Source organism: Bombina bombina, chromosome 2 (genome assembly GCF_027579735.1).
Source record: "Bombina bombina isolate aBomBom1 chromosome 2, aBomBom1.pri, whole genome shotgun sequence".
NCBI classification, from domain to species: domain Eukaryota; kingdom Metazoa; phylum Chordata; class Amphibia; order Anura; family Bombinatoridae; genus Bombina; species Bombina bombina.
Genome location: NC_069500.1, coordinates 293834393 through 293906481, shown reverse-complemented (window position 1 = coordinate 293906481; position 72089 = coordinate 293834393).

The window sequence follows — 72089 nt, the reverse complement described above, 5'->3', positions numbered from 1 at the left end:
TTGGAACAAAATTGCATAGGTAGTACAATTGGGACTTCTAAGCAAAGTAAACACTTATCCATATTAATTGAAGAATCTTTATCAGATTCCATTGCAAATATCAGTTCCCTCAAAAAATAAAATGTATAGTATATAAAGAACTAATAAATTAACAGAATAAAATTTTGTACATATAAGATGAAAAACAGGAACCTGTCACTTTAACAAAAAAAAAACACAGAGTACCCGAGGCTCCTACCATACCGGAGTCGAATAACCCACTAGCAAGGGAACTCTCCAGATGAGGTGACATTCACAAGTTCAGATCGGCAATCCAATCATAAGAAATGAAAGATGCAGCAGTCCAGGCTCAATGACTGACTAAACTCAGCTCCTCATACATACGGAAGAGTAGAGGGTCACGTGAGCGGGCTGAGCGTAAAAAAGAAACTGTGTGACAAGTCAGTTAAAAAAGGTGCATATTTCAAAACGGCTCAATAGTACAAACATAACTGAGTCGTAACAGCCTAATTATTGTCCGGACTCCATTAAACAGATGTGCCCCTTGCCATATGCTTTATCAATAAATGTTTAAATGACCAAAAACTTTCTACACAGTTTGATTAAGTCCTAAGCACACAGCTTATATTAACCCCTTAGACTCTCTACATGCCAGTGTTAAAGGAAACCACAACACCTGCTTCAAATATTCTAAAGTAACTTGTTCTAATAGTGAAAAATAAACTAACTTACAATTATGTATGCAGTCTTAATCTTTTTATTCTGTTGTAGAAAACCAGCTTCATAATTTAAACAGATTAATCTGCAGCATAGCACTTGCTATGTAAACTGCCATGTTGCAACGCGCATTCTACATCAGTACTGTAGGTCACGTGACTCACACGGGACCTTCTATTTCTAATGCTGAGGAAACAGAGCACTGCAGTGTCTAAGACGAACGGCTTCAGGCACTGCTATGATTATAAATACCAAGAGCAGGGAAGGAAGGGGGAGGGAGACGCAAGACTCCTGAGACTGTGAGTAAATTAGATGAATCCAGATGTTTCTTTTTACATTTATATCTGCAGCAAGAGTTTGCATTCTGTCTCCAGAGCCTTTATTCCCCCTGTGCATTTCTCTTCCCCTCCCACTTCCTTCTCTGCTCTTGGTATTTATAATTATAGCAGTGCCTGATGCCGTTCTTCTCAGACACTGAACGTGATAACTCTGCTTTCTCAGTGTTAGTAATAGAAGAAGGTGTCGTTTTTGTCACATGACCCACGGTAGGGGAAAGTAATTCCCAATATGGCAGCATACATAGCAGATTATAGTCTGCAGATTAACTTTCAATTTATAAAGCTGTTTTCTGCAACAGAATGCAGTAAGATGATGACCACACACAGAATTGTAGTTAGTTTATTTTCAATAATCATAGAAAGTTAGTTAAAAACATTTCAAAGCAGGTGTTATGGTTGCCTTTAAGCATACATTGTGCCTGCAAATCTGACCCAAAGAAGACAATTTAGTTAATCTATGTCCCACATTTGATCCACTAGAGGTTTTACCTCTAAAGTGCTATCCTTCAGAACCTAGAAGGAAAATGCACTTACCTGTGGATCCAGCTGCAGGGCAGGAAATAGCTACATAGGTGTGAACGGTACTCCACTCCCCATCAGGAACCTGTAGTAAAATAAAGAACAGAGTAACTAGCTACTAGTAATTGGAATGAGTATTTGCGATGATGGACGGTGGTGGTTTAGAGGTTAATGGGTAGTTTATGGGTGTTAATGTACTTTGTAACATTTTAGTTATAAGTTTTGTGAAACATTATTGTTTTGCAAAATCCGTAACTACTGGTCTCAGATCGCAGTATGGATCAGGGTGATATAGGCTATAACGCAAGCATTTTAGCCGGACCGCACAACCTGTAATATGGCGCTATTGAAATCCTGCACTCAAACGTCATTTCTTGAGTGCAGAATGGATCGCTGCATTACAGGCTAAAAGGCTTGCGGTATAGCTATACTGCCGCAACTTGTAACTTGTAATAAGTGAGACCTGCTATTCCACGCACAATGGCCAATTTTTCAGCGGTATAGCCGTACCGCCCTATACCGCAAAACTTGTAATCTAGGCTGAAAGAGTTTTGCTTAAGCTAAAACTTAGGATATTGTGCATGCAATAACATATTACCTCATAGAGATCAATGGGCAAAAAAATAGAAAAAAAAAATACTCACACACAAACCCAATAGCATATTTTCAAGTGCGCTACCCGACATGAAAATATGAATATTTCACATTGCAATGTTCTTCACATACAAGGATATGTTCTATTTATTCATTCATACATATCTATATATACATGATGTTTTTTGCACAAACACCTATTTATACCTATATATATATATATATATATAGGTATAAATATAGGCCCACCATTAGAGTTCATTATAGAGCTCATGGAACATTGTTTGAAGAAACATTATTTTAAATTTGAAAATAACTTTTATCTTCAGTTGTCTGGAATGGCCATGGGGTCTAATATGGCCCCTGTATATGCCAATCTATTTATGCTGGGTTATGAGTCTACCGTCATGAAACTTCTAACACATAAATGTATTTCTTTTTACACTCGCTACATAGATGATCTGTTTTTTGTTTGGACAGGGAGTCTAGCACACCTTCAAGAGTGGGTTTTTGAGTTGAACCATTTTAATTCACCTATTAAATTTAAAATGGAATGTAGTACGCAAAGCGTACACTTCCTGGACCTTAATATCTTTAAGGTCCCCACAGAAAGGTCATTCAGGTTTGGCACCTCGCTATATACCAAACCCACAGACAGAAACTCGCTTCTCTTATCTACTAGTTGCCATCCCGACCACCAAAGATTGGGTATTATCGCCTCTCAGTTAACAAGAGTCTGATTTTACCATCCTCCATACTCAGTTGGATGACATGTGTACTTAATTAAAAGCAAAAAAAAGACATTGATACAGCTAGACAACGATTGAATGGTCAATCTCAAAACACACGTTTGGCACAGACCAAAGCACTGAAACAGACCACTACTGCAGACTTGAACTTCATCACAACGTTTGCTCCAGATCATCACTGTGTTTCTAAAGCAGTTCACAATCGATGGGACATTCTACAGACTGACAAGAGCCTATTGAATTGGAGACTTAATCCTCCCCGTATGGCATACAGACGTGCCAAGAATATAGGGGATATCTTGGTCAAGACTTACCCGAAGGATTCCTACCAAAAGGATACATGGTTCAATCCACCAAGAAAGGATGCTTCATATGTGGAGACTGTATCAACTGTAATGGGATGCAGATGGGTCCCACCTTTCAACACCCGCATTGCAACAATCGCTATAGGATACAACACAGAGTCACATGCAGCAGCACTTATGTGGTCTATATCCTGATTTGTCCGTGCTCCCTTGTCTATGTAGGGAAAACCATCACAATGTTCCGTGAAAGAATGGCTAATCATTGTTATGTCTCAGTTATAAAGGGTTTTGTATATACTGTAGATCGTTACCCTTAGTGTTAATAAGGGTGTGTAGCTCTTTTATGTGCTAAACAGGTAATAGAGGTTTGAATTACCTGATTAGACAGAGTGAGACAATTTACTATGAAATCTTTAGACAACAAGTTTGAAGATATGTTCAAAAATAAGTTCTTTGAACAAGTTCAAGTCAGTATTGGTAGAGAATGAGTTACAGGTTTGAATCAATTCCTTTCTTCATGCACACACACAATCACAGTAAAATATGTACAAAGTCCAAAAAGTCAAACTCTCAGAATAAGCAATCCTTGTTGATAACCTAATAGTTAGGCTTAAATTAGACAGAGAATAAGCATCCAATATAAAGTAAGAATCAGTCTCTCATAAGTATCAAAGAATCTGTTTTGGACGATTAGGCAGTTCCGGTTTTACAGTAATTAAACTTGGTGCATAAACAGACATAACTGAGGCAAGTATAACGTATGTCAGAGGAATACAATGCCACAAATCTGTATATGATACCCAAAGCTGGATCCATGAGAGAGGAGTCCTAAGATGCGACCACCAAGAGCGGACAGTGAGCTGTGTGTGCGCGACTTAGTTCCGGGACGCGGAGAGAGTAGATCCTGTAGTGTAGAGATTTCTAGTCGGACTTGGAGACAAAACTGAGAGTAGCAGGTTTAGCTGACAGAGATCTGAAATATCCTGTAGAAAGTTTGTTAGGATTGTAGAGGCAGTAGAAAGACCTGAAGAGGAGAGGTAATTACAAACAACATAAGCGTAGCTGTATAACTTCAATATTCAGGCAAGGTTTGTTTGGAAGAGCTGCCTAATAAAGGGTGGATAATGAGATGGGAGGGGATAATCCTTAAAGGAGTATCACATATCCCCCTCGTCAAGGAATCACCCCTGGGGATTCCAGATTAGGTTTCCCGGGATAGTGCCGATGGAAAGTTCTAATCAAGCAGGGTGCATGGATCTCAGTAGAGAGCTGCCAGGAATTGTCTTCGGGTCCATAACCCTTCCATTTTATGAGATACTCCAGTTTACGGCGTCGTATTCTAGAATCCAGAATGGACTCAACTTCAAATTCCTCTTGGTTCTCAATCAAAATAGGTGGTGATCGAAGAAGAAGTGGGTCCTGGGGTTCGGCAGTATAGGGTTTCAAGAGAGACACATGAAATGTGGGATGGATCTTATAAGATTCAGGTAAAATAAGTCTAACAGCATTGGGGTTGACAACCTTCTCAATTTCAAATGGTCCGAGGAATTGATTGGCTAGTTTTTTACATGGTACCTGTAATTTTATATTCTTGACAGAAAGTAGTACCTGATCACCAATTTGATAGGATGGACTTGTTATATGATGTTGATCATAGGTTTGTTTTTGATTGTCCTTTGCTTTTGAGAGGTGTAGCTTTAGGATGTCTAACCTTTCTTGTAGAGTTATTGAAAAGGCCATGGCACTGGGTGAACTTACTTCCGTATTGGAAAGAGTTATTGTATTTAGATTGTATCCATAGGTGGCATAAAAAGGTGACATTTTAATGGATGCTGAAATAGAATTATTGTATGAAAATTCTGCCATAGGTAGATAGGTTACCCAATCATCCTGCAAATGAGTAATTAAACATCTTAAGTATTGCCCTTCAATGGTATAAAATGGGCTAAACGAGTTAAGTGGTCTATCACTACCAAGATAGTAGTATAATGTTGTGAATTTGGTAGGTTGACAATAAAGTCCATGGAAATGGTACTCCAGGGCTTATCAGGGATAGGCAGTGGGGTTAAGAGGCCTATAGGTTTTTTATGTTCTAATTTGTTTCTGGCACAAACGTCACATTTTGAAATATAGTTGTATATAGTGTGATTCATGCCGGGCCACCAGAAATTCCTCCTAGTTAATTCAGTGGTCTTTTGGATACCGGGGTAACAGGATAACGTGCCATCATGAGTTTGTCTGAGGATAATCTATCTAAGTGATTCAGGAATGAATAGTTGTATGTTATGATAAAATAGTCCAGTATTTGGATCCTCTTTACAGAGTAAAGGTTTGTTTGAGTCTTTCTTCAAAACATCTAATATTTCTTTTTCCAGTGAAGTTAAAACTCCTATAAATCTTTCTTCAGGTATAATATTATCAGGGCTTTCCGAATGAGTCTATTTGTGCATTCGGGATAAGGCATCAGCCTTGGTATTCATACTACCAGGTTTGTAAGTAATCAAAAAATTAAATCGGTCTAGGAATATAGACCAACGAGCTTGACGCGAAGTGAGAGTTTTGCTTTTTCTTAAGTATTCAAGATTTTTATGATCTGTGTAGATCATAAATGGGAGGGTGGTTCCTTCAAGGAGGTGTCTCCAGTGTTCCAGTGAACATTTTATTGAAAGAAGCTCTTTGTCTCCTATGCTATAGTTATTTTCAGCTGTTGTAAGCATTCTCGAAAAATAAGCTATAGGATGGGTCTCTGTCTTTTCCTTATTCTTCTGTGAGAGAATTGCACCTATTCCTGTGTTAGAAGCGTCCACTTCAAGGATAAATTGAGAGTTGAAGTTTGGTAATGTAAGTACAGGTGCTGTAGTGAATTGCCTTTTAAGACTATTAAAAGAGATTTGAGCTTCGTCGGTCCATTTAAAACTTTGTTTCTTGCTCGTTAATTGTGTTAGTGGTTTCACAATTGATGAAAAGTTCTTTATAAATTTTCGGTAAAAATTTACGAAACCAAAGAATCTCTGTAGGGCTCTTACAGTTGTTGGAACTGACCAATTTAGGATCGCAGTTACCTTTTCTGGATCCATTTGTATTTTATTTGGTGTTATTATGTAACCCAAAAATTTTATCTCCTGAACATGGAATGAACATTTCTCTAATTTGGCGTATAATTTATGTTCCTTTAACCCTGTGAGCACCCAGCGTACGTGTTTTTCATGATCTTGTAAAGTTTTAGAATAAATGAGTATGTCATCTAAATAGATTATGACACATACGTCAATTAAATCTTGGAAGATTTCATTAATAAAAAATTGAAACGTTGCTGGCGCATTGCTTAGGCCAAATGGCATAACATTATATTGGAATAGGCCATACCGAGTCTTAAAGGCGGTCTTCCATTCATCACCTTTTTTGATTCTTATGAGGTTGTAAGCCCCTTTTAAGTCTAATTTTGAATATATGTTGGCCCCATGAAGTCTTTCAAGAAGTTCGGGTATTAGTGGTAGGAGATATCTGTCTTTTATGGTAATGTTATTCAATGCTCTATAATCTATAATTGGACGTATGGTAGCATCCTTGTTTCTAACTAGAAACATGCCTGCTGCAGCAGGAGATGTAGAATGAGAAATAAACCCTTTACGCAGGTTGTCATCTAAATAAGTTCTTACAAAAGTTAACTCGTCTTGGGAGAGTGGAAAAAATTTTCCATGTGGAATTTGTGATCCAGGTATTAAGTCAATGGGACAATCAAATTCCCTGTGTGGTGGAAGATGTTCTGCCTCTTTCATGTCAAAGACCTCTGCCAGATCCTTATAAGGTCTGGGTATCCCATTCTCTAGTGTAGCTATAGTGCAATGAGGGTAACAGGTCTTTAAACAGTATGGTGAGTTTAATTTTAAGTTATTCAGTGTCCAGTCTATAGTAGGGTTATGTTTCTGTAACCATGAGTAACCTAATATAAATGTGTGTAGAGAAATAGGAATTAAATCAAATGTGAGATACTCAGTATGTCCTTCCTTTGTGGTTATGAGTAATGGTATGGTGTGGTGAGTGATTGGTCCCTGTTGTATGAGAGATCCATCTATCAATTTGACAAAAACAGGTTTTTGTTTGCATACAATCGGAATTTTATTATTTTTAACAAAGGTAGTATCTATATAACTTCCTGAAGCCCCTGAATCAATCAAAGCCTTAGATTGGATGTTTCTCTGATCCAACTGCAAGGAAAAAAATTAAGTAATTTTGGTATCAGTTGTTATATTATACAAATGAGTGTTATGAGATTGCTTACCCTTCTTTTGTCTTAATAGCAGAGGGCATGACAAGACTGTATGCTCTTTGTGAGCACAGTATAAGCATAAATTCTCCAATCTTCTCCTGGATTTTTCCTCTGGTGTGAGAGGACCTTTGATGACCCCAATCTCCATAGGTGTACCAGTGTTAGAAGGTTTCTCATGAGTAGGTGTATACGTGGAGTAGCGCTTAGGCATAGTATCGTATCCTGCTCTTTCTGCCCTTCTTTCACGGAGTCTTCTATCTAATGCAGTGCTTAACTTGATCAGAGATGAGAGATTGTCAGGGGCCTCCAAACGTGAGAGTTCATCTTTTAAGCTTTCTGAAAGTCCTAAACAAAATTGTTTTTTTAGGCTGATTTCGTTCCATTGGGAGTCATCAGCCCACATCTGAAATTCAGTTGTGTATTCCTCGGCGGTCCGTTTCCCTTGTTTTAGGGAGCGTAACTTAGTTTCTGCAGTTATCTGGGTGTTTGAATCTTCGTAGAGGTTAGTCATTGCAAAGAAAAAGTCCTGTAATGAGTCTAGAATAGGATTATTACTCTCAAAAAACCTGTTGGCCCAAAATCTAGGTTCTCCTTGTAAAAGGGAGATTGTTGTACATACCTTGATTCTTTCTGAGTGATATGTATGAGGCCTTAAGGAAAAGAGTAAAAGACATGCGTTTTTAAAATCCCTAAACTCACTACATTTGCCAGAAAAAGGTTGAGGATATTGAATATGTGGTTCTGGACATTCAGTGCTTTTTGTAGGCATACATTCTTTAATCAAAGCTTTTAGTGCAACATTTTCTGCTTGCACTTCAGTTAACCCTTTGTTTAAGTAATCTAGTTTTTGGTAAACATTGGTAAACTCATTCTTTATTCATGAGGATCCATGTTATTATATATACAAAATTTAACCCTTTTATTTCTTGGGCCTGAATATTATGTTATGTCTCAGTTATAAAGGGTTTTGTATATAGATCGTTACCCTTAGTGTTAATAAGGGTGTGTAGCTCTTTTATGTGCTAAACAGGTAATAGAGGTTTGAATTACCTGATTAGACAGAGTGAGACAATTTACTATGAAATCTTTAGACAACAAGTTTGAAGATATTTTCAAAAATAAGTTCTTTGAACAATTTCAAGTCAGTATTGGTAGAGAATGAGTTACAGGTTTGAATCAATTTCTTTCTTCACGCACACACACAATCACACTAAAATATGTACAAAGTCCAAACATTCAAACTTTCAGAATAAGCAATCCTTGTTGATAACCTAATAGTTAGGCTTAAATTAGACAGAGAATAAGCATCCAATATAAAGTAAGAATCAGGCTCTCATAAGTATCAAAGAATCTGTTTAGGACGATTAGGCAGTTCCGGTTTTACCGTAATTAAACTTGGTGCATAAACAGATATAACTGAGGCAAGTATAACGTATGTCAGAGGAATACAATGTCACAAATCTATATACGATACCCAAAGCTGGATCCGTGAGAGAGAAGTCCTAAGATGCGACCACCAAGAGCGGACAGTGAGCTGTGTGTGCGTGACTTAGTTCCGGGACGCGGAGAAAGTAGATCCGGTAGCGTAGAGATTTCTAGTCGGACTTGGAGACAAAACTGAGAGTAGCAGGTTTAGCTGACAGAGATCTGATATATCCTGTAGAAAGTTTGTTAGGATTGTAGAGGCAGTAGAAAGACCTGAAGAGGAGAGGTAATTACAAACAACATAAGCGTAGCTGTATAACTTCAATATTCAGGCAAGGTCTGTTTGGAAGAGCTGCCTAATAAAGGGTGGATAATGAGATGGGAGGGGATAATCCTTAAAGGAGTATCGCAATCATAGACATGCCATTAAAGGGACACTGTAGCCAAAAAATTTCTTTCGTGATTCAGATTGAGCATGAAATTTTAAGCAACTTTCTAATTTACTCCTATTTTCATTTTTTCTTCGTTCTCTTGCTATCATTATTTGAAAAAGAAGGCATCTAAGCTTTTTTTTGGTTTCAGTACTCTGGACAGCACTTTTTTATTGGTGGATGAATTTATCCACCAATCAGCAAGGACAACCCAGGTTGTTCACCAAAAATGGGCCGGCATCTAAACTTACATTCTTGCATTTCAAATAAAGATACCAAGAGAATGAAGAAAATGTGATAATAGGCGTAAATTAGAAAGTTGCTTAAAATTTCATGCTCAATCTGAATCACGAAAGAAAAATTTTGGTTACAGTGTCCCTTTAATGATACCATCAAAAAGGGCACTTCAGATCAACCAGTGGCACGCCACTTTGCACAACTGAAACAGTGTCTCTAGTTTGAGTACCATGATCATAGATCATATACCACCTCTAACCAGGGGAGGTGATCGTGGCAGAATCCTTCTTCAATGAGAACCCAAATGGATTTACACTCTTGACACTGTGGAGCCTAGAGGACTTAACATACAACTTGACTATGGCCCCTTTATAGGATAAAGACACAGTTTACAGAAATTGGTCTGTACAATACTAGTCACAAACAGTGCCTGTCTGTTCCTCCTTTTTTTGTTCTTCAACTAATGCCTATCCCCCTGTATCAGATCAATGTCATTTCTTATTTTTGATTGGCATGTATGATCTGTGGCGTATGAGATTCCAATATTTATCACACGTTTATACCAAATGTTTAAGCATACCTCCAAACCAGCAGCATGCGATGTATAATTTCTAGCCCTATATGAAACATGTACTATTTCAAGGATTTAGTGTGTCCTCTGCAAACAGTGCTTTGCTTTTCACATCGATATGGGACTTTTGCAGATCTGCACAGAAACGCTTCCACTAGCCTGATGCGTCACACAGCAGTGAATATGCAAATGAGCCATGTGCCACACACAGCTCCGTTACCAGGGTTTTCAACTTCGTTGGTGCTGGTGGCTTCAGTGATGTGCACACACACAGTTGAACTAAATTTGCAATCAAGATAGAATCTGTATATAAAGCTGCATTGTCTCATAGTTTTTAACCTGTTGTTCCCTGTGAATGTTAGGCTTTGTTATCTGCCTGAAGGAACTGTTTGAACCATTTGATAAAGGTGCTGGTTGGCACCGAAACGTCATGGGATCGTTTTAATCTTTGAAAATTCTACAATAAAAGCTAAGTTTTATTTTTAAACCTAGTGAGTGCTCTCTTATTAGTGACTGTTTTTGTATATCTTTGATATAGCATCCTGGTGGCTGCTCACTCAAATATTTGAGGATTGGAGTGCAGGTTTTTATTTACCAAGTAAATATATATATAGATATTTTAGACAGTGTTATTATGAGTGTAACTGTACTTTGTAATGTATTTTTGATGTGTTTTTATGTTCACAAAACAGTTGACCACAGCTCTGAGATTGCGGTAATCATTCTAGCGTAAATCATAATTGCGATCAAATTGTAATATGAGCGCAATTTAACCTGCGCACAATCGCACCTTAGCGAAAACCAATGCCACTTGTAATCTAGCCCATTAGAATTACATTTAAAAGTACAATTACACTCATAATAACACCATCTAATAAAAAATATTTAAAAAATTGCAACAAAAAGAATAAGGGCTGAAAGATATGAAGTCTCAGGTGTTAGAAAAAAAAAAGATGCAAATGGATTTAACATAGAAATACATACATATACATGTATGTCTATAAATGTATATATGGGTGTGCAGATGTATTTATGTATTTATATGTGTATTTACAGTCATATATACACATATAAACACATACATACATATGTATACATATATAGACATATATATATTTATATATATGTAGCTCAAACAGAAAAAATCATATTATGTAGTATTTATTTTTAAAGTGTTTAACTGTATAATTAATGTAAATATTTCACATTCCAATGTTTTTCACACAGGTGAATATGTTCTAAATATTTTTAAATAGATATTCCTATATTCTGTATATACAGTATATGTATATATCTATATCTAATCATATATATATACATATACTGTATATATATATATATATATATATATATATATATACATATATTTATATATATATATATAAATATATATATATATATATATATATATATATATATATATATATCAATGAGTTTAGAATGAAACCGGCACTTTCTTCCATTAAAAGTCTAAGTTTATTCAACATACATTAAAAATGATTTGCATAAATAAAAAGAGAGAAGCGCTCAACCTGGAACCGAACAATAGCATAATAGCTTGTTCTATGGCTAGTTACCACCCAAGAAGCAGCCTCTTTTTGCTCAACATGTGCCTTTCACAGAGAAAAACTTTCCTGAAGCATATCAGCCTGATCCTGACTTCACAGTACAGTCCAGCCCCGAAATACCAGGCAATTTTTCTCTGAACGAGAGAAACAGCAAACCCCAGACGTACGTTTCATAATTCTTTTATTAGAAAAATAATCATATATGCATATATACAAAATAAAATCATAATAACAAATGCAAACAAAATAACTCTTGTTACAAAACTGAAATATTGACCCAAATTTTTGTCATCAGAAAAAAATCAAAATGCAATTAAACTTAAATAATCACACAAAATAAAATTAAACATATTTCAAATACAGACAAAAACAAACTGGAGGAAAAAAAAAAAAAAAAAAAAACTAAATAATCCAATCCTTCCACTTCTTTGTCTTCCAGATGCCTTCAGAATCTAATTTCTCATATCGCCTCCTATCAAAAGAAAAATACAACTTCCCACGGATCATACCCACACAATCACCTACAGTAACTACCTCTTTCTTAAAAATCTAAATATTACGCACATCCCACAACACCTCCTTCACACAACATGCCAACAACCATATCAATCTTGCTTTCTCCTTTTCCACACCATTTCCACACAAACCATACATCATCATATTAAAAGTAAAAACCTGCACTCCAGTCAAACCCTTAATCATCCTTTTCAAACTTCTCCAAACATCCCTAGCATACTCACAATTCCAAAACAAATGAATAACACTCTCGCTTTGAAAACAACCATCTCTAGGACACACTTCTGAAGCCACTAAACAACGCATTCTCTGAAAATCCCTTGTTGGCAAACACTTATGCACACTCATCCAACTAATATCTTTCTGCCTATTCATCAAATACTTATTACACACATTTTTCCATACCAACACACATTCATTTTCAGTCAAACCCCCAATCAACTCAAGACCTTCCTTCTTCTCCAATATTTTCAACACCATTCTGTTTGCACACCACATCTCCCTACTAACATTCTCCAAACCATATTTTTTAATCCAACATTCCACCCTTACATAAAACCACGGAACAGCAAAACATATCGCTTTCTTTCTATCAATCTCAAATAAACCATATCGTCTTAAAACATTTCCACAAGCATACTTTACCATACAACCAGCCATGCTATCCTTACCACTCAGAACCACACACCTACTAACATATTTCACAGCCAAAAATCTCTCCACATTTGGAAAACCCTTACCACCAACATTCTTACTCTTAACAACAACATCTCTTTTCAAACGCTCCATACCAGAACTCCAGAAAAAAAGAAAACAACACTCTCAAAATTCTCCGAAAAATCCTCTCAGGTGGCGGAAAAACTAACGCCAAATATAACATAATAGGGATCAAAACCGATTTAATAACTAACATTTTTCCTTCCAAAGATAAAGTCCTTAAAGACCAAAACTGAAGTTTTCTACTCACTTTATCGAAAACATTCTCCCAACTTTCCAAGCCTTTCAAATCCACATCAAATTTCACACCCAACACCTCAATTGCACCTTCAGTCACAGGCCATCCACAGGAATCAATCTCCCTATCATTACCAAAAACTTTAACTTTACACTTATTCCAATTAACTCTGAAACCACTTGCCATACAAAAACATTCAACTAAAGTTTTCACCCTCCTCAAACCAGCCTGAGTCTCACATACCACACTCACATCATCCATATACCCAATCACTTTTAAACACCTTCCATTACTACCAGGAACACTCACACCTCTAACTAATTTATCCTTCCTCAAACTAGTTAATAATGGCTCAATGACACATACAAATAACACAGGAGACAAAGGACATCCTTGACGCACTCCAGATTTAACACAAAATTCCTCAGTCAAAAAAACATTAACCTGGACTTGACTCACAATATCACTATACAAACATTTAAACCATCCAATAATCTTACCAGAAAAACCTAAATGTTCTAAAACATGAAACATAAAATCATGCACTACCCTAACATACGCTTTTTCAAAATCCACAATAGCAACAGCAACAGACCTCATCCTCTCCCTCACATACCACAGTACATCATTCTAGCGTAAATCATAATTGCGATCAAATTGTAATATGAGCGCAATTTAACCTGCGCACAATCGCACCTTAGCGAAAACCAATGCCACTTGTAATCTAGCCCATTAGAATTACATTTAAAAGTACAATTACACTCATAATAACACCATCTAATAAAAAATATTTAAAAAATTGCAACAAAAAGAATAAGGGCTGAAAGATATGAAGTCTCAGGTGTTAGAAAAAAAAAAGATGCAAATGGATTTAACATAGAAATACATACATATACATGTATGTCTATAAATGTATATATGGGTGTGCAGATGTATTTATGTATTTATATGTGTATTTACAGTCATATATACACATATAAACACATACATACATATGTATACATATATAGACATATATATATTTATATATATGTAGCTCAAACAGAAAAAATCATATTATGTAGTATTTATTTTTAAAGTGTTTAACTGTATAATTAATGTAAATATTTCACATTCCAATGTTTTTCACACAGGTGAATATGTTCTAAATATTTTTAAATAGATATTCCTATATTCTGTATATACAGTATATGTATATATCTATATCTAATCATATATATATACATATACTGTATATATATATATATATATATATATATATATATATACATATATTTATATATATATATATATATAAATATATATATATATATATATATATATATATATATCAATGAGTTTAGAATGAAACCGGCACTTTCTTCCATTAAAAGTCTAAGTTTATTCAACATACATTAAAAATGATTTGCATAAATAAAAAGAGAGAAGCGCTCAACCTGGAACCGAACAATAGCATAATAGCTTGTTCTATGGCTAGTTACCACCCAAGAAGCAGCCTCTTTTTGCTCAACATGTGCCTTTCACAGAGAAAAACTTTCCTGAAGCATATCAGCCTGATCCTGACTTCACAGTACAGTCCAGCCCCGAAATACCAGGCAATTTTTCTCTGAACGAGAGAAACAGCAAACCCCAGACGTACGTTTCATAATTCTTTTATTAGAAAAATAATCATATATGCATATATACAAAATAAAATCATAATAACAAATGCAAACAAAATAACTCTTGTTACAAAACTGAAATATTGACCCAAATTTTTGTCATCAGAAAAAAATCAAAATGCAATTAAACTTAAATAATCACACAAAATAAAATTAAACATATTTCAAATACAGACAAAAACAAACTGGAGGAAAAAAAAAAAAAAAAAAAACTAAATAATCCAATCCTTCCACTTCTTTGTCTTCCAGATGCCTTCAGAATCTAATTTCTCATATCGCCTCCTATCAAAAGAAAAATACAACTTCCCACGGATCATACCCACACAATCACCTACAGTAACTACCTCTTTCTTAAAAATCTAAATATTACGCACATCCCACAACACCTCCTTCACACAACATGCCAACAACCATATCAATCTTGCTTTCTCCTTTTCCACACCATTTCCACACAAACCATACATCATCATATTAAAAGTAAAAACCTGCACTCCAGTCAAACCCTTAATCATCCTTTTCAAACTTCTCCAAACATCCCTAGCATACTCACAATTCCAAAACAAATGAATAACACTCTCGCTTTGAAAACAACCATCTCTAGGACACACTTCTGAAGCCACTAAACAACGCATTCTCTGAAAATCCCTTGTTGGCAAACACTTATGCACACTCATCCAACTAATATCTTTCTGCCTATTCATCAAATACTTATTACACACATTTTTCCATACCAACACACATTCATTTTCAGTCAAACCCCCAATCAACTCAAGACCTTCCTTCTTCTCCAATATTTTCAACACCATTCTGTTTGCACACCACATCTCCCTACTAACATTCTCCAAACCATATTTTTTAATCCAACATTCCACCCTTACATAAAACCACGGAACAGCAAAACATATCGCTTTCTTTCTATCAATCTCAAATAAACCATATCGTCTTAAAACATTTCCACAAGCATACTTTACCATACAACCAGCCATGCTATCCTTACCACTCAGAACCACACACCTACTAACATATTTCACAGCCAAAAATCTCTCCACATTTGGAAAACCCTTACCACCAACATTCTTACTCTTAACAACAACATCTCTTTTCAAACGCTCCATACCAGAACTCCAGAAAAAAAGAAAACAACACTCTCAAAATTCTCCGAAAAATCCTCTCAGGTGGCGGAAAAACTAACGCCAAATATAACATAATAGGGATCAAAACCGATTTAATAACTAACATTTTTCCTTCCAAAGATAAAGTCCTTAAAGACCAAAACTGAAGTTTTCTACTCACTTTATCGAAAACATTCTCCCAACTTTCCAAGCCTTTCAAATCCACATCAAATTTCACACCCAACACCTCAATTGCACCTTCAGTCACAGGCCATCCACAGGAATCAATCTCCCTATCATTACCAAAAACTTTAACTTTACACTTATTCCAATTAACTCTGAAACCACTTGCCATACAAAAACATTCAACTAAAGTTTTCACCCTCCTCAAACCAGCCTGAGTCTCACATACCACACTCACATCATCCATATACCCAATCACTTTTAAACACCTTCCATTACTACCAGGAACACTCACACCTCTAACTAATTTATCCTTCCTCAAACTAGTTAATAATGGCTCAATGACACATACAAATAACACAGGAGACAAAGGACATCCTTGACGCACTCCAGATTTAACACAAAATTCCTCAGTCAAAAAAACATTAACCTGGACTTGACTCACAATATCACTATACAAACATTTAAACCATCCAATAATCTTACCAGAAAAACCTAAATGTTCTAAAACATGAAACATAAAATCATGCACTACCCTAACATACGCTTTTTCAAAATCCACAATAGCAACAGCAACAGACCTCATCCTCTCCCTCACATACCACAGTACATCACGTAGTAACAACAAACTTTCAGAAATCTGACGCCCAGGAACAGCACACACTTGCTCTTCACCCACAACCTTACCAATCACTCCACGCATTCTATTTGCCAACACCTTTGCAATAACCTTATAGTCAACATTCAACAACGTAATCGGCCTCCAATTCCTCAAATCTCTCTTATCACCCTTTTTAAATAACAAAACAATCAAACCTTTCCTCATTGAAACAGGCAAAACATTCATTCTAAAAACAAACTTACAAACATCCAACATATCCACCCCAATCAAATTCCAAAAACAAGTATAAAATTCAACAGGCAAACCATCACAACCAGGTACCTTCCCATTCTTAAAACTCCTAACAACCTCTGCAATCTCATCCAAATTTAGATCCCTTTCTAACAAATCATTATCATATTTTTCCAACTTAATCTCAATGTTTTCCAACAACTCATTTTCCAATAAAACATCTCTTGTTTTTTCTTTATACAGCTCACTGTAAAACTCATGAACTTCACGCAAAACACTATCCGTACCATTAACTTCACACTCAACCTTATCAAAAACACTAACAAAACCAGTCTTTCCTTCAAAAGCTTTCTTAAAAAAATATTTACTACAAGACTCATCCTTTTCCATTTTCTCCAATCTTGCCATAAAAACAATTTTCTTTCCTTTTTCATGCATACACTTTTTAATTATCTTTCTTGCTTCAGCAATTTCCTCATGCACATCAATACCACAATTTCTCAATTCATACAAATACAACAACCTCAGATACCATTTATCATGCAACTCCCTTTCCATTCTAGCTTTCTCACAGCCTTTCTTAATAAAAAACCTCTTTATTTCCACCTTCAACCATTCCCACCACATAAGCACATTACCAAAATCACATTTTCTTTCACGCCACCTTTCATACATCCAAACAAACTGACGCTTAAACTTCTCATCTTCTAACAAATCCACATTCAGTTTCCAAACACCCTTACCATACTTGATCTTCAAATCACAATTCACCTTACAAATTAAAAGGGCATGATCCGTAAAGGGCATCCGCTTTAAAGAAAAATCATCAACACAAAAAAATTTAGATAAAAAACAAAAATCAATTCGAGATTTTATCCCACCACTATCACTAAAGAAAGTAAAACCCTCCCCTGAAAAAGAAACAGACCCGAAGGCATCCTTCAAACCGAAAGATTTAAGCAAATCAAGTAAAAACTTCCCTGAGCTATCCACCCTACAATCACTCCCACCCTCTCTGTCCCCATTCTTAATAATACAATTAAAATCCCCAACCAAAAAAGTTGGCTCTCGGCCTGGCAGAAAAAACTTTAAAGTTTCAAAATTAAGCAAACGTTCTACCCTATTTGGAGAAGCATATACATTAAACAAACGAAAAACAGTCCCACAAAAACTAAAACTAACCAAAAGTACCCGACCTGGGACAATATGAACTACATTAAGGATAGAAAAACTAAACCCCTTAAACAAAACTCCCACCCCCCCATTCCTATCAGAAGAACAAGACCATACTTTAGGACCATATTCCCAGTCAGCACATTTAGGATGTTCAGAGAGACCACATTCCTGCAAACAAAAAATATTAGCAGAACATACAGATAATAATTTCAAAATTGCAGCTCTCCTTGCTATAGTTGTCATACACCTGACATTAAGGGAATAAATGGTCAGAGACATCACAAAAATAAATTAAAGAAAAACAAAAAAAGAAATAACATCAGGACTTCTTCTTTCCTTTCTTTTTCTTAGGACTCAAAGGAGATCCTTTAAATCTGCCTCTGCGACGTTCCGACCTCCTAGGCTCCCCCTTGCCAGCCTCATAACCAGTAACTTCAGCAAGTTGGTTCACATCTCTTTTATCTAGATAACCAACAGAAGAGGCATCAGAAAAGTCACCTATACACTGGCTTTAATCAGAAGGAACATCTTTAGTAGAGACAGAAGGAAACTCTGAAATTAAAGAGTCAGCATCACTTGTAGTATCTGGATCTGCACCCTTAACTACTGGAAGATTCAAATCAGGACTCTCCCATCCATCAGAATCTGCATCTATTTTTCGCTTGGAGGCAGATTTTTTCCCTTCAGTGTCCATATCCTCCTCAGAACTAGAGGACACAACAGCAGACCAATCAATGTTCTCCCCTTCACCAAGAACAGCATCAGGAGCAGCATCACAAGATGACTCAGTGAAGGAAAAATTCTCTGTCACAGGAACAGCAACAGTATCATCCACAGAATTGGGCAACAGGGCTTCAAGAACATCTGAAGCAGCTATCACATTAGATGTAGCAAGATCCACTTCCTGAAGATGAGATTGGGCTTCCTCCACCTTCTCAGCCACAGGAACCACCACAGGAGCATCAGACACCTCTCCGACAGGGACCCCAAATGCAGATTTCTTGCACAAAAGAGGTAATATAGAGTTCAATGCCTCATCAGAGACCTCCTCCTCATTCACAGATGGCTCAGCTGCAACTGAAGATGTTTTTTTTGCAACATCAGCATAGGAAGGCTTCACTCTATCAAGCCCCTGCAACATCATCAAAGGACACATCCTGCACAGATGACTTGAAGAACCACACAGGTCACAGGTCCGGCCTTTACTACAGTGGGCAACAAGATGATCCTCCTCACCGCAATTTCGACATCTGGCACCTGGGCAATTTTCAGCAATATGACCAAACAGGTTGCAACTACGGCAAAAAAGAGGCATGTCATCATAGTATAGGAAACCTCTATTTCCACCAATGGCGAAAGTCTGTGGAGGGTGTTTCTTTCCACCAATACCTAATTCATCAGGAACAAACCGCACCCAGAACCTGCACTTTCCATTGAAAGTCCCAAACTGATTTTTCAGCTTGCTACCTCCTTGAACATCATCAAAGTAGCGACAAAGAAACAGACGAATTTCCACATCAGTGACCTAAGGGTTGTACATATGTACTGTCACCGGGATTCTTCTCTCCCTCTGCACACAGGCAACAAATTTCATGCCAACCAACTCTGGAGCAGCAGCCATATCAATAGTCCGTTGATAGCAGGTCTGTAAATAATGCTCATCGGTGAAAGCCACATCAAAAATCCCTCTTGAAGGGAATGACTGAACACAATGCAAACTTGCTCTTGGCATCTTCAAAACACCCTCCAAAACCACCTGCTGGACATGAGCCAAACCAATCTTCTCTCAAAAGTCCTCAGAAATCAACACCCGAAGTGTATGGGGAACATTTGGCACATTGGTAGCCATATTTGCCCTATTGTCTCTTTAGGCTGGATTTCAGAGCGCCCCCCCAAAAGCAGCATGTGGCTGAAGTCCAGGGACGATGCCACAAGGCCAAGAGGACGGCCCTACTACCCAGTTGCTCTACGCCTAAGGAGTAGCCACCCCCCAATAGCAGCAGGAGCCCAAACCCCAAAGGGAAAGGACCCCAGGCCGAAGGAGCAGGTCTCCAGGCAGCAAACCAAGACCAAGACCAAGCACAGAAAACTGCACTTGATACAAGCCAAAGGCCCGAGAAGCAACTTCAGCTGATCATTTCGGCCTATTGTGGGCCTCGTCAGTGAGGTGCAGCCATATCCCTCTAGGCACACTGAGCAACGGGTCTACGTCTGGATTCCCGCATCACACTTAGGGAGACTTCCCAAAATGTCATAATTTGCATAAATAAAAAGAGAGAAACGCTCAACCTGGAAACGAACAATAGAATAATAGCTTGTTTTATGGCTAGTTACCACCCAAGAAGCAGCCTCTTTTTGCTCAACATGTGCCTTTCACAGAGAAAAACTTTCTTGAAGCATATCAGTCTGATCCTGGCTTCACAGTACAGTCCAGCCCCGAAATACCAGGCAATTCTTCTCTGAACGAGAGAAACAGCAAAACCCCAGACGTACGTTTCGGCCTATTGTGGGCCTCGTCAGTGAGGTGCAGCCATATCCCTCTAGGCACACTGAGCAACGGGTCCACGTCTGGATTTCCACATCACACTTAGGGAGACTTCCCAAAATATCATAATTTGCATAAATAAAAAGAGAGAAGCGCTCAACCTGGAAACGAGCAATAGCATAATAGCTTGTTCTATGGCTGGTTACCAAAGAGTTACTAGTTACCAAAGAGGCTGCTTCTTGGGTGGTAACTAGCCATAGAACAAGCTATTATGCTATTGTTTGTTTCCAGGTTGAGCGCTTCTCTCTTTTTATTAATGCAAATTATGACATTTTGGGAAGTCTCCCTAAGTGTGATGCGGGAATCCAGACGTGGACCCGTTGCTCAGTGTGCCTGGAGGGATATGGCTGCACCTCACTGACGAGGCCCACAATAGGCTGAAATGTACGTCTGGGGTTTTGCTGTTTCTCTTGTTCAGAGAAGGATTGCCTGGTATTTCGGGGCTGGACTGTACTGTGAAGTCAGGATCAGACTGATATGCTTCAGGAAAGTTTTTCTCTGTGAAAGGCACATGTTGAGCAAAAAGAGGCTGCTTCTTGGGTGGTAACTAGCCATAGAACAAGCTATTATGCTATTGTTCGTTTCCAGGTTGAGCGCTTCTCTCTTTTTATTTATGCAAATTATGACATTTTGGGAAGTCTCCCTAAGTGTGATGCGGGAATCCAGACGTGGACCCGTTGCTCAGTGTGCCTAGAGGGATATGGCTGCACCTCACTGACGAGGCCCACAATAGGCCGAAACGTATGTCTGGGGTTTTGCTGTTTCTCTTGTTCAGAGAAGGATTGCCTGGTATTTCGGGGCTGGACTGTACTGTGAAGTCAGGATCAGACTGATATGCTTCAGGAAAGTTTTTCTCTGTGAAAGGCACATGTTGAGCAAAAAGAGGCTGCTTCTTGGGCGGTAACTAGCCATAGAACAAGCTATTATGCTATTGTTCGTTTCCAGGTTGAGCGCTTCTCTCTTTTTATTTATGCAAATTATGACATTTTGGGAAGTCTCCCTAAGTGTGATGCGGAAATCCAGACGTGGACCCGTTGCTCAGTGTGCCTAGAGGGATATGTCGCACCTCACTGACGAGGCCCACAATAGGCCGAAACGTACATCTGGGGTTTTGCTGTTTCTCTTGTTCAGAGAAGGATTGCCTGGTATTTCGGGGCTGGACTGTACTGTGAAGTCAGGATCAGACTGATATGCTTCAGGAAAGTTTTTCTCTGTGAAAGGCATATGTTGAGCAAAAAGAGGCTGCTTCTTGGGTGGTAACTAGCCATAGAACAAGCTATTATGCTATTGTTCGTTTCCAGGTTGAGCGCTTCTCTCTTTTTATTTATGCAAATTATGACATTTTGGGAAGTCTCCCTAAGTGTGATGCGGAAATCCAGACGTGGACCCGTTGCTCAGTGTGCCTAGAGGGATATGGCGCACCTCACTGACGAGGCCCACAATAGGCCGAAACGTACATCTGGGGTTTTGCTGTTTCTCTTGTTCAGAGAAGGATTGCCTGGTATTTCGGGGCTGGACTGTACTGTGAAGTCAGGATCAGACTGATATGCTTCAGGAAAGTTTTTCTCTGTGAAAGGCACGTGTTGAGCAAAAAGAGGCTGCTTCTTGGGTGGTAACTAGCCATAGAACAAGCTATTATGCTATTGTTCGTTTCCAGGTTGAGCGCTTATCTCTTTTTATTTATGCAAATTATGACATTTTGGGAAGTCTCCCTAAGTGTGATGCGGGAATCCAGACGTGGACCCGTTGCTCAGTGTGCCTAGAGGGATATGGCTGCACCTCACTGACGAGGCCCACAATAGGCCGAAACGTATGTCTGGGGTTTTGCTGTTTCTCTTGTTCAGAGAAGGATTGCCTGGTATTTCGGGGCTGGACTGTTCTGTGAAGTCAGGATCAGACTGATATGCTTCAGGAAAGTTTTTCTCTGTGAAAGGCACATGTTGAGCAAAAAGAGGCTGCTTTTTGGGTGGTAACTAGCCATAGAACAAGCTATTATGCTATTGTTCGTTTCCAGGTTGAGCGCTTCTCTCTTTTTATTTATTAAAAAGGATTACTTGAGATATTATCAAACAGCTTTAGGCAGCAGTTTTGTCTGACATGTTTCTGCCGTAGCCTTAATCATAGACATAATTAAAACCATATGTGCAATTAAAATTTATACCTTTAGCTTGTTACTCATTGGTTCACTATAAGTCACTTGACAGTCATCAATGATTACCCCTACTAATAGATTTAACCGTTCATCTACTTTGTATTACAGAGTAATTAGACTCATTTCTGCATTCACTTAAATCATTATAACTTAAAATAATTATATATACTATTATACAACAGAAAAAAGCAAAAGGCACTGGCAGCTATACATAATATTTTTTCAAAAATATATAAATAAATATATCAGCATAATTAATAAGGCGATATGTTGAAAAAAAAAATAATATAGAGTACAGGTCATACATGATTATGTTGTATTACACTCTACTAGACACTGTACCCAATGCTCTCGCAACTCCTAGACCTTACATTCATCTCTACCTTTGTAACTTAGAATGAAGTGGAATAGGAATTTTGCTCTATAATACACATATACCAACACTCTAACAAAACTATGTGAGTATTCTCATATATTATTCCAGTACTAATGTTATGAAGTGCTAGTGCAATACGGTGCAAATCATGTATGGATATTCTTAAATGCTCTATTGCCATCGTATGGAATTATTTTATTAAATTTACTTCTATCATATCGCTCAATATTATGATTTCTCCTCTATATGCATATACTTTTCTAATAACATATTGAACAGGCCATTTTCTTTAATCTGTATAAATCCATAATTACAACTCCAGAGTATATACAGCTTATATGGGCTTGGAAAATCACATACTAGGGTAGCAATGCTTCCTGACTGACTAATAGCCTATGCATGCCTCATCCTCTAATATGTATTCACATTTCAGAGATGTCCTGATGTATATATCTTAAGGGACATCACGATATATTTTGTTAACCTATTATAATATCATAGATAGAATTATATCCATTTGGGAATCCTGGTGGCCAGGGAGAAGATCCAAAAGGCCTCCTTCTTGAACAGTAATTTATTCAGATCTCCTCCTCTTTTAGTTTTTTTTTTTTAATTTTTCTATGATTTTCAACTTAAAGTTCAAATTGGAACTATCGTGTTCCTGTATAAAGTGTTTAGCTAGTTCTGATCTGGCATCTGATATCTTCATGTCTGAGAGGTTCTGGCGAATTCTCTCCCTGGCCTCCCTGGATGTGCATCCAATATACAAGTGCACCAGGCCATATAGACTACAAATTTAGACCTGCAATTCACACAGCTCTCAATCTGATATTCTTTAAAAGTTACATTTGATCTAAAGTTTTCTCCTCTTTGTGTGAAACTACAGGGAATACACTGGCTATAGCCACACCTATACATCCCTTTCAATGTTAACCAATAACTAGTTTCACGATTTGGTGATAAGTCACTAGGTGACAAGATATTATCCAGGGTAACTCCTTTCCTGTAAGAAAATCTGCACCCCTTTTTGACTATTTCAGTTAGTCCTTCATCTGCTGTTAACATAGGTAAAAGTCTTTTGACTATTTTACAAATGTCCTTGTAGTTAGAAGAGTTAGGGACTTATCACCAAATCATGAAACTAGTTCTTGGTTAACATCGAAAGGGATGTATAGGTGTGGCTATAGCCAGGGTATTCCCTGTAGTTTCACACAAAGAGGAGAACACTTTAGATCAAATGTAACTTTTAAAGAATATTAGATTGAAAGCTGCGTGAATTGCAGGTCTAAATTTGTAGTCTATATGGCCTGGTGCACTTGTTCAGACAAAGAGTATTTTGGATGCACATCCAGGGAGGCCAGGGAGAGAATTTGCCAGCGCCTCTCAAAAATCAAGAGATCAGATGCCAGATCAGAACTAGCTAAACACTTTATACCGGAACATGCTAGTTCCAATTTGACCTTTACGTGGAAAATCATTGAAAAATTAAAAAAAACTAAAAGAGGAGATCTGAATAAATTACTGTTCAAGAGGGAGGCCTTTTGGATCTTTTCCCTGGCCACCAGGATTCCCAATGGATATAATTCTATCTATGATATTATCAATTTTTGGGAATAGGTGAACACCAAGTGCTGAAATATATTGTGATGTCCCTTAAGATATATACATCAGGGCATCACTGAAATGTGAATACATATTAGAGGATGAGTCATGCATAGCCTTTTATAGTGAACCTATGAGTAACAAGCTAAAGGTATACATTTTAATTACACATATGGTTTTAATTATGTATTGATTAAAGGGACACTGAACCCATATTTTTTCTATCATGATTCAGATAGAGCATGCAATTTTATGCAACTTTCTAATTTACTCCTATTATCAAATTATTTTCATTCTCTTGGTATCTTTATTTGAAATGCAAGAATGTAAGTTTAGATGCCGGACCATTTTTGGTGAACACACTGTGTTCTTGCTGATTGGTGGGTAAATTCACCTACCAATAAACAAGTGCTTTCCATGGTTCTGAACCAAAAAAAAAATATCTTAGATGCCTTCTTTTTCAAATAAAGAAAGCAAGAGAGCGAAGAAATTTGATAATGGGAGAAAATTAGAAAGTTGTTTGTTGTTTGTATGCTCTATCTGAATCACGAAAGAAAAGATTTGGGTTCAGTGTCACTTTAAGGCTACTGCCGAAACATGTCAGACAAAACTGCTGCCTAAAGCTGTTTGATAATATCTCAAGTAATCCTTTGTAATGTACGTTGAATAAACTTGGACTTTTAATGGAAGAAAGTGTTTGCCGGCTTCATTCTAAACTCATCGCTAAAGAACTTTTCCTAACCAAGCTGAGCACCTTTGGGTCCGCATAGAATCCACTGAAGCACAGTTCTACTCGTTCATTGGAGGGGAAACAGTCACAAGGTAGAGAAAGGGTCAGGATCTTCGTTCAGACGCTGAACGCATCAGACAGCGTGGGAATCCAGGAGGCTGTCGAGAATACAAAGAAAGAGATTTCCCCGCAAAGGCTAAGGAGGTAACCTTCCGGGTCATGGAGCACCCCTCGTTTCTCACTGTGCTACGGAAGCAGTCGATGGGACTACAAGCTTTTGAATGCCCAGAGGTTCTGGATGTAAGTTTTTACCCTTACTTTGGGGAGAGTATTACAGCCATACTATTGTGATTATCCCATTGCTTATTCTGTGATAGCCCCTTACTCCCATTAAATATCTGGCTACTTGCAGCATTGAGCACAGGCTCACTGGGGTAATTTGACTTTTGCTTACAATATATATATTGTGTTTTCAGCTGCTGGCATCGGGGAGAGGTGACAACGGATAACGGTGATCCACTGAAGATACACCTAACACCGGAGGATCGCGGACACACGAGAAGGGAGAAAAGGAACAGAGTACAACCATATAAGTGCACTTCTAGTACCTCACTACTTGAGGGTACACCAGGTGAGCGCGGATAATTCCCCCACTGTTTGCTTTTTATGTTACTTCTGTGAACGTATTACACGAAGTGTGCCCCTGTGCGCCTGTCTCCTTCTATACTTTTCCATATATATATATATATATATATATATATATATATATATATATAGATTTTTTTTTTTTAAAACAAGCATTATATATATATATATATATATATATATATATATAGAACCTATTCTTTTATGTATAGAACATTGGAAAATGAAATAGTATTTCATCTCGGGTTAACGCACTTGGTAAAATGTGATCAGGTTTGCAGTACTTTTTGGGTGTAAGTTTTTTTGATTTTTATGCTCCATTTAAGTCTATGGGAGAATACGTTAACGATCATGCGTTATTTTTGCACGCACAGTTAATGCAGTCCAGTTCAGTGTATAACATGTATAGTAATTATTGTGAAAACATTACTGAGCAAAAATTCCAAAATGGCCTGTGTCATTTAAGAATGGAAACTGAGATAAACTTCTGTCTTTACAGGAATAAATATATTCTGTTCCTTTGTATTACTTTTATGCATCTGGATGATTTTCATGTATTGAGAGTGAGCAGGGGGCTATGTGGGGTTAGTAGTGTAGTGTGGACTTTGCAGTGGGCTATGTGGTGGGTTAAGGTTTAATAGGGTAGTGTGGACTTTGTTGTGAGCTATGTGGGGTTATTATAGTAGGAGGCTTATAGTTGAATCGGGTAAGTGTGCAAGTAAAGATGTTTTTTCAACTTTTCTCTCTCCATTGAAGTCTATGGGAGACTATGTTAATGCTGTTGCAATATTGTAAATTCTGCTTTGTGTGCAAGCAAAATATATTTATTTTCAGCTTGTAATATGCATGCTACCTGACACGCACACGGAGCAGAGTTAGTATATGAGCAGGAGAGTTATTTACCACTAAACTCAATCTAGCCCTAAATTAATTTATCAAATACATAAGCAACAAATTACTTTCCTAGACTTGACAATAAAGAATAATTCAGGGGGTACACTAAACACTAAAATGTTTAGAAAGAAGAAAGAGCAATGAACATGTTACTACACAGAACAAGTGCACATGCCAAAGGAACCTTAAATTCAATACCATAAGGAGAATTCCTCAGATTAAGACGTAACTGCTCATCAACTCTAATATACATGCAGTAAAGCAATTCATTAACACAAAGCTTGATACAATGCAGTTCCACAATTTATCACAAGTTCTAATCCACAAATACAAGAAGTAGTTAGTATCATCAAGAAAAATTGTCAAAGTCTTGAAAATGATCCCTTAACTGCCATTATAGTCAACAGAGTTTAGGAATCCAGGCATTTGAAATAAGTGTACTATTCCCTCTTTACTATGCAGAATTACTTACATCTGAGTCTCTATGTGTCTGAACTGGTACCTGGTACTCACTTGTGCATCTACCCACAGTCATCCCTTCTACCCCAGTCAGTATGGATACCTCCTTTAGGACTATAACCTGATGTCTGGTCTCCTGTCCCTTAGCATCCTATACTAGTCCCTGGAACTGGTCTAGTCTAGTAACCCTAGTCATCCCTATCTTCCTAGTCAGATTAGTTCTCCTATTCCTCGGGTCCAGTCTGAGTCATGCACATCGTACTCTCTAGCGAGATTTATGCTTGAGTTGGAGCGCTAAATAGTTTAACACTTGTAATCTAGCCCTACGTATTTCATATCTATAATATATATTTGACTATATATACTGCCATCCTTTACACATAGAGATATATTTAACTTTACAAGTTTTACTTGTTTCTTTGAAAATATATTCATTTACATCCACTGTCACTAATTTTGCAGTATTTGACTAAACCAGATATTTTAAATAGGCTATTTAAACCAACGATTTTTTTAAGTGCCTAAGAATATTTTTAGTGAGCAAAAGAGTTAATGAATTAATTTGCTATGGCGTATATGTACCAAATTACGATTTCCTGTGTTATTAAAAAATTTATGATTTCAACTGTGAAAGGAAAGTACAGAAAAGTTTGGCTACACCTGTGACCTTAATTGCATATTTGCTTTACAAGCAAGTCAGGGATAAAAAAATGAGTCCTTAGTTGCAAGTGCAGGTGCTATCTAAAATTTTTACTATACAGTGAATATTGCTGCTTATTGAGTCCACAATTATAAGTCAAATCTACTGCCTGTTATAAGATACTTCGGTTATGTTAACGAAATATTAGAATTTGTTTTAACTTATTTGTTGAATATCAGCATAGCATATTATGCAACAAATGATAATAGGAAAGACATATGTGGAAATGTGTTACTTTTTCTTTTGTCCTTAAAGGGACAGTCTACACCAGAATTTTTATTGTTTTAAAAGATAGATAATCCCTTTATTACCCAGTCCCAAGTTTTGCATAACCAACACAGTTATAATAATATACTTTTAACCTATGTGATTATCTTGTATCTAAGCCTCTGCAAACTGCCCCTTTTTTTCAGTTCTTTTGACAGATTTGCAGTCTAGCCAGTAATGGCTCCCAGATAACTTCACGTGCACGAGCACAGTGTTATCTATATGAAATACGTGAACTAACACCCTCTAGTGGTGAAGAACTGTTAAAATGCAATCTGAAAGAGGTGGGCTTCAAGGTCTAAGAAATTAGCATATGAACCTCCTAGGTTAAGCTTTCAACTAAGAATACTAAGAGAACAAAGCAAAATTGGTGATAAAAGTAAATTGGAAAATTGTTTAAAATTACATGCTCTATCTGAATCATGAAAGTTTATTTTGGCCTAGACTGTCCCTTTAAGCTTAGGGGTTTTTACAATAGTTCCATAACACAGCAGTCTTTAATGTTTGTATTATTTCAATTATTTGTCTGCCATCCGGTCCCTTCATCCAAATAAATGCCTCACATTATAAACTGAGAGGCTATTTATGAATTGTTGCCATAACTTTTTATGACTTGATTACAATTAATTTAACTGGGGGGCGTGATAGGTTGCAATATGTGTGGCTCCCAGTGTGATCTCCTTAATCCGCCATTTATCGAGACTGTTCTGTAACATCTGCTGAAATACACCTCAACTTTGACCAGGCTATGAAACACTGATTTGAATGATACCGAACTTGCAGAATTTATAACCAAGCTTAGTTAGGTCCAAAAGTTACCTTATTTGGCCTGAGAGGGTTTTGTATGTTTTTTTTTTACACTGTTGTTGATGATATTATATGAGAAAAATGAGGTTCCATTAATCTATGTACATTGTTCTTGCTGATATATATACCTCCCAGTACAATTAATTGTTTATACCTCAATTGTCTTATTAGATTGTACAATCTTTGGTGCATAATTCATATCTAATAGTATGTTGTTCTCCACCATATAGGCATGAAACTTGTACCTTTACTGCCATCACATGTGTACACATAATCTATAGTATTGTCATTGCTACAAACTTAAATAAAAAATAAAAAGTTTTTTTTTAACTATACAGACATTGGAACATTAATAATTAAGGTATCAAGGTAAGTATGCTTGGTCTCAGGAGCAAGGTGAGCATACACAGGAGCAAGCTAAGTATGCTTGCATAGCGTAATAACTCAGCCCAGAGTGAAGGACTGGTTGAGCTTTTATAGGAACTCCCACACCTAATTCCTCCAGGTAGGAGTTCCTATAATCAATAGGATGGTCCTTTAAATTTTGGCAATGCGCGGCCACGTGTGCATAGGGAGTTGCAGCAGCAGTCTTACAAACGGATCCCAGCATCCCTCCACATGGGACGCCGAGGAGGAGTGCGGTTTGCTGAGACCGGGTCCACCCAACCCGGTGCAGGTGAGAACCCTAACAGTATTAATTCATGTCTATATAAGTGTACATATGTATATACATGTGCATTTGTGTTTATATGTGGGTGTATATATATACAGGGAGTGCAGAATTATTAGGCAAGTTGTATTTTTGAGGATTAATTTTATTATTGAACAACAACCATGTTCTCAATGAACCCAAAAAACTCATTAATATCAAAGCTGAATAGTTTTGGAAGTAGTTTTTAGTTTGTTTTTAGTTATAGCTATTTTAGGGGGATATCTGTGTGTGCAGGTGACTATTACTGTGCATAATTATTATTATAACTTAACAAAAAACAAATATATACCCATTTCAATTATTTATTTTTACCAGTGAAACCAATATAACATCTCAACATTCACAAATATACATTTCTGACATTCAAAAACAAAACAAAAACAAATCAGTGACCAATATAGCCACCTTTCTTTGCAAGGACACTCAAAAGCCTGCCATCCATGGATTCTGTCAGTGTTTTGATCTGTTCACCATCAACATTGCGTGCAGCAGCAACCACAGCCTCCCAGACACTGTTCAGAGAGGTGTACTGTTTTCCCTCCTTGTAAATCTCACATTTGATGATGGACCACAGGTTCTCAATGGGGTTCAGATCAGGTGAACAAGGAGGCCATGTCATTAGATTTTCTTCTTTTATACCCTTTCTTGCCAGCCACGCTGTGGAGTACTTGGACACGTGTGATGGAGCATTGTCCTGCATGAAAATCATATTTTTCTTGAAGGATGCAGACTTCTTCCTGTACCACTGCTTGAAGAAGGTGTCTTCCAGAAACTGGCAGTAGGACTGGGAGTTGAGCTTGACTCCATCCTCAACCCGAAAAGGCCCCACAAGCTCATCTTTGATGATACCAGCCCAAACCAGTACTCTACCTCCACCTTGCTGGCGTCTGAGTCGGACTGGAGCTCTCTGCCCTTTACCAATTCAGCCACGGGCCCATCCATCTGGCCCATCAAGACTCACTCTCATTTCATCAGTCCATAAAACCTTAGAAAAATCAGTCTTGAGATATTTCTTGGCCCAGTCTTGACGTTTCAGCTTGTGTGTCTTGTTCAGTGGTGGTCGTCTTTCAGCCTTTCTTACCTTGGCCATGTCTCTGAGTATTGCACACCTTGTGCTTTTGGGCACTCCAGTGATGTTGCAGCTCTGAAATATGGCCAAACTGGTGGCAAGTGGCATCTTGGCAGCTGCACGCTTGACTTTTCTCAGTTCATGGGCAGTTATTTTGCGCCTTGGTTTTTCCACACGCTTCTTGCGACCCTGTTGACTATTTTGAATGAAACGCTTGATTGTTCGATGATCACGCTTCAGAAGCTTTGCAATTTTAAGAGTGCTGCATCCCTCTGCAAGATATCTCACTATTTTTGACTTTTCTGAGCCTGTCAAGTCCTTCTTTTGACCCATTTTGCCAAAGGAAAGGAAGTTGCCTAATAATTATGCACACCTGATATAGGGTGTTGATGTCATTAGACCACACCCCTTCTCATTACAGAGATGCACATCACCTAATATGCTTAATTGGTAGTAGGCTTTCGAGCCTATACAGCTTGGAGTAAGACAACATGCATAAAGAAGATGATGTGGTCAAAATACTCATTTGCCTAATAATTCTGCACTCCCTGTATATATATATATATGTATATATATATATATATATATATATATATATATATATATATATATATATATATATATATATATATATATATATATATATATATGCAGTATATATATATATATATATATATATACTGTATATACACATATACATGTATGGGCAAACATAAATACAAATATGCACATACAAACACACATCTACACATAAATACACACACACGGCTGCATCCATTGAAATACGTTAGGCTTTTTAAATGCAGTTATTTTATATTAAATAAACTATGTACCGATTAACTGTGGAGCTGATTATTATCCCAAATAAACTATTAGAGACAGCTATCTTTTGTGAGTACATTCAATTTAATGCTCCTTTTCTATATATATGGTTTACACTGAGGATGTCAATGGTCTGAGGATTTTTGAAGAATTTTAAAGAAACTTTTAAACCCTGGGCTCAAATATTCATAGATAAGAGTTCACCTTGTTGTGTGTTTATCTTCTTCAGTACTGGTGGGGCTATGGGAGGCAGAGGACTAATGTAGTGTGGTGGCACAATCTGAGATTAAGAGGCCTATCTATCAAACCGTCAACTTTTTTGCATTCGATGGCACCAATACGCTTGCGTAACAGTGCCTGATTGTATTGTATTCCGGCCGCGGACCTGAATACAATCTCCATTTTTATTAAAAAAGCCGGCAAAAAGCTGCGCACCAAGTATGGGGCGATGAGCAGCGGACTGTTGTTAACTAGCAGTCATCGATCTCGCTGCTATTCGGCTTTTTACCAACTTTATTTATACCCTGTCATTAAACAAAGACACTATACTAAAATATTTAACCCCTATCCCGCCACTCCCAGACCACACCGCAACTAAATAAAAGTATTTAACCCCTATTCTGCCGCTCCTGGACCCCACTGCAATGAAATAAATGTATTAACCCCTAAACCCCTGGCCTCCCACATCACTACCATTTACTAACCTATTAACCCCTAAACCACCAACCCCCCACATCGCCATAAACTAAATTAAGCTATTGACCCCTTACCCTAACAACTCGCTAACTCTACATTAAAATTACAACATCCCTATCTTATAATAAATTTAAACTTACCTGTAGAATTACATTAAACTATATTAAACTATTAATTAACCTATCCTAACTATTATACTAAAATTACATTAAACTATATTAAACTATTAATTAACCTACCCTAACTATTATACTAAAATTGCATTAAACTACCAATTAAATTAACTATATTACATATTAAAAACCTAAACCTACTCAAATTATTTAAATCTACAATTAAAAAATTACTAAATTTAAAAAAAAATAAACGCTAAGTTACAAAAAATAAAAAACACTAAGTTACAAAAAATAAAAAAAACACAGTATCAAAAATAAAAACGAATTACATCTAATCTAATAGCCCTATCAAAATAAAAAATCTAGCCTACAATAAACTACCAATGGCCCTTAAAAGGGCCTTTTGCAGGGCATTGCCCCAAAGATATCAGCTCTTTTACCTGTAAGAAAAAATACAAACAGTAAAACCCACCACACACACAACCAGATTTGAGCAGCTCTTATCCTATTGGCTGTTCATAGTTTAATGTAATTTTAGTATAATAGTTAGGGTAGGTTAATTAATAGTTTAATATAGTTTAATATAGCTTTGCAATGAAATGGGGGATTGGTAGGAGTTAGTAAATGATAGATATTGTACCTATTTTATAAATCATAAAGGGTATGTAATATACCAGTACTTTGTAGTCACTTATAACAGTTAAGATACGTATCTATTGTGGATTCTTAGAGAACAGAGCTAAACAACTAGGAATACTAATTGTACAAAGAGATACATTTAGGATTGATAGAAAAGAATACCACAGAAGTAATAAATTCTCTAACTCCAATTATTCAAGTAGATGTAGGATTACTCTATCTATTAAAATGTTCCATATCATTCATACTTTAAATCTTTATTCTTAAAACTAGGAACAAACATTCACACAGTAGTAGCCTGAAAGAGTTAAAAACACTTAAACCCAGTCAAATAGGATTAATATGATAAGCAATAATGTGTATATTTATCCTGATGCCCACAACAAAATAATGTAAGATAGGACATCATTTTGAAAACGTTAGTGAGGCAAGTCTGACTGTCAGTAGTAGCAAAATCTAGGCATGTTTTTCCCAGTCCATAAAATATCTGTCTTTATTATTTTTTTTTTATTCTGTTGGTGCTGTTTCAGTGATCTGTGTAATGTGATGTTGAGTGTGAATTTAATTAGGGAACTTCCTTTTAACACCCACAACACATGCTTGCTACTCATACTATGAATAGAGTGCCACTGACATTCTGCTGTAAACGTTTACCTGTTTTATGGTGCTATTGTTTCCAGAATTTATTATGCTGCTGTCCCTAGTCTTCTGATTTTTCACTTCAGGGGCATATATGTTTTATTATGTGTGTTCAACCTAGAGACATATAACTTTATACATAGTTTTAGGTACCTGCTTGTGAGTGAACATAAATGGGCTCTAAGATCATTAAGATCATCTCCCTCTACTACTTCACAGTATATAATTGATACCTCAAGTATTCCCTCTCACTAATACCCTAAAGTATATAACCTATCCTTCAATCCCCTAGAATTGCTGCTATATTATCCCCACATCACTACTACAGGCCCTCCAATACACCGTATTTTAAAATAGATCCCCCAGTTTGGATGCTTGCTTATTAATTCTTCTAAGCTATATATTTCACCCATATGTAATGATATCTTACAAATATATGAATCCTTTTTTCCCTTTATAAAAACTGAGGTTTTCATAATGGGACCCAAAAGTGGTCTCCTCAATTCATTACACCTTCTTCTATATATGTTAACTTTAAACATTTGAGGCCCAAAAGTGGCCTTCTAAGATCATTTGGAAGGTTCCCCTGTGTGTTCAGGCACTTTGAACTAATGCTTCCATCATTACTAGTTAATTATTTCTTTGCTGTGCTGCGCAATTAATAAGGTACTAGGTTGGAATGTATACTTTGCTTGGTGTGCTGTATTGCAATTTTCTTTGTATATTTGTTTACTGTTTTGTAAGCCTGATTTCAATACCTCAATAAAAACAAATAAAAAAAAAAATAAAAAAAAATAATGTAAGATAAGCTAAGCCCTTACAATCCGAGGGCTGGATTACTTTTAAGTTTTATATATTTAGGTAAATAGTAGGCACCAGGAATCAACAAACATTCGTAAAGACAATGGTTCTTTTTTAACTTGGGTAAGCTGTTAAAAAGCGACAGACAGGAGAGAACTAGCTTCTCCTGCTGGACCCCTGATGCGCGTTTCACAGAACGCTTCCTCAGAGGGGGTGCGGGCCGCTGCTACTCAGCGTTATTTATGTGGGTAGTTGTCCCACCTCATGCCCCTGATTCGTTGTCCCTCTTGGTTTAGATTGATCTGATTCGCTGCTAAGTCAGTCTATAATAAAAATAGACTGTGACATCCGGAGTTACGTTAGGTAATGAGGGGGTGTGAGTTGGGGGGCGTGTATACTTTTACTCATTGATCAGTCACTACTCAATAGACAGGGGGTGTGTGTGTTGTATAGTAGCGATTGGATGATCACTGCCAGTTATAAACAAAGCATTAAGAGTTATGAATTGCTTTATATCGTAACATAACAATGCTTCATAGAAAATTATTATATCTTACCGAATTGGCAGAACTGAGATCATAGTATTCAAAGCAGATAATTAAAATGTGCTTTGTTAACGGACACATTAAGGAATACAGCGTACCTTTAAATGATTGTAAGACGGTTTGGTAAATAAAATGACAGCATACGAACAGATGCTAAAATTTCATAATATATTGTAATATCAGTATTTCTGTTTGCTTATATACAATGATTCTATCAAATGTTAGACTGAATCTAATAAGCATTATTGATTAGCATACTGTCAGTGAGATGGAAAGCAAGCTGCGGTCTAGCCTTTAACCAATCACTGTTGTTTTAATTTCCAAGTATATATGATGCGTTCTGACAGGTAGGTAATCAACTAGACAACTGATCACCGTGTGGAATCTTATTTTATAATTTTTGATGTTTAGAATCCTGAATATAGCTTATCATTTTGGAATAGCAATTATTCTTTGTGAGATAATATAATGTTATATTCCCAATGTGTATTGCACTGTTGTGCCGAATCATTGGAAGTGATTGTAAACCAAATCGGTAAATAAACTGACAGCATACAATCGGATGCTAAAATTTCACACTGTATTATAATGTCTATATTTATGTCTGCTGATATACAATAAATCTATCAAATATTAGACTGAATCTGATAAGCATTCTAGATTTACATACTGCCAGTGGGATAGAACGCATACTGTGGTTTAGCCTTTAGCTAATCACTGTTATTCCAATCTCCATGTATATATAAAACGTTCAGACAGATAGATAGAATAGATAAAGCAACTGATCACCGTATTTAATCTTCTCTCTCAATTTTAGTGTTTAGAATCCTATGTATAGGTTATCATTAAGGAATAGCGATTATGCTTTGCGACATAGTATTAAATTACCAATGAGTGTGGCACTGTTATACCACGTCATTGGGTGAGGATGGCAGTCCTTAATCTTTACTGTATACATAGATGGAATGTAATGTAGGTAAACTATGTATAGTAATCTATCCCAAAATCTATCATGGGTTCCATGCTTTAAAGATTGTGAAATCTAACAAATAATAACCTACAATAATCTTTGAATAATAATACGTCATCCCTAGTAGATCTTATAAGTTGGGTGTGTACCTTATCAGTATATATGTGTTAGATATTAGTGATAAAGGGAAGTGACTAGGTTAAGCATAGTGAGTGTGATGTGTAAAAAATAAAATAAGTGTATAGATGTGATAAAAAAGTAGTACGGTGTACACTAAATTCAGGTTTCTTCCTGATGTGGGTTATACAGATATATTAATATATCTGCACTTGAGAAATGGGGTGTATGGTAACCTCAGCGTACTGAGAATACAAATATTGTGTGTAACTTAAATAAAAATAATTTGTGGTGCTGATGACAGCCAATAATGAAAATAGAAAATATTAAATATATGAAATAAAAAAGGGAAGTGTGAATGGGAGCGTAATTAATATACAGGGTGTGAATATAACCATGATTAATAAATATTATTAATGTTATAATATAGACTAGGGCCAATAGCATGCCCCATGTGAAACAAAAAATGTGGAAAAGATAATATTATATCTGATAAATAACATATTATAAATACATATAAGGAGAGAAAAACTAAAACCCATACCAATAATTTTTTATATACTGTGTGAACTTAAATATTATTAGACTAAATATTGGATAAGGTGAAAGTACACTGTTATTTCTTTCTGAACTAAGTCAGTTATCTCAAATTATTTAATTTAGTATCTTCAGAATTATACATTTATGATGGTTGTTATACAAACCGGGATGTTTAGAAATTAATATCCTATAAAGGTTATTCTAAGGATAACCTTGGTGTACATTTACTCACAAATTTAAATGAGTATGCAATACTGAAATCACAGGTTTAAATAGTGATATTGCTATGTGTATCTGAACTTTAATCCCTCCGTCTTTAAAGTTAGATATATACAAAAAAGTTGTTAAAGTCATTCATACCAAAGGGTTTAACCGCGTTTAGGAGATATATCCATTTACACTCCATTTTTAATAAAACCTTTTCAATGTTACCACCTCTGATGCCAAGAGATGCTTTTTGGATCACAGTGTATTTTAGATCTCTGGGTGATCCATTATGATGTGATAAGAAATGCTTGGCCACAGAGGTGATTTTTTTACCTTTATCTTTGTCTCTTTGAGCATATTTGATGTTATAAACATGTTCCAAGATACGTGTTTTTATCTCCCTTGTCGTCATGCTAACGTATGCCATTTGGCAGGAGCAATAGAGTACATATATTACTCCCATAGTAGTGCATGAGAAATGTGCTTGGAGGTTGTATACTTGTCCTGTTTTTTTAGTTATTGTTTTGGTTTTCAAAACATATTTGCAGGCTGAACAGGTACCACAAGGGTACATACCTGGATTCATATCTTTTTTCTTGGCAGTTCTTACAAAATGGCTGGATACCAGTTTGTCTCTCAAGTTGTTTGGTCTCTTGTATCCTAATGAGACTCTGTCGCCTATTACTGACTTGAGAGTTTCATCATTTTGGAGTATGTTCCAATGATCATTAATGATTTTGATAACATGTGGCATCTGGGGATTATATGTGGTAATGAGCCTAGGGCATGACTCTTGAAGCGTTTTGCTTTTTGGAATTAGTAAATCATCTCTACTTTTCCTAAGTGCTTTATACTTAGCTCTTTTTATGGATTTCTTGCTGTATCCACGTGCAATTAGTCTCTGTGCTAAAGCCACACTTTCCTGTATATAGATCTCATTGGTGGTACAGTTCTGATGAAGTCTCAAAAATTCCCCGTACGGTATAGCTTTTAGGGTACTTGGAGAATGAGCACTGGAGTGATGTAAAAGAGTATTAGTTGATGTTTCTTTTCTAAACATAGTGGTATTGATGAATCCTTCATTATTTTTGAATATCTTTAAATCCAAGAAGCATATCTCCTGTTGGTTAGCATCAAAAGTTAATTTGATATTAAGATCATTCTCATTAATTCTCTTCATAAAGGTTTCAAGTTGTTCGTATGACCCTTCCCAGATGAAAAGAACATCATCTATGTATCTTAACCACATTGGAATGTGTTCAGTATATTTTTCAAGATCATTAGAAAATACATAGAATAGTTCCCAGTAGCCAAGAAATAAATTCACGTATGTCGGCGCGCAGGCTGTACCCATAGCGGTACCCTGTGTTTGCAAGTAGTACCTGTCATTAAATGTGAAGAAGTTATGAGTCAGGACAAATTTCAAAAGTTGGATTATGAAGTCATTATGTAAGTTGTTATCATTATTATTTGAAGCCAAATAATATTTAATGGCTTTAATTCCATCTTTGTGTTTTATATTTGTGTATAAGGACTCAACGTCCGCTGTAACTAGCCACAAATCCTCAGATAGTTTAATATTTTGTAACAGCTGCAATACCTCCATTGTGTCACGTACATATGAGGGTATACTTGTAAGGTATTCTCTTAATCGCAAATCTACAAATTTGCTTGCATTTTCTGTTAAGTTGTCATTGCCTGACACAATTGGTCTTCCGGGAGGTATTGAGGGGTTTGTATGCACTTTCGGCAGAAAGTATAAAGTGGCAATTTTAGGGTTGTCCTTTATCAGATACTTTTTCTCTGAGTTAGATATTATATTAGATTTCCAAGCACTTTGTATCATTCTGTTATATTGAGTAAGATATGAACTCTGAGGGTTGAATATCAACTGTTTATAACAAGAAGAGTTAGATAATTGTTTTTTGGCCTCATCCATATACATTTGTTGTGGCCATAGGACCACATGTCCACCTTTATCCGATGGCTTGATTAGGACATCATGCCATGATTCTATCTCTCTTACGGCTAGATTTAGAGTTCGGCGGTAGATGGGCTGTTAACGCCACACGTGTTTTATGTCTAACGCACGTCATTGTTTGACTCCGGTATTTAGAGTTAATATAAGACCATCTAACGATGCTCCTCGTAATCCTGCCCGCGTTAGACAGTCTCCCATAGAGATCAATGGGAAAGGCAAAAAATAGCTTTTTTTACCTAACACTCGATCTCGCGAGAATACGCACAGCTCGGTCATATGACGCATACCACATCATGCACAACAATAACACGCCGCAAATGTCACAACATCAATCAATCAACAAAGCACACAAGCATTACACATTCACAAGCGGGGGAAGTTTTAATACTATTTATACGGGGAATACGCATATACTTTAAGATGCGGAAAATCGCACAATAACAACAAGGATTAAAAAATATATACATACACTAAAAAAAAAATCGCATTCAATATCATTATATATTATGAAAAACATACATATACAACACTTCACGAAGAACACACCATCGCAAATTCACATTTAAAAAGAATACTATTGGACAATGTTAGAGAAAACGACCACTATGACATCATCGCATTCTACACATTCCACAAATACCAACTCAAAATGAGCATGCGCAAATTAACACACCTAATACACATTGCAATAATATTAATTGCTAATAAAGCACACCTGAACACTAATTACAATGGAAATTGGGACATCATTAAACATTTACACAGGGTATATAAGCACCACACAAGCAGGGCTTCTTTGACTGTGTTGCTGGTGGGTCTTTGGAGATTTAAGAATAGAGATTTTGCGAATTTTTGAGAGTGAGTTAGTGTTAGTGTGAGAGAGTCAGTTGGTAGTGTTAGCGTGAGAGAGTCAGTTGGTAGTGTTAGCGTGAGATAGTCAGTTGGTAGTGTTAGCGTGAGATAGTCAGTTGGTAGTGTTAGCGTGAGAGAGTGAGTGAGTTAGTGGGAGTTAGCGGGAGTGGGAGAGAGTCTGTTAGTGGGAGCGTGAGTGAGTTAGTGGGAGTTATTAGTGATAGTTGTTAGTGTGAGCGTCAGTTAGTGGTAGTTAGTGAGCGTTAGTGGGAGTGTTTGTTATTGAGAATTAGAAGTAGTGTTAGTTAGCGAGCGAGTGATTTATCTGTACACTTAACACATTTACACGCAAACACATTCAATACATACATACACTTATCAATAACACTACATACACTCCATACCCCCTACCCCCTCATACTACACTCCATACCCCATTCCTTGTAGTCCCATTCCCTTTCATCCCATTTACTCTTATCCCATACCCCATACCCATCCCATACCCATCCCCTAGTTACATTTAGTTTACATATCCTCCTTTTAGTCTTATTCTTTTCGTTTATTTAAATACTCCTTACCCTCTTTTTTTTTTTTACATCCCTCACACTTTAAGCACCTTTTTTGTCTTTTTAGTTCTTTATTTTGACCCCCTTTCATTTCATCACACTCACTTTTTTTTGATTATTTGGGGTTTAGTTTAGGGAGGAGATGGAGGCCAGGCAGGGGACAGGTAGAGGGGGGAGTAGAGGGAGGGGGAGAGGAACAGGGCAGGAAGGGGGGCAGGAAGGGGGGCAGGAAGCGGGGGTGGAAGCGGTGGGTGGACCCAGCCACTTGGTTCAAGATGACCAAGTGGCTGGGCCCAGTGGCGGTCAGAGTAGGGCTTCACAGTCCGGGAAACAGAGGGCATCGTCACAGGGGAAGGCCAAGGCGACTAGGGAGGCGAGGTTTACGATGGAGGAGAAGGAGGCCCTCGTAGAGGCCTATATGGCCAGGTATAGGATGCTGCAGCACCAGAAGACTACCCCGACTGACAGGAGGAGGCTCTGGAACGAGATTCGGAATGCAGTCAATGCAGTGGGTGGCCGGAACCGGGATATGGATTCCATCAAACATCGGTACCGGGACTGTAAACTTGAACTTAAAAAAAAGTTAAGCCTGGAGGCCCGACATGCCGCAGGGACCGGTGGCGGCCCTGCCCTTGAAATGGAGTACTGCAGATGGGAGGAAATGTTGCGGCCCAGCATCTCCGAGGTGGAAGTAGTCGGTATCGGAGGAATCGATACCGGGAACCTGCCACTCTCATCTGACGGTAAGCTCATTGAACAATAATTTCACATACGAATGTATTTCAATGGACACTATACGCAAACATTTACTTTCATGATTGAGGTAGCGAATACAATTTGACAAAACATTCAAATGTACTTATATTACATAATTTGATTCATTCTTGAGATATATTTTAATGAAGAAATAGCCATGCACACGGTGAAACAATCACAGGAGGCAGCTATATTCAGCTAACAATCAGAATCTTATAAACATATTTAGATATGCTTTTCAGCAAAGAATATCCAGAGAATGAAGCTAATTAGATAACAAAAGTACATTCGAAAGTTGATACTAAATGTATGCTTATAAATCATGAAAGATAAAACATTGGGTTTCATGTGTTAAGGATCCGATTAATGCTATTACGCTGTTTACACGCATTCTATTACTTAGCGGTTACATCAGTATCTAGGCTATAGGTTAGGTGTGCATTTAAACAGACTGAAAACAAACGCAAAAACATTCACATTGACCAGATATCACAAACACTGTTTAGAAAAAGCGGAAATAGAATTGATTGTTTGTTAGATTTCAAAGTGGATTAATGATTCTGCATTTGTAATTGTATCGTAAGCTAAGTCATTTAAACCTTTATTTGCAAATATGCTAATATATACATTTCTTTTTTTCTTTTTTTTTTAATATACAGAGTCTGGGGACGAGGCAGCACAGCCTCCTGCATCTCCCCGGGATGAGAGTGGTGGTGAGGAATTCCCACTTCGGAGGGAAGAGGCCCCCCGTGACGAACAGCGCACGGGAGATGATCAAGAGGCCCCGGAAGCACAGGAGGATCCCGCTGAACCCGCGGAACCCGAGGTCCCTCAAAGACCCGCACTCCGCCGTGCACGGGCACCCCGCCGTGCACGGGTTCAACAGGCACAACAAGAAGAAATAGCGGAGGTGCGGGTTCTACTGGAGTACATAGACCAGATGCGTACCTCCCGGATAGAAAACATAGAAGGACGACGCAGAATACTTGATGGGCAGAATCAAATAATTCAAGGCCAAAACGAAATAATCAGTATACTGAATACAATACAAGAAGGACAAACAAGAATGTTCAATCTTCATCAGGAAATGTTCACATTTTTCCGGGAGGCGCATGCTGGTCTACCTCCTGTTGCTGGGCCCCTTGTTGCTGGGCCTCTTGCTGCTGGGCCATCTCCTCCTGCCGGCCCATCTCATCCTCCTCCTCAGCCATCTACTCCTCCTCCTCCTCAGCCATCTTCTCCTCCTCCTCCTCAGCCATCTTCTCCTCCTCCTCCTCAGCCATCTACTCCTCACCTTGGTCGTCCCAGTACTCTTCCTTCCACTCCTCCCACAACAGCTCCAAGGAGGACTCTTCGGAGTCGGCAGTTGCCTCTCCCAGAGCCTCAGCCCCGTGGGAAGAGGGGAAGGAAGAGGAAGTAAGTATTTTTTTCCATCTTAAATTTTTTTTTTTGGGTAATGGATAGGTATGTGATGATGTGGTTTTCATACACTTGTGGACCACACTCTGTATATAATCGACTTCTATGGGACCGGGTCCATGGAGGAAGATTCTTTGCAGAGTGTGGGTTATAAGTGTGTGAAAACCACATCATCACATACCTATCCTTGTTCATGATATTGATTGGTTTCTGTGATGTGATGTCCAAACTGTTTCCCGAATCGCTAACTAAATTACCATAACAATTATCCATGATGGCATATTACTGTTTGAATGCCAATAACACAGCTTAAAGGGACAGTCAGAAAATTATTGATTACAAAGAAAACACTGTATTACGCATTATAAAGTTTGAAACAACAAAACATGGAGAAATACATGTGTGACTTATGTGCTTACCCTTGTATCTATGACTATGAAAAATGACCACTTATTTGTTGTTCTGACATAACAACATTTTAGATATCAATGATCAATACATGGTCAATAATATGCTGTATGAGCACAAGATTTTACATATACAAATGCTATCCAAATGCCCTCTAGTGCTCAAATTGTATAATGATTACAAGCACTCTTCAAGATTTAAGAAATGAGCACACCAACCTCATAGGTTTAGATAGCAAATTTAGATAGCAAATGTTCAATTGTTGAGAAACATTTGATATCCTTGTTATTACAGAATTGACTTTTCGAATAATGTAAAAAAAATTTTTTTCGAAACTGTCCCTTTAACAACATTACATATGCTAACACATTTTAAGCTTGTTGCTATATCTACATGTACTTTGTCAAAAAAAATATTTGAAAATCACATTTATATTGACGTGTTAAATAAAGTCTATTTTCTTTAAGAGACATTATTGTGTTAATATTTTATTGTAACTATTTTTATTTTAACAATGAATATGGTTTAAAGTCCTTTTAGGAGTGGGGGGGTGAAATATGCTAACAAAAATATATTTGAAGATTAAACTATGTGGATCTCATACATGATACAAAAAAACAACATTTGCATTCAAGGGACAGTATCCTATATTTTTTACATAACTGTATGTAATAGACACTACTACAAACAACAAGATTAACATATACTGATAGCAATATTAAAAAGCTTCAAACACTTGCAAATAAAATAGGGTTAGCTATATTTTAAATATAGATGAACCACCATTACAACCGTAAAACACAATACCCCATCATTAACATATGAAAAGAACCTTTACACAAACTGGACAAAGCTGGAGATGGTACTCACATGAAACTCATTGGCTTTGCGAGGAGTAAGAAAATTACTTACATTTTCTTACAACACAAGACAAAATAAACCTATTGGTTAAACAATGGACTATCTAACTAGAGACAAAATCAAATATTTTTATTTATAATGTGAGTGTCTAATGAACCTTTCATAAAATATACAACGAAATTACATTTAGAAGAAGTCGGCATCATATATTTAGCATATGATAAATGCATATTGATTACTTTATTCAAACACAATAGCGCATATTTATTAATTAGATATGTTCAACATTAAACACAACATTAATTTTTAAGAAAAAGGAACATTGTTGACAAACATATTAAACATGGACTGTAGAGATTTGCACTTGCCTAGAAATATCCTATGCATGAAAACATTTTGCTTTCGTTCGTTGATTCAACCAGACATCCAGCAAAAGAGAATGTGTTGGTCTTTATCAGCTACGGGTCAACAATGTAACATGATGCAAATAATACATATTCGCAAGCTTTTTAAAATTGCATGCAGTCACAAACGTTTTTAACGTGCACAAATATTGCGGGACTACGCAATCCAATCACACGTTTTTTTAACTTTACATGTGCCGTCTTAACATGGCGCTTCCTTGATCACGTAAGAACGCCATCCAATGAAAGGCACATTATTGATCACGTAAGAACGCCCAAAAAAAAAAGGCGCATCCTTGATCGCGTCAAAACGCAATCCAATAAAAGGCATATTCCTGATCACGTAAGAACGTCAGTCAATACAAGGAATCATTGGACAGCCTGGCAGGTGACGTCTTAAGCAACATGGCGCATCCGAGATCGCTGAAAAACCGCAGACAATACAAGGACTCAGTGACATCTTGGCATATCATTAAGAAACGTATTTATATTTTAGGAACTAGTATGTGTGTAGATTGCTATCTAGGAATGTCACCAAATTATGAATCATCTTTTCGGACTTGACTGTCCCTTGAACTATAGCTATGGTGTATATCTTTAACATTTAAAAGATACACATGAGAAATACATATGCCATTGATGTTTTAAGATATCTTTGGATTGTTGTTGAATAACAATAGTTATACATGTATTGATTAAACGTGTCATTTATTCAAGTTTAATTATGGTCAGCCTACCTATAGCCATATATGGGAGGAGATGTATTTTGTTAACATATTAGTTAACTAATATTCATCATCTACATTATTTGTATTACACACAGAGATTGATTTGGTTACACTTTGACAATAATATAGATTTGAAAATGAAATACAGGTGCTGTCAACATTACAATAAGATTGTTTATTAATAAAACTATATGTCCTTGTTCTTGTAAAAAGGACAAAAACGCTTTACAAATGGAAATACATTCATTTACAATAGTGATCAACATCACTTAAAGGGACATTATTTTGTTTTTAAAAAGAGCATACACATAGTCAATACTATTTAAATAAAATGAACACTTTACAGGGATTATATCATTGTATCAATACTCAGATCATTTGGTAAAGGTGCATCAATTCATGCAGAGTTTATAAATACACACATGGATATGAACATTTAAATATACATATATACACAAATACAAAAATATATATACATATATAAAGAAATTACTCTGCTAATCATAATCAGGCAATGATAGAGCTAAGAGAAAATAATATAAACACAAATAATAAGATTACATTTGAGATGTTAATCTTAAAGTCATTTACTATTGTCTTACATATATGATTTCATTATAACAAATAGATTTGTTAGGTCCCTTTAAGGATAAACAACATAAACTAGAGCTTGCAAAAAATAACAGGAAGAATGAGGACAAAGATTTGTGAAATAAAATTTATTTTATTAGTATGTAAGAAAACATACACAACGTTTATAAATAATCTTGTAAAAATAAGGAATATATGAGCCATATGACAAGGTAACACAGTGCATCACAGTCCATGAAGAGAGTTGCCAAGGGCCAGCATAGCCCCATTGGAGACACATGACAAGGTAACACAGTGCATCACAGTCCATGAAGAGAGTTGCCAAGGGCCAGCATAGCCCCATTGGAGACACATGGCAAGGTAACACAGTGCATCACAGTCCATGAAGAGAGTTGCCAAGGGCCAGCATAGCCTCATTGGAGACACATGACAAGGTAACACAGTGCATCACAGTCCATGAAGAGAGTTGCCAAGGGCCAGCATAGCCCCATTGGAGACACATGGCAAGGTAACACAGTGCATCACAGTCCATGAAGAGAGTTGCCAAGGGCCAGCATAGCCCCATTGGAGACACATGGCAAGGTAACACAGTGCATCACAGTCCATGAAGAGAGTTGCCAAGGGCCAGCATAGCCTCATTGGAGACACATGACAAGGTAACACAGTGCATCACAGTCCATGAAGAGAGTTGCCAAGGGCCAGCATAGCCCCATTGGAGACACATGGCAAGGTAACACAGTGCATCACAGTCCATGAAGAGAGTTGCCAAGGGCCAGCATAGCCTCATTGGAGACACATGACAAGGTAACACAGTGCATCACAGTCCATGAAGAGAGTTGCCAAGGGCCAGCATAGCCCCATTGGAGACACATGGCAAGGTAACACAGTGCATCACAGTCCATGAAGAGAGTTGCCAAGGGCCAGCATAGCCTCATTGGAGACACATGACAAGGTAACACAGTGCATCACAGTCCATGAAGAGAGTTGCCAAGGGCCAGCATAGCCCCATTGGAGACACATGGCAAGGTAACACAGTGCATCACAGTCCATGAAGAGAGTTGCCAAGGGCCAGCATAGCCTCATTGGAGACACATGACAAGGTAAAAGAGTGCAACAGGCACAACAAAAAACTGATAAAAAGGCCAAATGGCAACAATATAAATACAAATTCAACATGTGGACAGAGGATTATTATCTGCCACCATGGAGCATATCCAGATCCTCCACTTACTGGTCATCCTCTTCATTGTCCTGTGCATGTCCAGCTCCAGATTCAGGCCTTGAACGTAATTGCATAATTTCACGCAGAGTCAAGTCCTGAACCCGGAGCTGGGCCTGCATGGTGTCGTTCATCCCTCTCAGGACAGCTGCGTTCCTCAACACGGCCTGCTCTACTCTTGCTATCCCTTCTAGCATGAGCCATGCTGAGTCACAGCCTAAAATAAAATAAAAATTAATATTAAGGATAATTACACAACAGAATAAAAGATTTTAATACATACATTGTCATCATAAAGACAAATAATTATTTACATCAATTATTTTTCATATATTCTTTACACATGAATTAGGTTATTCAGACAGACAGAAATCATTAAAGGCTCATGTTACTCAAACATGTTGAACCCTTTAATTGGTTTTAGATGATCCACTTATACAGCTTGAGTGTATCAAATCTTGTTAAAGGATTTACATTGTACTTACATCAGCAATTTAAAAATTCAATTTAGACTGTGGTAGGCACACCTATCCTTAAACATTTTGGCATTGAGGACAAGCTGTGTAAACATAGCAACCAGAAGAAATTACATTCCCACTGGGTTAGACAAGAGATAATGTATCCACATTTGGACATAAAATTTTGGATCCAAGTAGTGGTGTTTGGTATATGTAGTGATATCCAATTAAAGGGACACTGAACCTAAATATTTAATGGACTGATTCAGATAGAGCATGACATGACAAATCTTTAGAAATTACACATATTCATTATATGTTTTAATTGTCAAGCTATATTTTGAATGCAAGAATGTTGGTTTTTATGGAAGCCAATATTTGTTGATGAACCTTGTTTGTGCATGCTGGTTGATGGATACATTCATCCAACAATAAAGAAATGATGGCCACATTTATTTTATTGTTTAAACTAATTATAGGAATAAGTTGTTTTCAATAAATATATCAAGAGAATGACGAATAATTCATAAGAGTATTCTATTATACATTGGCTTAACATTGCATGCTGGATTTGAATCACAATTTAACCAATTTAACTTCACTGTACCTTTAAGTATCTTATAAAGTGTATTTAGAATGATACTTACAGCTGTGCCTGGGAAGGACAATCTGACACCCAGGACAATGAAGGTTTAAACAGGGGGGAGGGATGGGATTGGCTCGGGGAGGGATGGGAATGGCTTGGGGAGTGGTGAGCTGCTGCTCCAGGGTAGGCCGTACAGCTGGGGAGTGGGGAGTTTGGGTCTGGGCAGCTGTACGGGCCAGAATACGGGGAGAGCGGCGAAGGGGGGTGTATGGGCGTTTTTTGGGAGGGACAGGATATGAAATATGGGAAGGGCTGGCAGTGGTCGGGGCATGGTCATGGGTTTGGTGATGGGAAGGGCTCTGGGTGTGTGCAGAGGTGTGGCCATGGTCAGGGGTGTGTGCACGGGGAGGGGTCTGTGACTGGGCAGGGGCGGAATCCAGATGACCAGAAGTGGTGGATCCATCTGAAAATGTAAAAGAAATATATTAACATCTCATACATCCTGACATCAAATCAACGCATTTAAAATTGATTATGTTTTCAATATACCTCGAAGTGTGTTTGAATCTGTAAACTATTCTGAAATGAGGATATGGTATCTATATAGGCACTCAGATGAATCTCAATGACTGTCTGTACAATGTGAAACTTATTATTGTGTTTTGGCATGGAATATGCATGTGACATAATGATGGCATGAATTATATATTCTTAAAAAAATATATACAAGCAGATTTTCATGCTGCCTGATATAGAAAGGGGGCAGTAGTGTATTTGAACAGACAAATAATATTCCTTTTTAAAGGGAAAAAGCTGTAGACTTTGAATGTCTTCAATAAAATGATTTCAAAAAAAGAAACATGTTGGAAACATGATAGATATATTTCACATACCATCAGACTCCAAGGCAGCCTCTTCCTCCTCCATCCCACATGTGACATCAATCTCTGTAAAACATAACATGTTGTGTACACCTTAAGATCAGATATTATAACATATGTTACTGTTGCTCAAATACGCACATCAATGTTGCATTAAAGATATACACACACAAAGTTATGATTTACATCATTTTGATGGAGCATACAAATGACAATAGATTTGTTATTGTCAATAAATCAGAATATTAATGTATTGTTTGTCTTAATGTTAAATTCATAAAAGCATAGTACATAGAACATTTAAGATTTCTCATGTGTGTATCACTTGATGACTGTTGTTAAAAAAAAAAAAATTTAAAAAAACATATGTTAGACATCTTATGAATAACAAATGTGTAGAATAATAAAGTAGAAATTATTAATCGCTCAATATAAAAAATAAATATATAATCAGAAGATAAATTCTATGATTTTTTATAATGTTATGCTTCATCGGAATCATGATCATAATATTGATTAGCAATACACCTTCAATTACATATAAATGAGTCAATGGACTTACCAGGAGACCGCAAAGGCGGCTCTATGTCACTGCTGGATTCCTGTGGGCTCCCCACACCAACTCTCTCTATGAATGATATAGATATATATTATTAAACACATTTTGGATATCACTAAATCACATCTGTCTAGAATTTTAACATTAATCAACTTTAAAATGTGAAGAATAGAGCAGTCATTACACCAGAAAATGCTTGATTGAATCAAGGGGATTCTGTAAACATATCTGTATTCAACATATGTTTAATGTCAGACTACATTAGACATCAAATTCATCTCAGATGCTGCTATTGCATATCTAAATATACCCAATGATCAATGTTCTTAACCCTTTAAGGACACAGCTTTCACTTAGCTCAATTGTTTTATGACGGAATAATTCCGTCATATGTCCTTAAGAAGTTACAAGAATACACACAAACCACATATTGAGGAGCATCTGTTGACAAATCTAAACAAACATGTGTCACATCGAGCCATTTTTTCAATGTACAGTAATCTTGTTTAGGACACAACACATATTTATCACAATACATAACAAACTTTATTATTACAAATATGTAATCATGGTGCTGTTAGAGTATGCAGATATATATAAAGTAACTCCAACAGATAATTAGATTTATATATCAATAGTTTTTAATAAAAATAATGTAATGATGAATGAATCTATTTTGTCTTAAAGGGACACTGACATGATTAATTTAAATAATTGATTTCTATGTTCAAACTGTAAAAAATGATTTAACATTGACTCCTATTATAATTCGAATGTTGTTCGATATTAATCTTAAAGGCAGATAAGGAATATTGGATTCAATAAATATTGTTTGTTGAAGGTATCCACCAATCATCAATATAAACCCAGGTTGGTCAACAAATATTTAGATGCACATAAACGTACTTTCTTTATTTTAAAATACATTTAGCAATAGAATATGTCACATATGATGATAGTATTATATTTTATGTTTATTAATATTGCATACTGTATGTGAAAGACAATATTAATAATTGTAGTTCAGTATCCCTTTAATCTAAAATTAAATAGATTCCACAATGTTGTTGTTTGTTAATGAATTATCTACTCCATATGTTGATGTAATGAATGGTATTGAGCATGCAATTAAAATCAAATATGTTATTTAAGTATATCCGAATAATTATATAATTTTCATCTATTAAATAGACATTACATATAAATATAGAACAATGTGTATTTAGTATGTAATGTTCATTCCATGTTTCTAAGACAAATGTCAATTAAAATGAGACATACCATACTGTGACAAGCCCTGGCTTGAGGATCCAGCAGCCACATCCATATCTGTAATATATTAAATGAGGATTGCATATCATTAATACTAATCATGCCATGTTTAAAATATTTACATTAATAACAAATCAATAGAAAAATATTAATCCTTTGGTAGTCCCATGAGTTAATAGTTTCCGCAATTAAATGAATGATAAATATATCCTGGACTCTTATTTTCAATCAGTTGTGTTGTTTACTGTATCTTTAAGAATATATGCTTGTTATTACATAATCATCAATTGATGGCCATATGTTATAATTTATTAGTATTATTCGTTTTTTATTAGATATAATATTTAAAATAAGAATACTGTATTCTTCACTAATCTAAGATTTTCCATTTAATTTTTAACAACATGTATAAAGCAATGCCACTTTCCGCAAACCCATGTTAACGTGGATGAGAAATGCCATTTTCGCGATCATTGCGCAATGATTCCAAGCGGAATTACGCATCCGTCATTTGACCAACATGTATAAAGCAATGCCACTTTCCGCAAACCCATGTTAACGTGGATGCGAAATTAGATTTCCGCTCTGTGACGCATATTCTGTAGAGCGCAAGAAACATCATTCCAATTTCATGTATCACTAATGTAAAATCAGATATCTAAACATCATATGTAGTGTATGTTGTGAGATCTGTATAGGTTTAGTATATGACTAAATACACATTTTGGATTTTTAACATTATAAATATTATATGAAGTTGGATAATTACCTGGTTCAGATTCTCTATCGGGTCCTCCCAGGCCACCGGACGGAGAAGCATCTGCCCTGTCCCCCGCGTCAGGACTTTCAGATCCCGCAGCTGGGAGGGAAGAAGAGGAGGCCGAGGATGGCGAGGATCTAAATCTTTTGGGGACCCGGAGATTGAGGAGCTCGCATAAAGTCACCTCATAAGGGAGTAGGTACAGTTTCCGCGGGGCCTTTCTTTGGCCCCCTCTTTTACGGGCTTGTACCCAGTCCCTTATGAGGTTGACTTTTTTCGATAAACGCAACCTCATATCTCCGAATCTCCTCATGATCTGATCCTGGGTCCTCTGGACGTCACACACCAATCTAACCGCATTGGTGATAGACTCCCAGAGGGCCTTCTTAACAGGCGCATCTGTCGAGCTCCTCTTGTTCCCAAACAGCTGGGGATAAAAGTCCTTGACGGCGTGGACCAGTGCAGCGCTCTCCTCCTTGGTGAACCTGGGAACTGACATGCCTGCTGGGTTGTCTTCTCAAATATATATATATATATAAAAATATATCTAGTACGCCTGCAGGCATTAGAGAACTGACAAAGATGGCAACGTGTAATGGACTTTTATATGGTGAAGTAAACATGAGATGCACCATGGGACAATTTATCTGTACATCTGATTTGATAAAAGTTTGAAATATTGTTATAATGTCTGTGAGACCATCCTGACTCAAGTTGTGTTTGTGTGATGAACTCTGATTGGCCGTTCCTTAATGTTTCATATCTTAGTAACTTCCTTACACATACCGCTTGGTGGTGCTGTAACTTCATTTTTCATGTAGACTTATTTGTAACTCATGGGCCTGTCATGCGGATATGTGTGACGCAGATTTAATATCCGTGATCCGTGAAATATTAATGATTAAATACTCTTTAAAATCTCATCCTGTCACATTATTAATGTTGTAGACATTTCTCGGTTTAATAACGGTCTGTTTCTTTAATACAAATACACATTTAATATTGTATGTCTTTATTGTTCTTTAAATAAATTGATTGTGAAGTATTGACATTGCTCTATTAAATGTATTTATAATGCACATTGATTGTGTGCTATTGCGTGACATTACACTAATGTTTAAATATGCTAATCTGGTGTTTGAAGATGCGTTTCCCACGCAATATTTATTAATGTTAAAATTCCGGGAAGAATGTCAGTAACTTTGATAATCTGTTTATAAATGTTAAACTACAGCTTTGTTATTCGCAAATAAACCTCGAGCTTGTATTTCTCTGAAGTGCTCATATATGTTATTGTGCAATGGCGTCTTTAGTTTTAAAGAGACATTACAAACAATTGTATCAAATGATCTGTAGAGATAGAAGATTGTTTAGACTTTAAAATGTAAATCATTTTCTCTTAGTATTTATATATCCTCAACATAAGAAATTTAAATGCACATGGTTGAGCCAATCACATAAGGCATCTCTGTGCATCCACCAATCTTCATCTACTGAGCCTATCTCGATATGCTTTTCAAGCAAAGTATGTCAAGATAGGAAGAGAAGTAAATACACTATTTCAAGCTCTTAAAGGGACACTGTCCAAACAAATTTACCATTGGTGATTGAGCATGAAATGTTAATCAACTTTATTATTTAATACGATTATCAAATGTTAAGTTATCTTGTTATGTTTCTTTGAAAATCAATAATGATATTTTATATTACGGACAATTGTTTAATAAAAACCTGGGTTGTCCTTGACGATTGTTGCATCAATTATTCCAAACAATCAAGTTCTGTCCAGAGTACTGAAGCAAATAAATTAGCTATTTACTGCCTTATTTCTAAAGTAATGATAGCAACATCACAATGAGCATTCATAATATGAGACAAGTTTTAAAGTTGATTAAAATAGAATACTCATTCAGAATGTATAAATCATTGTTTTTTTAAATGGCTACCTTTAAGTATATTTTGAGTTCATGTCCCTTTAAATAAACATTTCACAATAATGCTTAATATATCATAAACCTAGGCACCTTCCTTTTGCTAAATGAGTCTAACATATGAGTAAAGCAAATTTAGATTAACTTCTAGATTGTTTTACACACTGACTGAAATATATTTATTAAATGAGGTATTTTTTAGCCTTCAGCGTAGAGGGACATTAAGCTATATGTTATGTATGCATTTTGTATCATAATCTTATATTTGACCAACTTAATATGTTTTGTTATTCAATCATTATATTGTAATTATATATATTCGTGGATTAAATACATCTCTACATAGGCTATTTTGATGCTGATTGTTGTTTGCATATAGATGCCTTATATCATTGACTAAGATATGTGCATTTATTTTTATTTTAACAAGTATATTTAAAGACTGAATGTAATTCTATAGTACATTCTAAATATGTTTAAATTCTTGTATGATATTTGTAACAATGTATACAAAATATACATTTTGAATGACCCCTTTAAGGACCCAAACATATTGTATTTTTATTTAACATTGACAAAATAAACTAAAGGGGAAATTACATTCTATATAGATATTTGATGTCTAACCCAAGAGGTAAGATTGTAATAAATACATAATATTACTAAGTATAGTTAAATGACTCCACTAGAAAATTACATAGATTAACCTGGCATCCAATAACTAATTATTAAAAATTATAAAGTTAAATGACCTACCATTTATAAATGTAATAATTGTAAAATATTTTCTAATAATGTTTTGAGATACCTAAGGAAGATACATGATCTTATACAATTCTTTTTACATTCAACAACACTGTCACTTTCATGTAATTGAACCACTTCACCTTATTAAATGTTAAAACAATCATAATATTAATACATATCCTAAATATTTTTAATATATACTTTTTCAATATAAAAGCATTGAAGAATATGACTCCCCAATTAATGTTAAAATATATCTTTTAATATTCTCTGAAGAATTTTATTTTCTACTATTAATGCATTATTTTCTCTTATGCATGTGCTTGTCAAATAGCCAACTACCAGTCATGGGAGTCCAAGTTTTATTTATTTACAGATTATATTGATATATATTAGAATCTGCTAAAAAAAAATATATATTTAATAGAAAATAATTAAATATTCCATGAAGTCATCAGATGCCAATCTGAAATGACAAATAATAAAAATGGAACAAAGTTAATACACACGTTGTAAAATATTCATAAAATACATTTAAAATCATATGGTGTCTATGCTCTAACTTTGATCAACATTTTTTAAAGATAATCATTACATTCATTTTAAATTAATGAAATACATACACCATTATATTGTTGATTAAAAATAATATTTAAATTTCAAAAATTAAATTTATACATAATAATGTATATCACATGTAAACAATATATGTATGCTGAACATAAATGTAATATTTCATGTCCATTCAAATACCTCTATATCAACTATAATATGTATTCCTTTTTCTGATTGTGATCCCTAAATATCTAATTAAGAACTAAATATGACTAATGTATGTAAGCTACTAATATTCTACAGTCTTCACTAGCATGCATTGGTACACCAACCTGGACAATGCATGGTCTTTGAAAGTCAATTCAGGGGTAAACAGTTGATCTTCAATAGGTGTCTTATTCATCAGTTCATTAAATAGAGGACTGGGAAATACCATCTAAAAAAGTAAAATCATCTAAGTGTCTGATTGTGATCCCTAAATATCTAATTAAGAACTAAATATGACTAATGTATGTAAGCTACTAATATTCTACAGTCTTCACTAGCATGCATTGGTACACCAACCTGGACAATGCATGGTCTTTGAAAGTCAATTCAGGGGTAAACAGTTGATCTTCAATAGGTGTCTTATTCATCAGTTCATTAAATAGAGGACTGGGAAATACCATCTAAAAAAGTAAAATCATCTAAGTGTCTGATTGTGATCCCTAAATATCTAATTAAGAACTAAATATGACTAATGTATGTAAGCTACTAATATTCTACAGTCTTCACTAGCATGCATTGGTACACCAACCTGGACAATGCATGGTCTTTGAATGTCAATTCAGGGGTAAACAGTTGATCTTCAATAGGTGTCTTATTCATCAGTTCATTAAATAGAGGACTGGGAAATACCATCTACAAAATAGAAAATCATCTAAGTGTCTCCAATAGGATGTCTCCACAGCCTTATTCTATCAAATAGTTTGCACTTACCATGTGAACATGTCTTTGTATGGTTTTCAAGGTCAGCAGAATTTAAATATGCCAGACATGATCCCATTGGTATACTTCAATTTCAATCTTGGCTTTTTCCCCACTGTCAGTCTTGGAAATCTTCACTGTCAGGCTTCAAATTGTTCCCTTTCAGTCTTTATATTAAGTCATCTCCCTAATGTAAGAAATTATATATAAAGATTTCATACAAGTGTGTGAATCAGTTCTGTACCCCTCTCCCACCCCCCATTTCATAATAAATATCTATCACTAGCTTACTAAGCCTGTGTATGAACCTGTGTTATTTTCTATCAAGTGTGAAGATGAGTCATATTGAGCAGAACAAACCTCTGTGTGACATTGAACCATAGTCATTCTAGAGTATCCCTTTCTGATTATGTACATAAGTAATGTGTAAACAAAGTTATATTTTTAAAAATTTATGCCATATTATGTATTTGTGTACAAATCATGCCAGCAACAGTCCATACATTTCTACTTACCATCTGATGTCCTCTATAAAAACCAGGTGGCAAAGACTCGCTATAGGACCCAATGCCCAGAGCATCACCTATATTATGAGAAATAAATATTATTATAACATTTTATCAATACTAACATGTTTGCACAATTCTCTACTTGTCATTTCCCTAGAGTTCACATCTATTGAAAATACTCCAGTGTAACTTCTATTATTTACCGTCTAAAGTGGCGGTTGATGACGTCTGCTCTGACATCAAGTCCCTCGTCCTGGAATTCCCCCTCTAGAACAGGATCATCCTCCTCATCTCTGAGGAGGTCTCTGTCCACCGGGACGGCCTGCAGCATCCCAGCCCGCTGTGCAATATTATGCAGGACGCTACAGGCTACAACGATCTTAGCCACCTTCTTTGGGTTGTACTGGAGTGCTCCTCCAGAACGGTCCAGGCACCTGAATCTCATCTTCAGGAGCCCGAACATCCTTTCAACCACCGCCCTGGTTCTCTTATGAGCCCTATTGTAGCGCTCCTCAGACACATCAGTTGGGCTACGCAAGGGGGTAATGAGCCAAGGCCGGCTCATGTACCCAGAATCACCTATAAATTTAGAACAGAACATAATTCAAACAGAATACTTAAACTAGTATATTGTTGTATAAATATATTTTTTAAAAACCATAATCCATATTAAAAGTTGTCAGAAACATAAAAAAAATAAAAAAAATTATATATAAATCTGTATCTAGCCATTTCATCGAAGACATGCTACATATGCGTATTTCTCCTAAACCAAACCTTGTGTAAAATGCTAACTACATGTTTACATTGCATTCTCTATATGAACACTTAAGGTAAGACATGCTACATATCTGCATTTCAATAAAACTAGACATTAGCAGAAATAGACAATGACAGGGTTAAATTGCATGAGATAATATCTTGCCATTTCATCTAAGACATGCTACATATGCGTATTTCTCCTAAACCAAACCTTGTGTAAAATGCTAACTACATGTTTACATTGCATTCTCTATATGAACACTTAAGGTAAGACATGCTACATATCTGCATTTCAATAAAAATAGACATTAGCAGAAAAAGACAATGACAGGGTTAAATTGCATGAGATAATATCTTGCCATTTCATCTAAGACATGCTACATATGCGTATTTCTCCTAAACCAAACCTTGTGTAAAATGCTAACTACATGTTTACATTGCATTCTCTATATGAACACTTAAGGTAAGACATGCTACATATCTGCATTTCAATAAAAATAGACATTAGCAGAAAAAGACAATGACAGGGTTAAATTGCATGAGATAATATCTTGCCATTTCATCTAAGACATGCTACATATGCGTATTTCTCCTAAAACAAACCTTGTGTAAAATGCTAACTACATGTTTACATTGCATTCTCTATCTGAACACTTAAGGTAAGACATGCTACATATCTGCATTTCAATAAAAATAGACATTAGCGTCGGTAAATAACAAATGGTTAAATTTAATCCTATAGCTGAACATGACGCTAACAGTTAAAAAATACAGGGGCAATTGTCAAAATAATTAACCATGTTGTGCACAAATACTCACCAACGAGATAACCAGGGGGCATTTGTCTTTCCTCAAACTGTCTCCACAGGGACGACAGAGAGAGGATGCGGGCATCATGACAAGCACCTCCAAAATTCGCATACACATGCATAATCCTCATCCGTGCGTCACAAACATACTGCACGTTGAGGCTATGAAAATGTTTGCGATTTCTGAAGGGCAAGTCATCAATTGGAGCACGCAGCGCAATGTGGGTACAATCAATGGCTCCCAAGACATTGGGCAATTGAGCAATATCAAAGAATTCCCGCTTCAGGCGCCTCCAATCACCATCATTCTGTGGGAATCCTATGTATTGCTTACTGATACGTACCATGGCGTTCAGAAAGTTATCAAACACCCCAGAGAATGTACCTTGAGCCAGGCCATGCATGTACAGTTCTCCGGATTGAAAACTCCCGGAGGCCAGGACGTATAGACAGCTTAGCATCTTACTCATGGGGGGAACAGCAGTCCTTATTTGTATACATGGCTCCAAATGAGGTTTAAGAAGCTCGTAAAGGCCAATGAGCTGTTCGCGATCGAGCCGATACTTATCAAAAACCTCAAAGTCACTCATGTTTTCCAAGGTGGGTCTCACCCTGTAGACACGAGGACCTCGAACCAGACGACCCCTTCGTCTCGGTCTGAGCCGCCGAGGCTGCCTGATTCGACCAACAGCTAGTTCGCCAATAGCACCACCAGCAGCGTCTACCATGTCATCGTCATCCATCTTTCAAAACAGCGTAACAAGGTAAGCACTTGATCTGATGTGGATCACAAGTGATGCATTGGCCATGTTGTTTGGGGGATTTATAGTACAATTAGTCCAATGGTAGTGAGTTTGTAATGATTGCTGATTGTATTCACCTGTTTGTATGTGAGCGGCGCGAATGCTTTCACAGTGGGCGTTTATTTGTTGTTTGCTGAAATGTTAGTTTCAAACAATGATTCTCAATGTGAAAGTGTCAAATATCACACATACAGTGCATGTTTGTAATGTTTGATCATATGCGTAATCAATATTTCTTAAACGCGATCTTATAGTAACAAGCACACGTCCAGGCTAACATGAATGAAAGTGCATAGTTGTGTATAATGTGCATCGAATGTGATCGATCAATGTTGCTGCAATATTGTTTGTAAATGATAAAGGAACATCTGCCATCTGTAGGATTGTATATATAAGTGATTGCCGAGCTGTCAATATTGTATGCGTCCCTTTAAAATCGCAATAATAATTCAGAACTTCCCGTCTGTCATCTGTAGTATTATATATATAAGTGATTGCCGAGCTGTCAATATTGTACGCGTCCCTTTAAAATCGCAATAATAATTCCGAACTTCCCGTCTGCCATCTGTAGTATTGTATATATAAGTGATTGCCGAGCTGTCAATATTGTACGCGTCCCTTTCAAATCGCAATAATAATTCCGAAATTCCCGTCTGCCATCTGTAGTATTGTATATATAAGTGATTGCCGAGCTGTCAATATTGTATGCGTCCCTTTCAAATCGCACTAATACTGAATAACTTCCGGCTGTCATCTGTAGTATTGTATATATAAGTGATTGCCGAGATGTGAATATTGTACGCGTCCCTTTCAAATCGCACTAATACTGAATAACTTCCGGCTGTCATCTGTAGTATTGTATATATAAGTGATTGCCGAGATGTGAATATTGTACGCGTCCCTTTCAAATCGCACTAATACTGAATAACTTCCGGCTGTCATCTGTAGTATTGTATATATAAGTGATTGCCGAGATGTGAATATTGTACGCGTCCCTTTCAAATCGCACTAATACTGAATAACTTCCGGCTGTCATCTGTAGTATTGTATATATAAGTGATTGCCGAGATGTGAATATTGTACGCGTCCCTTTCAAATCGCACTAATACTGAATAACTTCCGGCTGTCATCTGTAGTATTATATATATAAGTGATTTTCGATCTGACGATATTGTATGCGTCCCATAAAAATTGCACGAATACTGAATAACTTCCGGCTGTCATCTGTAGTATTATATATATAATTGATGTGCGATCTGACAATATTTCTGAATTGTCCCATTGAAATCTCCATAATAATGCTGTTCAAAAGTGTGTTTTACGTATATGTTGTATTGTAGTATTGAGTGTTAAAGTTCCTAAAGGGGCGGTACAGTGGTGAATCTGTGATGTGTATGGTTGAATCTTCTAATGACGTCATGATATTATTAACCTGCCTATGTAGTTGTGAAATCCTCATTGTGTTGTTGTATTGTGCTACATTGTTATTGTGTGCTGAATAAAATCTAAATGTGTGCTTTGTGGTTGCGTGATGGGTGATGCGTGTTATGTACATGTACGTATATATTGTGATTGTGTCCCACATATGCTGACTTCTATATAGCGGTCTGGCATTGTTGTTCCTTCCCATAAAGTGACATCTGTAATCTGGTGTAATGATGTTCTTGTTGTACGTAATTCCTAATGGTTTCTGGTGATGGAATCATGATGTTAAAAGTACAGTAAAATCCATATGTTGTGTTTTGTGATTCCTCGAGAGAATGTAATGTGTTTTTCCCCCATCATTTGAATGCACATGTATGATTGAATGTTAAAAGTAATGTATGTGCATCCATGAGTGATCATGTGTTAAGCCTATGTAGATATGCAGTTGCTGCAAGCATATGAGTTGAATAACAGAAATGCAATAATAAAGGTAAATGAGAGATGTTTCCCATTGTGTAGTGTTTGTGAATCCAGAAATGTGTATTGAATTTTATTTTAATTGTAAATGTAATTTTATTGAAATAATAATGTGTTACTAGTGATGGGGATTTGTAGTTGATGTAATCTAAAAGTGTTAAAAATATTTATGGTGTGGTGAATATTTAATATTAAAAAACATAAATCCACCATAGGGAAATAGTCATTTCTTGATCTATTTATCATAGCTGGGTCTAACGCATAAAAGCATGTATTTTCTAGCGCTGGTATTTGGAGTTTTTCAGTCTACGCTATTTGCGTGCGTTAGGGAAATGAGGGTTTCGCGTGCACGAGCACGTCTTCCCAATAGAAGTCAATGGAGGCTCCAAAGATTTCTATATTTTTTTTTCTAAGACTGGTTTTCCTCGTAAAGTGAGTGACGTCATGAGCTTGTGTGAAAAAGTAACTAAATCGTGTTCTTTTTGTAATAAATAAATATTTTGTGTATGTAATGTGGTGTATATTGTTTGTATGCATCGATGAGTGTATGTTTGTGATAATGTTATTCGTTAGATGTAGGTATATGAGGGTCTTTTCCCGTATGTCCATGTAAGTCAATGGGAAAATGGATTTGTGTGGATTTTTTTCAAACACCCGAGATCTCGCAACTTTAATCCTTTGTATTTTAAAGAAAAAATAAAAAATACGAAAAATAAAGATAGTGTTGTGTTTGTATGAGTGTAAGTGTACTTTGTGTAATATTTGTTTTGTGATTCGTGGATGTTTTTTTGTGCGGTATATGTTTACTACTGGGTCTGAGGTGGCGGTAGAAAGTTGAGCGTTAGGTGTATTTTGAGTCGCGGTAAATAAACTCTAAATACCGGAGTGCGTAAAAAACCCGCGTTAGGAGCCTCTAACGCTGGTTTTGACGGCTACCGCCGAACTCTAAATCTAGCCGTTATAATGCATTAATTTCATTGATGTTAAGATTTTGTTTAGTCCCGTATATGGGCAATTGTTCGATTTTTTTACAAACCATCTTGCAAAAAATCTGTATCTCTGGGGATATAGAGAAAGATGGGACATAGGTAGATTTTGGTTTTAACATTTGATCTCCAAACAGTAGATGCAGACTCATCTGCTTGAGTATCCGTGTCATTTGCTGTTTGCATATCTGTACTGGCTGCAGATAACTCTTGTAATATATCTACAGTTAGTAAATCTTCTGCATTCAAACTGTTTGGATTAAATGCATATAATTTTTTGAGTAGTATTTTTCTGGAGAACAGATGGATATCTTTGATTACCTCAAATTTGTTTAATGAATTTACAGGGCAGAAAGACAGTCCTCTGGATAGTACAGATTTGTGTGTGGTACTAAGTATATAGTCAGAAAGGTTAACAATCCTCATTTGTTCATCCTTATCTTGCTGAAGGGACTCAATTCCCTTCTTCTTGTTGACTGTCTCACTGGGCCTGAAAATTTCCGTTTGTTTCCCCTGTTCTGAGTATTGGTCTGATTGGTTGAGGTGACTGGTGGGGTTATGTTGTGAGGGGTTTTGGACAAAAAAGATGATGAGGAAGAAGAAGATGTGGAAGATTGTACTGAGCTATAGCTCTTAGGTCTGGCACCATTTATATCTGTGTTCTTAGTACTGTCATTGTCAGTGTTGGTGTCTGAGTCATTATCTGAAATGTCAGTTTCACTCTCTGCACTGCTCTCAGGTTGTTGAACAAGATATCTGTTACCCCTGTGTCTAGAGGTGATATTATTACGCCAGCGATAAACTCTTTGATTTTGAAAATCTTCAATATCTCTCTGCAACTTTTGTTTTTTAGTTGCTATTATTTCTTGCTCCAATTTGTCCAATTCTTTTTGGTATTTATCATACTGATTTTTGTAGTCTATTTTATCATTAAATTGAGACAATTGGGCATTGTATTCTTCAATTTCAGAGTCTAGCTTTGTTAGTTCAAGTTTATCATGTTTAATTAATATGTTTATTAATTTGAGAGAGCATTCTGACAAGACTGTTTCCCATTCTTTGGTTAGATCATTGTTATAAAGGTTAAAGGCTGGAAATACCTTCATCCTCAACCCTCTGGGAATTATGTTTTTTTCTGCATACTTCTCAAAGAAGTGCCAGTTCCACCATCTTTTGGATTGTTTATGTAAAGTTTGATGTAATTTACATAACACATTATTTAATTCATCCTCATTGATTTGTATATTGTCCCTAGTGGAACTATTAAAAATAGAGTTAAGTTCTGTTAGTCGTTTCTGATGGCGATTAGCCATGTCTGATTGAATATCCATTGTATATGTGTTAGTACTTATTAAATCCCCAAGGAAAAGGGCTAAACCCAGAAAAGAAAATCTAGGTATATTCTCCCAAAGAACTAAGCTTTGCAATGAAATGGGGGATTGGTAGGAGTTAGTAAATGATAGATATTGTACCTATTACATAAATCAAAAAGGGTATGTAATATACCAGTACTTTGTAGTCACTTATAACAGTTAAGATACGTATCTATTGTGGATTCTTAGAGAACAGAGCTAAACAACTAGGAATACTAATTGTACAAAGAGATACATTTAGGATTGATAGAAAAGAATACCACAGAAGTAATAAATTCTCTAACTCCAATTATTCAAGTAGATGTAGGATTACTCTATCTATTAAAATGTTCCATATCATTCATACTTTAAATCTTTATTCTTACAACTAGGAATATTATCTTTTCCACATTTTTTGTTTCACATGGGGCATGCTATTGGCCCTAGTCTATATTATAACATTAATAATATTTATTAATCATGGTTATATTCACACCCTGTATATTAATTACGCTCCCATTCACACTTCCCTTTTTTATTTCATATATTTAATATTTTCTATTTTCATTATTGGCTGTCATCAGCACCACAAATTATTTTTATTTAAGTTACACACAATATTTGTATTCTCAGTACGCTGAGGTTACCATACACCCCCATTTCTCAAGTGCAGATATATTAATATATCTGTATAACCCACATCAGGAAGAAACCTGAATTTAGTGTACACCGTACTACTTTTTTTATCACATCTATACACTTATTTTATTTTTTACACATCACACTCACTATGCTTAACCTAGTCACTTCCCTTTATCACTAATATCTAACACATATATACTGATAAGGTACACACCCAACTTATAAGATCTACTAGGGATGACGTATTATTATTCAAAGATTATTGTAGGTTATTATTTGTTAGATTTCACAATCTTTAAAGCATGGAACCCATGATAGATTTTGGGATAGATTACTATACATAGTTTACCTACATTACATTCCATCTATGTATACAGTAAAGATTAAGGACTGCCATCCTCACCCAATGACGTGGTATAACAGTGCCACACTCATTGGTAATTTAATACTATGTCGCAAAGCATAATCGCTATTCCTTAATGATAACCTATACATAGGATTCTAAACACTAAAATTGAGAGAGAAGATTAAATACGGTGATCAGTTGCTTTATCTATTCTATCTATCTGTCTGAACGTTTTATATATACATGGAGATTGGAATAACAGTGATTAGCTAAAGGCTAAACCACAGTATGCGTTCTATCCCACTGGCAGTATGTAAATCTAGAATGCTTATCAGATTCAGTCTAATATTTGATAGATTTATTGTATATCAGCAGACATAAATATAGACATTATAATACAGTGTGAAATTTTAGCATCCGATTGTATGCTGTCAGTTTATTTACCGATTTGGTTTACAATCACTTCCAATGATTCGGCACAACAGTGCAATACACATTGGGAATATAACATTATATTATCTCACAAAGAATAATTGCTATTCCAAAATGATAAGCTATATTCAGGATTCTAAACATCAAAAATTATAAAATACGATTCCACACGGTGATCAGTTGTCTAGTTGATTACCTACCTGTCAGAACGCATCATATATACTTGGAAATTAAAACAACAGTGATTGGTTAAAGGCTAGACCGCAGCTTGCTTTCCATCTCACTGACAGTATGCTAATCAATAATGCTTATTAGATTCAGTCTAACATTTGATAGAATCATTGTATATAAGCAAACAGAAATACTGATATTACAATATATTATGAAATTTTAGCATCTGTTCGTATGCTGTAATTTTATTTACCAAACCGTCTTACAATCATTTAAAGGTACGCTGTATTCCTTAATGTGTCCGTTAACAAAGCACATTTTAATTATCTGCTTTGAATACTATGATCTCAGTTCTGCCAATTCGGTAAGATATAATAATTTTCTATGAAGCATTGTTATGTTACGATATAAAGCAATTCATAACACTTAATGCTTTGTTTATAACTCGCAGTGATCATCCAATCGCTACTATACAACACACACACCCCCTGTCTATTGAGTAGTGACTGGTCAATGAGTAAAAGTATACACGCCCCCCAACTCACACCACCTCATTACGTAACGTAACTCCGGATGTCACTTATTCTTATTATAGACTGACTTAGCAGCGAATCAGATCAATCTAAACCAAGAGGGACAACGAATCAGGGGCATGAGGTGGGACAACTACCCACATAAATAACGCTGAGTAGCAGCGGCCCGCACCCCCTCTGAGGAAGCGTTCTGTGAAACGCGCATCAGGGGTCCAGCAGGAGAAGCTAGTTCTCTCCTGTCTGTCGCTTTTTAACAGCTTACCCAAGTTAAAAAAGAACCATTGTCTTTACGAATGTTTGTTGATTCCTGGTGCCTACTATTTACCTAAATATATAAAACTTAAAAGTAATCCAGCCCTCGGATTGTAAGGGCTTAGCTTATCTTACATTATTTTGTTGTGGGCATCAGGATAAATATACACATTATTGCTTATCATATTAATCCTATTTGACTGGGTTTAAGTGTTTTTAACTCTTTCAGGCTACTACTGTGTGAATGTTTGTTCCTAGTTGTAAGAATAAAGATTTAAAGTATGAATGATATGGAACATTTTTATAGATAGAGTAATCCTACATCTACTTGAATAATTGGAGTTAGAGAATTTATTACTTCTGTGGTATTCTTTTCTATCAATCCTAAATGTATCTCTTTGTACAATTAGTATTCCTAGTTGTATAGTTTAATATAATTTTAGTATAATAGTTAGGGTAGGTTAATTAATAGTTTAATATAGCTTAATTTAGTTTATAGCGATGTGGGGGGATGGTGGTTTAAGGGTTAATAGGTTTAGTGAGGTGGGAGGCCAGGGGTTTAGGGGTTAATACATTTATTTAGTTGCGGTGGGGTCCGGGAGCGGCGGGATAGGGGTTAATACTTTTATTTAGTTGCGGTGGGGTCTGGGAGTGGCAGGATAGGGGTTAAAAACATTATGTAGTTGGCGGTGATGTCGGGGCGGCATATTAGGGGTGTTTAGACTAGGGGCTTATGTTAGGGTGCTAGGTGTAAACGTAACTGGTTTTCTACCATTGATTCCTAAGGCATCCGCGGCCTCCAGGGTGGCAGATTGAATACCAGGTACGCCGGGCCGGAATAGCCGCTAGCGTACAGGTTAACTATTTGATAACTTTTAAAAAGTGTCAAATAGTGCTGAATGTGTATTCGGAACATCTGAAATGACGTAAGCATCGATCTGTGTCGGATTGAGACCAGCCGACACAGATTTCAACTTTTGCCAGTCTGTAGGCTTTGATAACTAGGTCGAATCAAGCTCACCACAATTACGCTGCGGAATTCCAACGTATGTGCAGTTGACAGCTTGATAAATATCCCTCATAGAGTTCAGGTATAGATGGCGCAGGTCCTGATTTTTTATTTTTTCTTATTGTAGTGAATGATCTCGAGTGAATCTATTCCAGGTAAGTTTCCGAAAATTGCTGAAGATGAGAAAAACTTCACTTGTGTATGTGGGAATGTACCATTTAAAAATGAGTGCAGTATACTCACTCTGATAAAGTCAGAATTCGGCCCCTCATGATCTCTCCAGCCTTCAGATTGGATGGTGCTGGGAATTAATGAATGCTCCGATGAATTGCACTGGTCCTCTCTTTAAATGGATTTCTCGAATATGTTTGCAGATGTCACTGAGAATAAGAGACCTTCACTGGTATATGCTGTAGTTAAGCATATAAAAATGGGTGCAATATACTCACTCTGATGAAATCAGAATTCGGCTCTTCACGATGGAATCTCTCCAATATTTTGAAAACTCAGGTCAGGCGATTTCACAAATGCAGCAGAATATTTGTCACAAAAGAAGAAACATTTATTAAAACAAATATAAAAAACAACTTTAAAACAGCTCACTGTTACTATAAGATACTGCAAGAAGTCATCTAGAGGGGAGTAATTGTTTCTTTCCATCAAATACAGCTATTTTTTAAGATCTAAAATAATCCGTATTTGAATCTGAGATATAGACCTGCATTCTATGCAATGTTCTATAATAGAGTTACTATGAAAAATTTCTACTGATGCCAGATTTCAAATAGCAGTTCCACTTAAGTGACTAGATCATACTCACATTAATTTTACAGTGGGTTGTATGTAGGTTAATAAATAAGAGCAGATGATGGCTTGTTGTTATTACCAAGTTTAAAAAAAAACTGGTACACTCAAATAAACAATATCTGATAAAAATGAATCATTTAAATTTTCATGAAAAAAATATTTATAAGATTTATAAGGTATAGGGTATATCACCATGTATTCGAATGCGAAGAGCTATAATATATATGTCTAAATTATAATTAAATTATAATATTTAATAATGTGTTTTACTGTGTATTTACTGTCCATATATAATATTTCAATGTTCTTCACATACAGGACAATTTTATTTTTATTGTAAATACATATTTAAATATATAATATAGAAATATAAATTCTATAATACAAATTACATCTTTTTTTATGTCAAGAACTTTCGCCTAGATTACGAGTTTTGCATTAGAGGCTATGCGGTGCTAATGAGCAGTTTTTTTCTCACCGCTCACTTACATGCAGCGCTGGTATTACGAGTTTTTACAAACCCGTCGTTAAAAGACAAAAAGTGAGTGTTGAGCAAAATTTTGCTCCAAATTTATTTTCAATGCCAGCGCTGCTTAAGTCAGCAGTGAGCTGGTGTAATGTGCTCGTGCATAGGAATCAACAGGGAGAGCCGGCTGAAAAAAAGTCTAACACCTGCAAAAAAACAGCGTAAAACTCACTAACGCAGCCCCATTGAATCCTATGGGGAAATAAAATTTATGTTTACACCTAACACCCTAACATGAACCCCGAGTCTAAACACCCCTAATCTTACACTTATTAACCCCTAATCTGCTGCCCCCGACATCGCCGACACCTATATTATACTTATTAACCCCTAATCTGCTGCTCTGGACACCGCCACCACCTACATTATACTTATGAACCCCTAATCTGCTGACCCCAACATCGCCAACACCTACATTATATTTATTAACCCCTAATCTTCCACCCCCAATGTTGCCGCTGACTACCTGAAGATCGACTTGCCGGGAGACGTCTTCATCCAACCCGGGCGAAGTTTTCATCCAGACGGCATCTTCTATCTTCATCCAACCGGTGCAGAGCAGGTCCATCTTCAAGACATCCAACGAGGAGCATCCTCTTCATCAGATGACTAAAACAGAATAAAGGTACCTTTAAGTGACGTCATTCAAGATGGCATCCCTTAGATTCTGATTGGCTGATAGAATTCTATCAGCCAATCAGAATTAAGGTAGAAAAAAATCCTATTGGCTGATGCAATCAGCAAATAGGATTGATCTTGCATTCTATTGGCTTATTGGAACAGCCAATAGAATGCGAGCTCAATCCTATTGGCTGATTGCATCAGCCAATATAATTTTTTTCTACCTTAATTCCTATTGGCTGATAGAATTCTATCAGCCAATCGGAATCTAAGGGATGCCATCTTGGATGAGGTCACTTAAAGGTACCTTCATTCTGTTTTAGTCGTCGGATGAAGAGGATGCTCTACGTCGGATGTCTTGAAGATGGACCCGCTCCAAGCCGGATGGATGAAGATAGAAGATGCCGTCTGGATGAAGACTTCTGCCCGTCTGGAGGACTACTTCTGCCCGGCTTGGATGAAGACTTCTGCCCGTCTGGAGGACCACTTCGCCTGGCTTGGATGAAGACGTCTCCCGGTAAGTCAATCTTCAGGGGGTTAGTGTTAGATCTTTTTAAGGGTGTATTGGGTGGGTTTTATTTTTTAGATTAGGGTTTGGGCGGCAAAAGAGCTAACTGCCCTTTTAAGGGCAATGCCCATCCAAATGCCCTTTTCAGGGCAATGGGGAGCTTAGGTTTTTTTTTAGCTAGTATTTTATTTGGGGGGTTGGTTGTGTGGGTGGTGGGCTCAACTGTTGGGGGGTTTGTTTGTATGTTTTTTTTACAGGTAAAAGAGATGATTACTTTGGGGCAATGCCCCGCAAAAGGCCCTTTTAAGGGCTATTGGTAGTTTAGTTTAGGCTATTTATTTTTTTTATTTTGGGGGGGCTTTTTTATTTTAATAGGGCTATTAGATTAGGTGTAATTTTTTTTAAACCTCTGTAATTTGTTTATTTTCTGTAATTTAGTGGGGGGGGGTTGTACTTTAGCTAATTTAATTTAATTTAGGTAATTGTATTTAATTTAGTTAATTTATTTAATTATAATTAGTGTAACTTAGGTTAGGTTTTATTTTACAGGTAAATTTGTATTTGTTTTAGCTAGGTAATTATTAAATAATTAATAACTATTTAATAATTATTCTACCTAGTTAAAATAAATACAAACTTGCCTGTAAAATAAAAATAAATCCTCAACTAGCTACAATGTAACTATTAGTTATATTGTAGCTAGCTTAGGGTTTATTTTACAGGTAAGTATTTAGTTTTAAATTGGAATAATTTAGTTAATGGTAGGAATATTTAGTTCGATTTTTTTTAATTATATTTAAGTTAGTGGGTGTTAGGTATAGGGTTAGACTTAGGTTTAGGGGTTAATAACTTTAATATAGTGGCGGCGGCATTGGGGGTCGGCAGATTAGGGGTTAATAAATGTAGGTAGGTGGCAGCGATGTTAGGAACGGTAGATTAGGGGTTAATAATATTTAACAAATGTTTGCGAGGCGGGAGTGCGACGGTTTAGGGGTTAATATGTTTATTATAGTGGCGGCGACGTTGGGGGCGGCAGATTAGGGGTTAATAAGTGTAGGTAGGTTGCGGCGACATTGGAGGCGGCAGATTAGGGGTTAATAAATATAATGTAGGTGTCGGCGATGTTGGGGGCAGCAGATTAGGGGTTCATAAATATAATGTAGGTGGCGGCGGTGTCCGGAGAGGCAGATTAGGGGTTAACATTTTTATTATAGTTTTTATTATAGTTTTTGCAATGCGGGAGGACCTTGGGTTAAGGGGTTAATAGGTAGTTTATGGGTGTTAGTGTACTTTTTAGCACTTTAGTTATGAGTTTTATGTACCATAAAACTCTTAACTACTGACTTTTAAATGCGGTAGGACTCTTGACAGGAGAGGGTGTACCGCTCACTTTTTGGCCTCCCAGGACAGACTCGTAATACCGGTGCTATGGAAGTCCCATAGAAAAAACTTTACGAAGTTTACGTAAGTCGTTTTGCGGTAAGGCCAAAGAAGTGTGCGGTGACCCTAAACCTGCAAGACTCGTAATACCAGCGGGCGTAAAAAAGCAGCGTTAGGACCTCTTAACACTACTTTTTTACCCTAACGCACAACTCGTAATCTAGCCGATAGACTATGCATATTTAGATTCATATAGGTCTAACGCAGGGTCGGGTTCATGCACATGAAAACATAGTTATCTTAAGGCGTTATTACATATAAAATAGTAAAAGTATTAATAATAATTATAAAATATTATTATAGATTATGTAAACAATTCTAAATAATCCATTTAATAGACACATACAAATATTATTCCCAGCCAAAGTTTTCTCTTCTTTTCTTTATCAGATATAATCCACAACGATAAAAAAGCCAGGAAAGAAAAACCATTAAAAAAAAATCCGTTGATAAAAAGCTGAGGTCCTTTTATTTCTTCATTAGATGTAATCCATAAGTTGGGGGGGGGGGGGAAAGAGATCAAAAAAGTACCCTTGGATTTTTTTTTTAGCTTGGAATTTTTATCATTGTGGATTACATCTGATGGAGAAGAGAAGATTTGGGGGCCGAATTATCAAGCTCCGTATAGAGCTTGATGTCCCTGTTTCCTTGCGAGCCTTCAGGCTGGCCGGAAACAGCAGTTATGAAGTAGCGGTCTCTGGTGAACTGCTTGTGCAATGTTAAATGCTGACAGCGATATCATGTCGGACAGACATTGATAAATTGGCCCCTTTGAGTAATAAATATTGGTGAGTAATAAATATTTGGTGTTGATGTTTACTAATGTTAGGGTTTTGTATTATGTTTTATTTAGTTTGTAGTGTTTTATTGTTGACTTTTGGTTTAGTGTCTCATTACATTGTTGCATTTTATTGTTGTTGGTGTTTTATTTAATTTGTTGTAATTTATTTTTGTTAGCTTTTTATTATTGTTTTGTTTATTTTTTTTATATTCTATTTTTGTGAGTTTTCGGTTAATGTTTTGTTTACTTTGTTGTGGTTTATTTTTGTGGGGTTTTGGTTTACTGTTTTGTGTACTTTGTTATGGTTTATAGTTGTTGGCTTTTGGTTCATTTTCTTTACTTTTTTGTGTTTTTTGTTGTGGGGTTTAAGTTGACTGTTTTGTTTACTTTGTTATGGTTTATAGTTGTTGGCTTTTGGTTTACTATGTTGTTCACTTTGTTGTGGTTTAATGTGGGGTTTGGTTTACTGTTTTGTTAACATTATTATGGTTTATTGTTGTTGGCTTTTGGTTTATGTTTATTTTTATTTTGTGTGGTTTATTGTTGTGGGGTTTTGGTTAATGTTTTGTTTACTTTGTTGTAGTTTATAATAATGGTGTTTTGGTTGTTCTTTATTTGTGATATCTTGTTTGAATTAACTTCTGTACTGCTGTGCTTTAGGGGTTAATAGTGTAGTGGAGTTAGGTTCCATTGTGGGATCATGGCGTTATAGGCAATAATAGTGTTGTGGTTTTTTTTGCGTTGTGGCTTGAATTTTTTTTTTTTCAAATTGAAGACTTCTTATAGTAAGTAATAAATATTTGTTGTTGAAGTTTACTGATGTTAAGTTTTTGTATTATGTTTTGCTTACATTGTTGTATTTTATTGTTAGCATTGGGTTTTTGTGATTTTTTTTTTATTTACTGTTGTAGCTTATGGCACTTAAGGTGTAAATAGTGTAGTAGGGTTAAGTTGCATTGGGAGTTTAAATTGTATTGGGGTTGATTGTGTTGGGGCTTATGGCACTTTAGGGGTTAATAGTGTCAAAAGGGCAGGTTGCATTGGGGTCATGGTGCTTTAGGGGTTAATAGTGTAGTGGGGTTGATTGTGTTGGGATTGTGGCGATTTAGGGGTTAATAGTGTAGAGGGGTTAGGTTACGTGGGGATTATGGTGCTTTAGGGGTTAATA